Below are 72,089 nucleotides of genomic sequence, written 5' to 3'. Positions count from 1 at the left end.
CTCTGCTTGCTATTATAGCTTATTATGATGATGAAATCTGATAGATAGATGTGAAAATTACTTTTTAGAGTGGATATCTTGAGAAAAATATCTATATAGAGCAGCCTTTGGATTTCATATCTGATGATGCAATCATATCGTTTGATTTCATCAAAAATGAAAAAAAATTCTGTGTATATAAAAGAATCAGTGGGAGTGCAATAATATTTCTTGCATTGTAGGTGGATGATATCCTCCTTATTGAAAATGATATTTTCATACTGACCTCGATCAAAAGATGGTTATCCAAAGAATTCTTCATGAAAGATCAAGGGAAGGCATCCTATATTCTTGGACTAAAGATCTATAAAGATAGATCTAAAAACATGCTAGGCCTATCACAAAAGCTGTACATAGAGAAAGTGCTGAAGAGGTTTAGCATGAAAAACTCTAAAAGAGGACTTCCACCTCTTACGCATGGTATTCATATTTTCAAGATGGTGTGTCCGACCACATCTGAGGAAGTTCAGCGTATGAATAGGATTCTTTATACTTCGGCTATAGGAAGCCTCATGTATGTCATGCTATGTGTTTGACCTGATATTGCCCTTGCTGTGAGTGTCATGAGCAGGTATCAATTGAAATTCAAACGAGGAGCACTGGATAGCCGTGAAGAACATTCTTGTACTTGGGAAGAACTAAAGATTTGCTCTTGATCTTTGGAGAAGGGTCTGAGTTGCGAGTCAAGGATTTTACAAATTCAGACTTCATGTCTGATCCTGATGATAAAAAGTCTACATCAGGGTATGTGTTCATATGCAATGGTGGCGCATTCAGTTAGAAGAGTTCCAAGCAATCCGCCATAGCAGATTTGAACATAGAAGCTGAATATGTCGCTACTTTAGATGCAGCAAAGGAGGATTTCTAGTTCAAAAAGTCTATCACAGAGTTTGGTATAATGATATTGAATGCCATACCATTATATTGCGACAACAATGAAGCTATAGCTCTTGCTAAGGAGCTCGGGTCTCATCAAAAATTTAAGCACATCGAGCAACGGTTTCATATTATATGCAACTACCTCGAAAAAAAATATGTTGAGGTATGAAGAATAGATTTTATGGATAATGTGGCAGATCCACTGATAAAGTAACTAAGCCAGCCAGAGATGGAAGTCCATCTTGAGAAGATGGGACTTAGATTAGTGGCCAATTAGCGTTAGTCCAAGAGGGAGATTGTTGGATGTATGTCCTAGAAGCTAATATGGCTAATACATTATAATGCTCTGGACACAAATTTATACTTAAAATATTGATTTAATCAATAAAAGGATAAATTTTATTTTCATTCAAGTGTGACGTGTCCTTAAATCGTTCATGGAATTACTGCTTATGATACATATCTTAAGGTGGTAAAAATTAGAGGCATATATAAGTAATTCCTAAATTACTCTCAAATATAGAATCATCATAAGGATGGTGATCAATTCAGATAGATCAGCACATACATCACTTTCTTCGAGATAGATGAATCTCTAGTCTACACTGTAGAGACACTGAGCGGTAAGTGTGTGTAGTTGTTAGAGAACAACTAATATTGAGCGTGACCATATGAGAGATCACGTGAATTTTTATCCAATCGTCAGTGATTATCTCGATACTGTAGTTGTGTGAATGGTCCTTTGACCTATGATGACACAATTGGTCACAGTGAGGTTGTTGGAGTTTGACTGCACAAAAATATGATCTCTTTGAGTCCTTATAGTATATGTTGGCAATAGTTGGTCCACTATAAGAGCAAGATGTATATCTAGAAGGAATCTATCGACATTGATAAAAAAGAGTGGTCCTATGGGATTTAAGAGGCTAAGTCTATAAGTCTGTGGCCACAGTACTATGATTGATGGAAAAGAGTTCTATGAGAATCATAATTAGACTAGAGCTAATCGAATCATCATATGGCTGATGATGAGGTTTGACGATTTATCTATAACCTGCCATTTAGTCAAAACTCATAATAGAGGGACTGAATCATACAGAAACTACACCTTGAGATTTTTTTTGATCTTGCTGGATTGCCGCTACGTACTGCTAAGTGTCACTGGTGAATTATAAGAGCTCACTAGGATTGTTCAGGATCGATAATTCTTGTTGAGTTATATTGAAATATTCATTCTGACCTATTGAAAAGAGTTTCAATGATACTATAATAGAGATCATGGTATATCTCACTATCAGATAGAATAGAACCTATAGGGTCACACAAAAAATAGATTTGATCTGGATTAAGCATTTGGACTTATGAAGTTTCAATTAGGTTAGGAGAAATCTTATTGGATTTAGGATGACCTTACTAGCACAAGATTGAACTCAATTTCTCTTTAGACTTGAATTACTTATTTGATAAGAATTAATTTGAATTAAATTATCTGTTAAGAACCTAAATAAATTAGATTCATTGGGCTCTAAATATTGGGTGCCTAGAGTTTTGGATCATATAAATTAGGGGTCCAATCCCTTAGTTGACTCCTTAATTTAATTGGATGGGGCACCACTTGATTTGATCCAATGTAGGCATGAAAGACAAGGGAGGGGCACACCTCCTACTCTGGTTGCTATGTGAGAGAGAGCCCTAGAGGGCACCAAGTATTGGCACCTCCTTGGTTCACTTGGGCATGGTCAAAGCATGAGGGAAATAAGGAGTCCTAATGTGATTAAGAATCATATTAAGTAGCTGATTTGATTTTGGTTGGGACTCCAATTACTCCTTTATTTAAGAGGCCCTCTCCTAAGTGATTCACATCAAATTTTAGATTGCTCCAAGCCTCCCACGTCCCTTTGGCTCACACGTCCAAGCCCCTTGGACATCCAACCTTCTACACGCCCAAAAGGAGTTTGGGCGTCCCTCTTGCTTGCTGGTTTTTAGATCTTCATTACTACAAGATCAAGAGAAGGAGATCAAAAAAAAGAAGAAAAAAAAATTAAGAAATGGATCAAAGAGTTGATCATAGATCTAGACTTTGTTCAGATTCGTAGGGAGATCATACTTGGAGAAAAAAGATCTATCCAAAGAGAACCAATCCAAGCTGATCTTGAGTGGATACCTATAGAGGCCAGATATTTGTGTGGCTAAGTAAGAACCCATCTTCTTTCAGATCTAAATTCGAAGAAAAGATTAGTGAAGCAGGTATATGATCTGATCACATATTTAATTTCAGCATAAAATCAGCATGTGTTAATTTCTGTATATGAACTAGATCCTATACACTTTATTCTTATGCATACATGTTTTAGATTAAAAAAAAATTTAATCTTCTATTCTACTATATTATTTTGAAAAAAAAAAATTAAAATCCATATGCATGTGTATCTTACAAAATTCCAGCAGTGGTATCAAAGCCACGGGTTTCATATGCATGCGATTGACATATATGTTTTGAAAAGAGTTTCAAAATTTAATTTTTTCTAATATATGAGATGTATGGATATTTAATCAAGATCTAAAAATTATTTTAAATTTGATATCTTGTTCATATATGTGATACATGAAGGCATGCTTAGATTTGAAAATTGTTCTAGATCATTTTTCAATTTGTATATATGATATATGGATACATGTATAAATCTAAAAATCAATTTAGATCTAATTTATGATTCATATATGAGATGTATAATTACATATTAAGATCTTAAAATTAGTTTAAATTTTAATTTATAAATTATATATAAGATATATGATATCATGTCAAGATCTGAATTTTAGTTTAGATCTGAATTTTGAATACATATATGAGATATATGTTTGTATGTTGAATCTAAAAATTAGTTTCGATATTGAAAACTTATCTTTTATATAAAAAATTTAGATTTAAAATTTAGTTTTAAGATTTAAAATTTGTATTTGTGCATGAGGGTTTGGTCATGGGTAGATCCAAAATTAGGTCATATAATTAGATTACATCTAGAATTTTGATTTGAACATAATGGATCCAAATTGATTTAGCAACTGATCAAATTGAGTCAAGTACTGATTAAGATTAGGTTAATTGAGTTTTAGATCATACAATTATTATTGATCGAATCGATTAAATCTCATATGTAGAATCGATTAAGTACTTAATTCAGCTTGATGGCTTGAGCCTTATTCGTTTAAGCGAAACTATTTGGATCAATTGATCTATTGGTATCTAAGATAAGTAATTGAGAGATGGTTACTTAATTAAAATTCTTGATCTATCAAAGGAGAGTCTGCCACCGATCTTCACTTATCTGGCCAATTTGAAAGATTGAGTCTTGAATATGGTTGCTTGACGGTTTGGTTTAGCCCATGCCAATTAGATCAGTTATTTAATGACTAATTAGATCAAACTTAAACCAAATCTCTTCATGAATATTAAGTCTAAAGATCTTCCACCATTGTAGATGTACGAGTGTGCTACTGATGTTGATTGTTCTCGACTAGTCAGTGTTCAATTGCACTCAAAACATGCAACTACTCTATTAGCAAAGAGTTACTCCAGGGTAAAGATAGGATTGGACCCAATAACTGTTAGATGAGGGATCCAATGACGGCTTTGCACCTACTTATGAACGGTGGGTCAGGCTTAACTAAGGAGTATGGTCAATAACTATTAAGTGAGCCTACATAACTTAGAGATCAAATCGCTGCAACGTGCTTCGAGAAGCATCTGGGCAGGAAGTTATCCATACATTGATGTGAGTGTTATTAATAACTATTAGGTGAGATATACAGCATCAATGGGACTATAGCATCCATTAAAAACTCAATTGTCACATTAGGATTTTTGCTTCTTCACCCAAAGAGTGTAGGGATCTGAAAAAAATAGTGGAAGTTTATTTATTTCTTAAAGTTCCTAGAGCAAATATAAAATTTAAGTACAAAATTCTAACTTGAATCTCTAATTTTATAGTTAAATCATGTCAGCTTCAAACCCTTTAGCCCACATCCTTGAGTTCAATCATTTGATCGGAACCAATTTTAAAGACTACTCAAAAATCTTAAGATTATCTTGATATCCAAAAAATTAGGATATGTGCTTGACCAAGACCCCTCCAGTGTTACCAAACCATCCTAGTGCTGCATAGAGAGTAGCATTTGATAAATGGATAGATAAAGACAGTCGAGTTAAGTGCTATGTGCTGGCTTTCATGTCAAACAAGTTGTAGAGCCAGTATGAGCATATACTTATTGTCAGAGCTATGATCACTCACTTGCAAGAGTTGTATGGTGAGTAGAGCTGCACTGTGCATTTTAAAGTCTCTAAGAGACTCTTCAACATAAAGATGTGTGAAGGACAGTCAATCCATGAACATTGTATGATAGTGATCAAGGATCTTGACGAGCTTGAGAAGTTCTGACTGAATATGCAAAGAGAATTGCAAGTGTATTTGATCCTCCAATCTCTTACAAGTTCATATAGTCAATTTATTATAAATTTTTATATAAACAAATTGGAGTGCACTATACTCAAACTGGTCAACATATTGATCATTACTGAGGGAACCTTGAAAAGTTCAAGGGATACTGTATTTCTCGCTAAGGAGCGGACTTCGTCATCCAAGAGAAAGTTTAGTTAAAAAAAAAATAAACCCACAAAGAAGCTGAAAAAAGAAAGCAAGCTAAAGAAGGATGGCTCGAAGAAGACTGTAGAAAAGAAAAGTGTTTCCACTATGACACTGATGGCCATTAGAGAAAGAACTGTCCACTATACCTGGAAAGCCTGAAGACCAAGAAAAGCAACACACCTTTGGAAAGCATGCCAAGGATGCTCATAATTGAATTTAACCTAATAATTTTTTCTACTTCTAGTTGGGTATTGGACTCTGATTTTAATGCTCATATATGTACTTAAATGCAGGATCTAATAGAAAGTAGGAGATTGAGGAAAAGTGACATAATCCTTCAGATCAGCAATAGAGCAAAAGTTGCTACAGAAGTCGTTGGAACCTATCCTCTTTGATTACCGTCAGGGTTTAGATTAGATTTAAAAGATTGTTATTTTGTACTTGTAGCTAGTTAAAATTTAATTTTCGTATCTGTGCTAGCATAGGAAGGATTTGACTTTAATTTTAATAAAAAATTTTATTTTATTTATTTATGAAATAAATTGATTGCACGTGATCTTTTAATTGACAGTCTTCATTACTTGCATGTTGATTCGAATGTAAATATAAATGAGCAAGTAGGGAGTACCGTAGGTCAAAAGAGACCCAGAGATGAAATTAACTAGAAGTATCTGTGGCACCTTAGGTTTGGGCATATTAAAGAGGATAGGATAAACAAACTAAAAAAGATAGAATCCTTAACTATTTTAATTCTAAGTCATACCCCGCTTGTGAATCTTGCCTTCGAGAAGAAATGATCAAGTTGCCCTTTGTGGGATATGGAGAAAGGGCCATTGAGATACTTGCCCTTGTACACACCAATGTGCATGGACCATTTAATGTACAGGTCAGAGATGGTTATAGCTACTTTATTATCTTTATTGATGATCTGTCACAGTACGGATATATATTTCTGATGAGATACAAGTCTAAAGTCTTTAAAAAATTCAAAAAATTCAGAAATAAAGTAAAGAAAAAAATAGGCAAATCCATTAAGGTTCTTCAACCTGATTGAGGAGGTGAATATCTTTGTTAAAAATATTTAAGATATCTTAAGGATAATGGCATAGTCTCTCAATGGACTCTTCTTGGAACATCTCAGCTCAATGGGATATCCAAAAAGAGGAATAGGATCCCATTAGATATGATCAAGTCTATGATGAGCTTCACTAATTTATCCTTATATCTTTAGGGATATGCCTTATTGACTGTAATATATCCATTGAATAGGACTCTTTCTAAATTTGTTTCTACCACACTATATGAGATATGACATGATAAAAAGTCGAGTCTAGATTATCTGAAGACTTAGGGATGTCTAGCCTATGTGAAAAGACAGATGGCTGATAAATTAGAAGATGGATCTCCTATAGCTCATTTTATAAGGTATCCAAAAGCATCCATGGGATACTATTTCTACTTCCACATGATCACAATATGATTGTGAGTCATCATGCCATAATCTTAAAAAAATAGTTGATCCGAGATGGTGGCAGTGGGAGCTTAATTGAGCTCGAAAAGAAAATCTCTGAAGAGTAATAAGCTACTGATCCTCAGAAACTCATTATTCATGAGTCAGTAGTAGATGTTCCTCCACCACCTCATAGATCTAGTAGGGTCTCCCATCCTCCTAAAAGGTATATGGATATGTTTATAGAAGATATAGAGAAAATATTTCTTATGGAAGATAAGGATCATAGAGATGATCCAAATACCTTTGACGATGTGATGTCTGACATTGATTGCAAGAAATAGTTAGATGCAATAAAATCAGAAATTGACTCGATGCACTCGAACCAAGTATGGACCTTAGTAGATCCACCTAAGGATATAGTACCCATTAGATGTAAATAGATTTACAAACAAAAATAGGTGCAGATGATAAGGTAGAGACCTATAAAGCTAGGCTTATGATAAAAGATTATAATAAGTGTGAAGATATTGACTATCAAAAAATTTTTTCATTTGTAGCTATGCTGAAATCCATCCGTACTCTGCTTGTTATTGCATCTTATTATGATTATGAAATCTGACAGATGGATATGAAAACTATTTTTTTGAGTAGATATCTTAAGAAAAATATATGTATGAAGTAGCTTTTAGATTTTACATCTGGTGATAGCGATCATCGAGTCTGCAAGCTGCAAAGGTCCATATACGGATTAAAGCAAGCTTTTTGGAGTTGAAATCTTCATTTTGATGATGCAATCAAATTATTTGATTTTATTAAAGATGAGGAGGAATCCTATATATACAAAAGGAACAGTGAGAGCACAATAATATTTTTCGTATTGTATGTGGATGATATCCTCTTTATTAGGAATGATATTCCCATACTAACCTCAATTAGAAAATGGTTATCCAAAGAATTCTCCATGAAAGATCTTGGAGAGGCATCCTATATTCTTAGAATAAAGGTCTATAGAAATAGATCTAAAAGGATACTAGGCCTATCATAAAAACTGTACAAAGAGAAAGTGCTAAAGAGATTCAACATGAAAAACTCTAAAAGAGGACTTCTACCTCTTAGGCATGGTATTCATCTTTTCAAGATGAAATGTTTGACCATATCCGAGAAAGTTCAATATATGAGTAGGATTCCTTATACCTCGATCATAGGGAACCTCATGTATGTCATGCTATGTGCTTGACCTGTATTGTCCTTATTATGAGTGTCACAAGCATGTATCAGTCAAATCCAGACGAGAAGCACTAGATAGCTGTGAAGAACATCCTTAAGTACTTGAGAAGAACTAAGGATTTATTTTTTATTTTTGAAGGAAGATCTGAGTTGGGAGTCGAGGGTTTATAGATTCAGACTTTATATCTGATCCTGATGATAGAAAGTCTACGTCAGGATATATGTTTGTATGTAATGGTGATGCAGTTAGTTGAAAGAGTTTCAAGCAATCTATCATAGCAGATTCGACCATAGAAATTGAATATGTCGCTGCTTCAGATGCTACAAAGAAGAGCTTCTGATTCATGTTCTTCATCTTCTTCATGTTCTTCTAGGATCAGTAAAGTATGGTGTCTTCGTGAGCTAGCACTCTCGAGGAAATCGATCAGCACAAGGGCTTTGTATGGATACCTGTAGAGGCCGAACATGTGTGTGGCTATTGAGCATCATGAAGAACTAACTACTACAGATTTCGGATGCAGAGATATGCTATCCATGCTTAGAGATAGAGTTTTGAACTCAATTTATATTGAGATATGATCTACATATAATTTAGATATGATTTAATTAAATATAGATATGATATATACTTATTAAATTTTAGATTTCAGATTTACATACATGCATATTAGCTCATATCATAGATCCTGTATGTTAGTTTTAGATTTGATCTATGCATGCATTATAGATTAAATTATTTAATCTATATATATTTTGCTATAAAATTTTAAAAATACATGTACAAAATCACCATGCTTCCCTTCAATTGGTATCAGAGCAAAGTTTGTTATGACATAATCATATGTGCATGTAGAGTTAAAATCTAGATTTAGTAATGCATGAAATATATTATGATCTGATTTTAGATATGATCTAATATAAAAATTAGATCTGATATAATTTATATTAGATCTAAATTTTTACATATATAATATATGAGTAGATTAGATGATCTGATTAGCAAGTACTTGGATTGGGTTGATCACCAGGCTATTCGATCATAGGAGTAAAAGAGATTTAAAGACTCTCTTCCTATTCGATAGGATGCTCTTATGACATGTAGGGGTGTCATGTGACTTAATCTTAAGAAGAAGAATGTGAAAGGAAGAACTTATTTTTCTGTAAAATTTTAGATGTTGAAACTCTAGGATTTGTTGTATGTGATACAAAACTTAAGTTGTATGAAAAGTATAATATCTAATCTATATGATTAAAATTATTTTAATCATAAAAAATAAAATTTAAAATCATAAAATATTTAGATATGATCTAAAGTTCATTATGATTGATTTTATTTCAGTTTATGCAAGAATTTTTAGATCTTAAATTATATGATATCTGTTGGCATGTCAACTGAGCCGACTCAATTTTGAACTGAGTCGACACAGTCCCCTGATTTAATCAGCTCAATGTTGACTGACCTGACCTAGTTGTCTCAAGTCGAACAATAATAGTTACTGTTTATGATCAGTTAGTCGATCAAGTATCAGACTTAGTCGACCCACTAAAGTGAGCAAACTCAGTTTAGGAGTGAGCCGATCTAATATTTAGAACAAAAAATTTTACATAAAAATGATGTAAAATTATTTTATAAAATTAAAATAGTTTCAATTAATAATCTTAACCCATGTTAATGCTATACTTAATTAAGAATTAAAAATATATTTTAGATCTAGAATTGTGATTAAAGATCTAATGATATTGCATAAAATATGAGGTATGGGTTAGCTCAAATCAGGTCCTTTTAATTGGATTAGACCTAAGATTAGATTCGAAGATTTAATGGACTAAAAGAGTAGTTGATCAAATCTAACCAATAGTTGATTTAGATTAGATCAACAATACTCTAGATCAAATACAATAGTTGTAGTTGATCGAATCTATATCTTTGATTAAACAAAATAGACCTTGATTGTAGCTCAATGGTTGAGCCTGAGTCATTCGACTGATTAGATCACTAAGTGACTCGAGTTAATCCATGTTATTAAGATTAATCAGTATGACTGATTTAGATGCCCTTGACTGACTTATCTCTAGTCCTTCTCATGACTTAGTGAAGTCAGTGGGAGGATTTACGACTTATCGATTGGACCAACTAGTCTCTAGTCCTTTACATGACTTGGTGAAGTCAGTGGGAGGATTTATGACTTGCAAGTCAAATGATTATTTTTTAAATATATTAATCAAATTCTCTAAATTATTAGGTCTATAAAATAAGTTAGTTATGGGGATAACTATATCAAAACCTCTTATTAAGGTGCATGATAATACATCCAATATTCTAAATATGTATTAGAGGCACAACACGCCTGGTGTCTATTGGGTATTGGAATTATCATTCATCATATGATCTTCTTGTTGTATCCTTCAGATCAATGATCAGGTTGATCGAGCCACACTCGGATCAAGACATTCATTTGCTAGATGCACTTGATGTAGTTATGTTAATGGTTGGACCTAACTAGATTTTTCAGTGGAGGCACTGCATGCTTGCTGAAGAGATATCTGGGATAAAATCTGATTGCTAGAAATTATTTGGAGAAACAATTGGTTAAGAACCTACCCATAGATGCACTAGAGTTGGCCGAGCCTGTTGGGTCTCATGTGGTGCTCCCAAGGCTCAGAGGACCAAGGCTAAGGCCAAGGTTCAAAATCCATGAAGTGGTCATCGGGTTTCTAAGGCTAGTTTGGGCCCTAGGACGAAAGATTGTTAGCCTTTTGGGTCTTGAGGTCTAGAGATTTTAAGCCTTGAGAAAATAACTTATATTTAAGCTGGGATTGAGTCTAAGTTTATGAGATTGGGTCAAGTCATGGGTGTACATAGACTTGAGTGAGCGTAATCTTGTATTGAGTTAGTCAGGAGAGTTTTTGGGTTGGGTCATATTGATCCTGTATATAAACATACACTGTATTTGGACTCGATGAATCGAAAGAATATAAAATTATTTTTTTTTAACCTTTCTCTCTCTTCCTTCCTCTCTCTCTGATCTTCTCCACATCCTAGCAGCAAGAAATCCTAAGATTTTTTGGCCGCCAACCCAAAAAGGAAAGAAAGGAGGCGCTAGAAACCAGTGCCCCCCTTGTGCAGGCCTCCCTGTTTGTGCACCCCCTCTTGGCCGCCCAAGAGGAGTTTTAGGTCTCATCTTTTATTTTTTAGAGGCTTCATCAAGAGTACTTTTAGATCTCAAAATATAAATTTTAGATCTAGTGGAGAAGGGGTTCAAATCGTAGAAGAAAATTCTACCGACAGGATTTACAAGGTTGCTGAAATCCTGAACATTGTTTTTATTTTACTTAGTTGCTAGCCTTCAAGGACCTCCATGCCTTGATCCTTGTTGTTTTCTAACATTCACAACCTAAGAAAGTTGCTCCAATAATTGGTATCAGAGCACGAGTTGTATGGAGAAAGAAGGAGACTCCAGAAGTTGAAGATCTTCAAAGGCTAAAATTTTAGCAAGGATCTTGTCAAGGTATTTCTCAAATCCCTTAGAGTTTTGTTATGTTTTTTATTTGGATCTAGCCATGGAAGCAACATAAAGGTTTATTTTGAGAAGTTTGATAGGAAAGAAAACTTTTTTATGAGAAAAGTTCAGGTAAAAGATTTTTTAGTTCAAACAGATCTAGATCAAGCATTGGAGGAGAAGCCTGAAGGGATGACAGATCATCAGTGGATATCTCTAAAGAAGAAGGCTTGTTCTGTGATTAGAGGATGTTTGGCGGATGTGATGCTCTATTCAGTGTTAGAGGAGAGGACCCCAAAAGTTTTGTGGTTAAAGTTACACACTATGTATATGGAGAAAAATATATGCAACAAACTGATGTTGAAGAAGAGACTGTACAGCCTTCGAATGCAGGAAGATGAAGATGTCTTGGGTCACATCCAAAAATTCGACCAAGTGTGCAATGAGTTACTGAATATTGGGGTGAAGATGGAGGAGGAAGATAAGTCGTTGCTACTGCTATGCTCGCTGTCTCCTTCTTATGATCCATTGGTGACGACGCTGCCCTACGGTAAGAAGACCTTGGAGTATGAAGACATGGTCTCAGTGTTGCAGTCCAATGAACAGCGGGAGAAGTTGATCGAGGAAGGTGCTCTGCAGGAGGGCTTAGCTATGGGGGAGAGATCAGGAAGAGAAAAGAAAAGAAGCAAGTCAAGGGGATGGTCAAAATCTCGAAAGAGCAGGAGCAGGAAGGAAGCCAGGTGCTACAAGTGCAACGAGATCGGACACTTCAAACGAGATTGCCTGCAGTGGAAGAACAAAAAAAGAGATAAGAGAGGATCTGATGCACTAAGTATGGTGGCTGATAATGAAGTGGAGGATGACCTCTTGGTAGTATCAGATGGTCACAGACAAAATACAGATGTATGGATCCTGGATTCAGCCTGTTCGCATCACTACACCCCAAATTAGTTTTGGTTCGTTACATACACCAAGACGGATGAAGAGAGTATGACTCTTGAAGATGATCACCCATATCGAGTTGATGGTATTGGAAGCATTCGGGTGAGGATGTTTGATGAGATCGTGTGGATGCTCACTAATGTGAAGCACGTTCCTGATCTGAAAAAGAATCTTGTGTCACTTGGTTATTTGGAGCAGAGCGGCGACAGCTTCAGCAGTCATGCCAGGAGTGGCGTGTTGAACATCTCAAATGGAGTCATGATAGTGATGAGAGGTAGGAGGATGGAGAACAACCTCTACAGGATGGAAGAATCTGTGGTGACTGGAGAATCTGATGCAGCAGCAGCGCAGGACCAACAGGAAACTCATCGATTATGGCACTACCGTCTAGGCCACATGAGAGATCGTGGGATAAAAGAGCTGAGCAAGTATGGTCTGATTTTAGATCTGGATAGAGGTATCTCAGAGGTATGTAAGCTATACTAGATGGAAAAATAGAAGAGAGTGCAGTTGCCAGCAGTTCAACCCGCAGTGCAGCCCCACTGAAACTAGTTCATATTGATGTGTGGGGATTGGCCCCGATTTCAATCAGAAACAGGGTGAGATACTTCTTGACCTTTATAGATGATTTCTCGAGGAAGATATGGGTCTACTTCATGAAGGAGAAATCAAAAGTCTTCATCAAATTCAAGGTATGGAAAGCTGAGGTGGAGAAGGAGATAGATCGGAGCTTGAAGTGTCTGCGGTCCGACAATAGAGAGGAGTACACCAGTAAGGAGTTTCAAATTTTTTGTGAGGAGTGTGGCATCAAAAGGCACTTCTCAGTGAGAGGGATTCCTCAGCAAAATAGGATGGCCGAGAGGATGAATAAAACCCTTATGGAAAAGGCACAGTGCATGAGGTTGCAGGCAGGGCTTCCTAAGATGTTCTGGGTTGATACAGTAGATGCACCTCATACTAAGTTAGATGGTGATATTCTAGAGGAAAAATGATTTGGAAGGAAGATTGGGCGGAGCCATCTAAGGGTGTTTGGGTGCACGGCATTTGTGCACATCGATGCTGGTGAGCGAAGCAAATTGGATGTCAGGTCACAAAAGATGATGTTCTTGAGATATCCGTGAGGAGTTAAGGGATACCGATTATGGGATCCCTTGAAAAAGAAGGTTATCATTAGTATGGATGTCACCTTTGATGAAAATTCAGTTCTCCAAAGGTGAGATGGCATGGAGGAGCAGGAGGAGGTCCAACAGGGCAGCACTGGACAACTAACATCCTATTCTATTTTGCCACTTGCAGGTGCATCGGAAGGACTTGATATTCAGGTAGAGTACTCTCCAAAGATGTCTCCACAGGTGGAGAGAGCTTGAATGAATGAAAGAGGCCAGGAGGTCCAGCAAGAGCAAACTGGACCTAGGACGGATATCGGGGTTGCACTATACAAGTCCAAAAAGAACGTCAGGCAATTGAAACGATATGGCTTCGAAGAGATGGTGTCATATACCCTGGTGATAGTGAATGGAGAGCCCTACACCTACGAAGAGGCTATGGAGAGTCAGGATGGAAAGAGGTGGATCCAAGCAATGTTCGAGGAGATGCAATCTCTCCACAAGAATGAGACGTGGTGATTAGTGCAGTTGCCACAAGGAAAGAAATTCATTGGTTGTAATTGGGTTTACCAACGCGAGAGACCTTCATAGAAGAGAGGTATCAGGTACAAGGTGAGGCTAGTGGCCAAGAGATATTCCTAAAAGAAAGGCATCGACTTCAGTGAAGTTTTCTCTCCCGTTGTCAGGCACACTTCCATCAAGGTGCTGCTGAGCATCGTAGCAGCTCAGGATTTGGAGCTGGAGTAGATGGATGTCAAGATGATATTCCTCCATAGGCATTTGGAGGAGAGCATCTACATAGAGCAGCCACCTAGGTTTCAAGAGCCAGAAGTAGGTGGGAAAGTCTGTTTATTACAGAAATCGCTGTACGGGCTGAAGAGTCGCTGAGGCAATAGTACTAGCAGTTTGATTCTTATGTGAGGAGCATCGGACTTTGCAGATGCGAGTATGACTCTTGTGTTTATATTAAATCTTTAGATGATGGGTTTAGGATGTTTCTACTCTTGTATGTGGATGGCATGCTTATACCATGTAAAAATAGGAAGGTTGTGCAGGAACTGAAGGCAGCCTTGTCTCGAGAGTTTGAGATGAAGGATTTGGGACCTGCAAGGAAGATCTTAGGCATAAAAATTTTCAGAGATTGAGTCAAGAGGGTGCTGCATTTATCTCAGAGAGGTTACATCAAGAAAGTCTTGGAGAGATTTGAGATGAAGAAAGCAAAACTAGTGGAGCTGCCACTCGTCGGGCACTTTAGACTCTCGAAGATGATGTCACCGCAAACTGAGGTGGAGGCTCGAGAGATGGAAAGAGTATCATATGCCTCTGGTGTGGAAAGCCTTATGTATGTCATGGGGTGTTGTAGGCCGGATATCGTCCATGCAGTGAGCCAAGTCAGCAGGTTCATGGCGCAACCTAGCAGGCAGCACTAACGAGCACTGAAGGAGATCTTCAGGTACTTGATGGGTATTGTTGGAGTCAGCATTTGCTACAAATGGCGAGAAGGTGTTGAGGGACTCTCCAACACATCCAAGGAGGCTCGGAGGCAGATAGGAGGGTTCGTGGAAGCAAATTTTGGTGGAGACGTGGACACTCGACGATCGATGATAGATTTTATATTTAGTCTGTTTGGAGTTCTTGTTTTATGGAGATCATGCTTGTAGCCCATCACGGCCTTATCGATAATTGAGGTGGAGTACATTAGTGTTACGGAGGCAGCAAAGGAGGCCCTATGGTTGAAGGGCTTGGCGTTAGAGATGGGCCTCGCACAGAAGACCGTCAGGGTGCACTGTGACAGTTAAAGTGCATTATTACTTACACAGAACTCTGTCTATCATGCAAGGATAAAGCACATCAATATCAGGTATCATCGGATCAGAGAGCTTGTGGAAGAAGGTGAGGTGGAGTTAGTGAAAGTCCCCACGAAGGAGAATCCTGCGGATGCACTGATAAAGGCACTTTCACAGGACAGCTTTCGAAAATATATGACATTGATGTACTTAATGGACAGGACAGAGTTGGTTGACGCCTTGGGACATCAAGGTGGAGATTATTGGGTCTCGTGTAGTGCTCCCAAGGCTCAGAAGACCAAGGCTAAGGCCAAGGTCCAAAGTCCATGAGGTGCTCATGGGGTTTCTAGGGATAGTTTGGGCCCTAGGACGAAAGGCTGTCAGCCTTTCGGATCTTGAGGTCCAAAAATTTTGGATCTTGAGGGCCTAATTTATATTTAGACTAGGATTGAGTCTAAAATTATGAGATTGGATCAAGTCATATGTGTACATGGGCTTGGGTGAGCGCAATCTTGTATTGAGTTAGTTAGGAGAGTTTTTGGGTTGGATCACATTGATCCTATATATAAACATACACTGTATTTGGACTTGATGAATCGAAAAAATATAAAATTATTTTTTTCTAACCTTTCTCTCTCTTCCTTCCTCTCTCTCTGATCTTCTCCATGTCCTAGCAGCAAGAAACCCTAGGGTTTTTTGGCCACCAACCAAAAAAAAAAAAGAAAGGAGGCACTAGAAACCAGTGCCCCCCTTATGCAGGCCCTCCTGTTTGTGCGCCCCCTCTTGACCACCCAAGAAGAGTTTTAGGTCTCGTCTTTTATTTTTTTGGAGGCTTCATCAAGAGTACTTTCAGGTCTCAAAAGGTGGATTTCAGATCTGATGGAGAAGGGGTTCAAATCACAGAAAGAAATCCTACCGACAGAATTTACAAGGCTACTGAAATTCTTAAGGTTGTTTTTGTTTTGCTTAGTTGCTGGCCTTCAAAGACCTCCACGATCTGATCTTTACTATTTCTTGATATCCACAACCTGGAGAAGTTGCTCCAACAGAGCCACACTCAAGTTCGAATGCAGTCTATGTGGATTCTAGCACCCGCTAAGAAATTAAAGTAATTCCTCAGATTGGAGGTAGAGGTTACCAATTCGTATAAAATAGTGGAAGAATCTTTAGATTAAAGTTCAAATCTTTAGACCTAAAATAGTTCATATACTAATAGGTTAATTATTTTTTTTCAGAAATGGCTAGAATATTATCGCTCTATTCACTGTTAGACAGTGACAACATTATCAGACCTAACTTTGATAATCAGTATCAGAAGTTAAGTATAGTTTTTAAGCTCTTTGGAAGAGATTTTGTAAAAGTTTGCTGTTGATTTCAAGGCATCAAAAAAAGCTCCTCTTGCTGGTATTACAATAGAAACTTAGAGAAGAAAGGTTCTTCTCAACGAGAGAAAAAGAAGGAAGAAAAAGAGTCTTCTTTCTTGTGCGCAGCTTTGGAGAAGTTCTTCTTTCAAAATTTTTTTCTATTTTATTTTAAGATAAAAATCAAATTAGATCTAATTTTTAATATAAAAATTTAAAAAATAAATACTAAAAAAATCTAATTGGGTGTTTGGGGTTTTCTAGAGTTTTAGATCAAGGAGAAAAAGGGAGAAGAAGAAAGAAGAATGATTTTTCTCTTGGGTCTCTATTTTGAGTTCTTCTAGAGCTTAAAATTTCATGTTATTTTTAGTATGAGAAATTAGATTAGATCTAATTTTTATCATAAAAAATTAGAAAAAAAAATTTTTTTCTTAAAGGTGTGGAAGGAAGAGAGAAAGGTTCTCTCTTGTGCGTGGAAGAATTGAGAAGAAAAGATTCTTCTCTTGATCTCTATTATAGAGATTTGATATGTGGATCCAGAAAAAAAAAGAGAGAGTCTTCTTATTCTTCATTTTCTTCATATTCCTCTTGGATCAGCAAAGCATAGTGTCTTCACGAGCTAGCACTCCCAAGGAGATCAATCAGCACAAAGACTTCGTGTGGATACCTATAAAGGTCGGACACATGTGCGGCTGTTGAGAATCATGAAAAATCAACTACTATAGATTTTAGATATGGAGATCTGCTACCCACGCTCAGATATAGAATTTTAAACTCAATTCATATTTAGATATTATCTAAATATTATTTAGATATGATTTAATTAAATATAGATATGATCTATACTTGCTAAATTTTAGCTTTTAGATTTACATACATACATATTAGCTCATGTCATAGATCCTGTATGGTAGTTTTAGATTTGATCCATGCATGCATTATAGATTAAATTATTTAATCTATGTATATTTCGCTATAAAATTTTAAAAATATATATACAAAACCACTATGCTTCCCTGCAACTATATCCTGCTAGATATCATTGGTGGATTGTGAGAGCTCACTAGGGTTGTTTAGGATTGATGATCCTTGTTGAGTTAGAGTGGAATCATTTTGATCTATTGAAAAGAGTTTCAATGATACTATGATAGAGATCATGGTATATCTCACTACCAGACAGAATTGAACCTATAGGGTTTAATTACCTGTTAAGAACCTAAATAAATTAGATTCATTGGGCTCTAAATATTGGGTGCCTAGAGTTTTGGATCATGTAAATTAGGAGTCCAATCCTCTAGTCGACTCCTTGATTTAATTGGATGGGGCGCCATTTGATTTGATTAAGTGTGGACATGCCCACTTGATGGAGGCGTGAAAGACAAGGGAGGGGCACACCTCCTCATCTAGTTGGTGTGTGAGAGAGATCCCTAGAGGGCACCAACCCTTGGTTCACTTGGGCATGGTCAAAGCATGAGGGAAACAAGGAGTCCTAATGCGATTAGGACTCATATTAAGTGGCTGATTTGGTTTTGGTTAGGACTCCAATTGCTTCTCTATTTAAGAGACCCTCTCCTAAGTGATGTACATCAGATTTTAGATTGCTCCAAGCCTCCCAAACAGCCCCCACACCCTCCTCTCTTCCTCCCTTTGGTTCACACGTCCAAGCCCCTTAGATGTCCCACCTTGTACATGCCCAAAAGGAGTTTGGGCATCTCTCTTCCTTGCTGGTTTTCAGATCTTCATTATTTCAAGATCAAGAGAAGGAGATCAAGAAAAAGAAGATTAAAGAAAGGATTAAAGAGTTGATCACAGATCCAGACTTTGTTCAAATTTGTAGAGAGATCATTCTTGGAGAAGAAAGATCTACACCAAAGAAAATCAATTCAAGCTGATCCTGAGTAGATACCTGTAAAGGCCAGACATTTGTGTGGCTAAGGGAGAATTCATCTTCTTCCAAATCTAGGTTCAAAGAAAGGATTAACGAAACAGGTATGTGATCCGATTATATATTTAATTTCAGTATAAAATCAGCATGCGTTAATTTCTGCATATGAACTAGGTCCTATATGTTTTATTCTTATGCATGCATATTCTAGATTAAAAAGAGTTTAATCTTCTATTGTACTGCATTATTTCAAAAAAAAAAATTTGAAATCCATATGCATATGCACCTTACAAAATTCCAACAGTTTTCTCAATAACCAAATCTTCTTTATCTAACTTGATCAATTTTTACCAATATCCATAGTCAATTAATCTTTTAGTCTTTGGTCAGTATTAAAGCAGGCTACTAGCCCACTCAATCAAAGTCCCCTTTTGATTCCATCTCTCTCCAAGTTTCAATTGAGGTATAGATGACCAAGGAACCAATGGAAAGCATTGCCGATGTCCCGATTGATGAATGCGTCTCTCTTGTAAGGATAGTGAAACTCTTGAATGCAACCACATCTCTACACCACTCAACCTATCTTTTGACAAACAAAGCCTATGATGTTCAAAGATAGATAACGTATATCTCTCTTATCTATCACCTGTTAGCTAGTTCGACCAAGGAAATTGGTGCCCTTACATCCCAAAATGGATAGACTAGAGGTCAAAGTTGTTTTCCTAGACAAAGAAATCAAATTCACTTCATATACATATAAAGCTGTTTAAGATAAGATTCATATTCTCGTGGATTTGATTGCATCCCTCAAAGTATAGTAAGATCAAGCCCACCAGCAACTGTAACCTTTGGAGGATAATCAAGTTGAACTAGAGCATGGCTACAAGGATAAGTTTTGGGCTTTGGATGAAGCTTGTAGCTGGTTGGAAGAATACAAATCTAGACTCTCAGATCTCCTCTCCAAGATGGATGAGTTGGAGCAATTATCCAAGCAACTCTAGGATGAATCGGAAAAAATAAAGAATATTATCAAAATTTTCTGAAATAGAGTCTATATGTTTGTAAAAGCAATCGACACCAGATACTTGTTATTTATATTGACCTCTTGCTTAAGAACTTATCATATTAAAATCAAATCATTGCTTGGCCAACCAATTTAATATGATTACATATTTTATTCATACTTTCTGCTATTAGCTTGATTGAATTTGGCTCTCTATTCCAATCCTTTGGTGGATATTTCATGATATGAGAAGCCACTATATCCATTTTTGCTACGAAGATTCCTAATAATTTAAATGATTAAACTCTAGAATACAAAAAAAAAAAAATATATTAAAAAAAGGCCCCTATGATGTTGCCCTCCGACATACGAACTCGATTTGCATTATAATCAAGGAGAGAATGATAGTATCCATTGATACAATTGCCCCATAGCTCTCGTAAGGAGGCAATCGGTATTATAAAGCAATAGTGTTGCCCCCCGTCCTCTACTATTAAGGGATAATTGTATACAGCATCTTGCATCCACGCGATCTCGCCGACGTTGTTACGTGCAACCATTTGCAAATAAAAATGGGTAGAGGTTCCTAATTCGAACATCAATCCAATGTCGACTAAAATGTTGACTTCTTGTTCACTCTAGCATGGCCCTACACTTATTGACAGAATCTCCTCCTTGCATCAATTTGTAAATTTCTAGGACTCCATAAGGTAGGCTTCATCCTTGTCTTTCTGATAGATAGAAATCTAATAATAAGATTTCTCAAGATCATGACATTTCCATATAAAGATTGATAGATCGGTCTGCCCTCTCCAAGGTTGTGATCAGCCAAGCTCACCACTATATGTATTAGAGCATATTGCAACATATGATATTAGCTCTCGATGACAAAAACAAGCCTCCCAACCTGTTCTATAATCAAATGCAAAGCTACGTTATTTCATTTAGCAAGTGGCCATAACATAGTAGCCATTTGATTGGTAAATGCTTCCAATAGACCATGCTGGCTCTCATCCATGTGGGTTGTAAATTGCACGGCCATATCCTTGAAAGAACAGCTAGTATATTGTTCACCTTCACCTATGGACCATAGCCTTCAAGGCCAAGCTCCCTTGGATGAGTAGATTAGTCTGGTCACTGAAAATTTCTGCTCCTACAAGGTTGGATGAACTACTTCAGATGACCCAAGCCTGTAAACTTTATGGCTTCTTGGCATACTTTGATGTACTCCTTAGTAGTCCGAATGTCTAAATGTTAATCCTTTTATTCAAGGATATGATGATAGCTATCCAAATTATTCAACCAAACATATCAGAAAAAAATGTATTTGCCGCGAAATCCTCCACTAGGAGGGATCGAGCAATGTGAGCTTCCCCTAGCAGGTTCAAGTTCCCAAGCATGCCATCGATATTGAATAGCTAAAAAAGAAGGTAGAATGAAGGGTTGATACCAAATTTTGGTGCCTTGATCTTTAAAGACTTTCATTACATAATATTGCCTTTCTAAAAGAAGAGGTGGGATGTAGCTAAAGCTATGACCCTCCACTATATCTATGGATAAACTAGAGTAGAACTAGTTAACTAAAGAAAAAAATAAAGATAAATACAATAATAAATTAAGAGTAAATATAAGGATAAAAATAAGTGTTTGATTAGCCAAAAGGTCCCCTATTAAGGTTACATCCCATTATTTTATATAACATGATGAGTGGTATGATATCTGCTCCTTTCCAACACTAACAACTACCCACATTTGGCCTCCACTTCTCTAATAGTTCTAGTAACTAGCATTGACTATCATCTACTCTCCACATTCTAGTGATCGTAAGATTTTGCACCATCAGTTAGATCGATAAGGGGCTCATAAATTGTCATATTCAATCGACCTTAAACTCACCATAACCGGTCTGCATTCATCCTATCCTTAATATTTAAGTTATCCTAACCGATACTATCCTTACTTGGCTTATGAAATGATAAACCTTATGCTAAGCCATCTTCAAGTTTACTTGGTCTATTTTTTAAGATGGTGTTAAGGCTTCAGCCTCTGAGTTATCGTTATAGTTTAGGATGTTTAGCAAGAGGCACCTCATTGTTATCTTATCTTTACCTTGCATGTGGTTGAATTTTCACATATCCTGGATACCATTGTTAGCTAAAATGCAATGTAAATAACTAGCTTGGTAAATCTTGGGTACTTTGTCATACCTCTGTTATAGTTAGGAACTTGGGATATGGCAAGCACTTTTCCTATCACGTTATCATAAATAACACAATGAAATAAAATTCCAAATTCTAATAATTAATCTATCCAAGCTAATAAGAAATATCTAGAAGTTTTTCCATCAACTATTCTTCAAACATTGATCAAAATAAGGAATCTATAATATGTTTCTAGCACTAAACTAAGAAACCAATACTAATTCTAAGCTACATTAGTACAGTTGACTCTTGCTTCTAATCATACGTCCATAAGAATATCCATCCATGACTTATTCTCTGAAACTATAATAAAAGAAAAGTCCAAATAATAAGCTCAAAAGTCCAATAAGTAAAGAGTATATTAACTAGATAATTCAAATAAGTTTTCTTACTAATACTAAGTATATAGAAAATGTCAATATGTTTAAATAAGGTAAGATAAAATATGCATAAATTTTTAAATACTTAGTTCATATTCATAAGAACAATTTAAAATATCATGTAATATCAGTTCATGTTCATATTCATATTCATAGAACAATTTAAAAGAAAAATATAATAATTTAAGAATATCATAATTTTAATTCAATAGATTTTTTCTATCCAAAGGACTAGAATAATATATTTACACCTTTTGGTAGGGCCAAAATAATAAGTCATGAAACACCCAATGTGCTAAAGCATAACCCCTCCATTTGGTAAGGTCCATCGCATGAGAATCCAAATACGATATATATTAGAGATCTTTATTGAATAATATATATCATATTCTAATTAAAATATGCGTATTTCATATAAGATTGATAATGTATAATAGTCCATAATAAAACATGAATTGTAATTTGTTTTCATTACATCCACCCCATTACTTCCAAATTATAATTTTTTACATTGAAAATATGAATCCACAAAATTCAAAATCACATATAATCAACTCATAACTCATTTAATGCTAAAAATTTTTACTAATTTTGGAAAATACTGATCATTACTCACCTTGCAAGCACATAGATAAATCCAAATAAATTCTAAGAATTTTTTCTAAAAAATCTTAATTTAAGTATTATAGTTTATTACCCATTTGTTCGGCCTCTTTTGCCTTTATGATTGCACCAATTAGATAAGGTACAAACAATTATAGAAATATAGATGGAAGAGTTTAAAGAGGGAAAGTCCGATTAGTCCAATTAGTTAGATGGAGGCATGATGCAGCCTAGGTTGATTAAATGAGGTAGTCCAATTAGTTAAATCATAAAATAAGAGTCAGATAAGCGATGATGTTCAAATAGAGGTTAACATGAATAAAGCCTGGCAGTGCCCAGAGTGGGTTAGGATGGGGCCGGCGTGCTGTCCAGCCACCGGGCATTCTTCAGCCTCTTTACCGTGGCCTCTTAAGATTACGGGAGAGGGAAAGAGAGAACAATTCCCAGTATCGGATCTGCCAATCATGAGAGAGAAAGAGGAAGAGAGGGAGAGAGAATGAGAGGGGAGATGAGAGTAAGAGAGCATCAGAATAGAGGTCTCATTGGCGTCTCTTAGGAAAAGAAGAAAGGGGAGGAGGGTGGCTTCCAGTGGCAATGCTGGCCGAAGGACTGGCGATGATGATAATTGGTCAGTGGGGGGAAAAATAAGAGGGAAAATACCAGATAGGAAGGAATAAGGCTCGACATCGATTTGGTAGACATTAACGAATGGCATCCAGATGGGAAGCCTACATGAGTGGTGGTGTTACCCTAACAATAGGCTTGGCCTCCGCCAATGGTGAGGGATTTGGCTGAGGATTTTGTTGGCGAACTTGTCTTAGTGAGGGAGTGTGCAAGAGAGGGAGAGACTTGTCAAATTATTTTAAATAATTATTCAATGATTCAAGCGATGTAATCCTTTGGCGTTATGTGGATATTTTCTGAAAAATTAAGAGATTTCTAGGCATTGGATCATGTTGGGATAAATTCACACACAAACATAAATAATAATGCTAGTGGCACGAACGGACACCAGAATCACACCTCCAACACAAAAAAAAATTTAGAGAAGAAAAAGAACACACAGATTTATGTGGTTCGAAGATCAAAACGATACTCCTACATCCACGGGCGGAGGTGAGAAATTTTCACTATGTGAGAATCAATAGTACATCAAAGAGAAGCTCTCAATCTCTCTATTTTTTTGATTCTCTCTCACTAATTTCCAGTAAAATGAGAGGAAGAGGACCAAAAAAAAATCCCGCGTGTGGGGGGGGGGTATCCATAACCGCGCTCATCACATTCGTGGAAAAAATCCTGCGTGTGGGGGGGGGTTCCATTACCGCCCCCTCCACATTCGTGGGCGGAAACGGAAAGGGGAGAGTACCGCTGGGACTCTCCCTGCTCTGTTGACCGAGTCAACCTGACAAATCTCCACCTTTGGCTTGGTCAACACGAATGTTCTCCACAATCTTGATCTATCTCCTCAAACTTAAATTCTCACAAAAATAATAGTAGAAAATTTTCATCTCCTCCAAAATCCCGAAGGATATCCTCAAGTACTGTAGACTCCAACCAAGTCCAAGCAATGCTTGAACTTAGCCACTGGAAGAGATTTTGTCAACATGTCAGCTAGATTATCTTCAGTACCAATTTTCTTCACAACAATATTGCCCTGTGCAATGACTTCTCCAATGAAATGGTACCTCATATCAATGTGCTTCGTTCTCTTATGAAACATCTGACTATCACAGTATATAATAGTCTCTTTCTGTTCCAAACTAAGTTCTCCAAATAAGCCTCTTAACCACATAGCTTCCTTCACTGCCTCTGTTGCTGCCATAAACTCTGCTTCTGTAGTAGATAATGCAACTGTAGGCTGAAGTGTAGCTTTCCAACTAACAGCACAACCACCAACTAAGAAAACATAACCAGTAAAAGATCTCCTTCTATCAAGATCTCCTGCAAAGTCTGAATCAACATATCCAGACAAAACATCATCGTTCCTGCCAAACTCCAAACAAGTGTTAATAGTACCTTTCAAATACCTAAAAATTCATTTCACTGCCTGCCAATGTACTTTACCAGGATTGGACATATATCTACTCACAACACTAATTGCCTGTGACATATCTGGTCTGGTACAGACCATAACATACATCAAAGAGCCAACTGTACTGGAGTATGGAACACGTGACATATACACCTTTTCATCTGTGGACTGAGGTGATAAAGAAGCTGAAAGTTTGAAGTGAGCAGCAAGTGGTGTAGAAACTCGTTTGGCATCCCACATGTCAAACCTCTGAAGAACTTTCTGAACATAACTGGCCTGTGTCAGAAATAATTTACCTGCACCTCTATTCCTCTGGATCTCCATCCCATGAATTTTCTTTGCTGCTCCTAAGTCTTTCATTTCAAACTCACTGCTGAGTAAAGCTTTCAGCTGATTGATCTCAAAAATATCTGCTGTTGCAATCAACATATCATCAACATATAGCAACAGATAAATAACAGAATTACCTGACAGTTTTTTGAAGTAGACACAACTGTTAAAACTACTCCTAGAGTATTCATGTTGTGTCATAAAGGTATCAAATCTCCTATACCATTGTCTAGAAGATTGCTTCAAACCATATAATGATTTTTTTTAATAAACAAACATGGTCCTCTTTTTCTTCAACTTGAAAACCTTCAGGTTGCTGCATATAAATCTGCTCTTCAAGTTCACCATGTAGAAAGGCTATTTTTACATCCATCTGCTCTAACTCCAAGTTATAAGAAGCAACTAATGCTAGTAAAACACGAATAGAACTATGTTTCACAACAGGTGAGAAAACATCATTATAATCAATACCTTCTACCTGACTGTAGCCCTTTGCAACCAACCGTGCCTTGTATCTAGCATCTTCAACACCTGGAGTACGTTCTTTCTTCTTGAAGACCCATTTGCAGCCAACTACCTTCTTTCCTTTAGGAGCCTTCACTAACTCCCAAGTTTTATTTTTCAGGAGAGACTCAATCTCTTCCTGCATAGCAACTATCCACTGAGCTGAATCCTCACGAGATATAGCCTCTAAATACCTGGAAGGCTCATTAGCATCAAGTGTCTCCTCTGCAATTGACAATGCATAAGCAACCATATCTACATTTCTCTGAGGTAGTCTAATATCTCTTCTCTGCCTATCTCTAGCTAGAGAAAATTGCTACATTTGTAGAGTTTCCTCCACCTGAGCTGAATCTGTCACCTGCTGTTGTTGCTGGGAAGAATGCTTCATAATAGTAGAACCACCACTTTCAAACTCCACCTGTTTCATGTCATTACCTGAAAAACCTACATCAGATGAAACAACTTTCTCCTCTCTAGGAGATAACATTGCAGATTCATCAAAAGTAACATTTCTCTCAATCAAAAATTTAGGAGACTTGGGATGAGGACACTAAAATCTGTATCCTTTCACCCCTGATGCATAACCAAGAAAAATATACTTTTTAGCTCTTGGATCTAATTTACCATCAATAATATGAACATAAGCAGGACATCCAAAAATTTTCAAATCAGAATAATCAGGAGGGTTACCTGACCACATCTCTTCTGGAGTCTTGCATGCAATGGCTGTAGCTAGAGAACGGTTCACCAAATAACAAGCTGTAGACACTGCCTCTGGTCAAAAGTCTTTACTAAGACCTGCATTTGACAACATACAATGGGCTCTTTCTAAAAGAGTTCTGTTCATCCTCTCTGCCACTCCATTTTGCTGTGAAGTGTATTTCACTGTACGGTGCCTGACAATGCCTTCATTTTCACAAAATTCATTAAACTCACCAGAGCAAAATTCAAGCCCATTATCTGTCCTCAGCCTTTTAATTTTCTTCTCAGTTTGTTTTTCAATCAAAGCCTTCCACTGTTTGAATTGCTTGAACACTTCATCTTTATGTTTAAGCATAAACACCCAAACTTTTCTACAATAATCATCAATAAAAGTTAGAAAATACCTGGCAGCACCTTTAGAAGGAACACGGGCAGGACCCCAAAGATCAGAATGAATATAATCCAGAGTAGTCTTGGTTCTGTGAATTGCTGTTTGAAAGCTGACTTTCTTCTGCTTCCCAAAGATGCAATGCTCACAAAAATCTACCTTACCTGTGCTCTGACCACAAAGCAAGCCTCTCTTGCTCAACATAGTCATGTCATTTTCACTCAAATGTCCCAGTCTCATATGCCAAAGTTTAGTGACTTCTGATTCTAACATAGAAGGAGATGCAGCAACTGCTGCACCAGTAACCGTAGTGCCCATCAAAGTATACAACGTACTGGACCTTTTGACTTTCATCAAAATAAAAGTACCTCTACAAACTCTGAGAACTCCACTTTCAGCTGAATACTTACACCCATTGGCTTCAAGGGTGCCTAGGGAGATGAGATTCTTCTTCAAGTCAGAAACATGTCTAACCTGTGTCAATATCCTCACTATGCTATCATGCATTTTAATTTAAATTGAACCTATCCCAACAGTCTTGCATGGGGCATTGTTACCCATCAAGACAACTCCATCATCAATCTGCTCATAGGTGTAAAACCAGTCCCTATAAGGACACATGTGGTAGGAGCAACCCGAATCTAAAATCCATTCATCTTTGGATCTGACAATATTAACAGATAAAACATAATCATCGAACTCATCTTTTGCAACTCCAGCCTCTGCTGCATTCTCAGATTTTTCTACTTCTCTTTTCTGTTTGTTTTTCAACTTGTAACAATCAATTTTAATGTGCTTTTTTTCTTACAGTAATTGCAGACTTTAAACTTATTTCTTGACTTTTATCTGCGCTCTTCCTTCTTTTTCTCAAAAGTTCTCTCTTGAAATCGGCCTCTGGCCACAAGGCCTTCAGAAATCCCTTCACTGCTACCACCAGTTAAGTCCCTATCCATCAACTCTTTCGAAAATAGGGATGATTTCACATTTTCAACAGAAATAGAATCTCTACCATAAAGTAGAGTTTCTCTAAAGTGATTAAATGATGGTGGTAAAGAGCAGAGCAATAAAAGGGCTTGGTCCTCATCTTCAATCTTGACTTCTAAATTCTCTAGATCCATAAGAATAGAATTAAATTCATCAAGATAGATTTTTACAGATGTACCTTCAACCATCTTCAATATGAAGAGACGCTGCTTCAAATATAGCTTGCTGGTGAGGGACTTTGTCATGTACAATGACTCTAACTTGAGCCACAAAGCAGCCACTGACTTCTCATGGATGACTTCCCGCAGAACTTCGTTCGACAAGCACAACTGAATTGCAGCCAGAGCTTTCTCATCCATCTCTTGTTTCTCTTCTTCAGATAATGTGGCCGGCATCTTCTCCTCTCCAAGTAATGCCTTCTGCAACCCTTGCTGCGTCAAGATCACACGCATCTTGACTTGCCAAATATCGAAACTAATATTTCGGTCGAACTTCTCGATTTCGAACTTCGCAGCCATCTGGAATCCTTCGTAAAATAGCAAACGGAGCTTGTGTGCAAACAAAATGAGCGATCTGATAACCAAGCTCTGATACCAGTTTGTTGGGATAAATTCGCACACAAACACAAATAATAATGCTACTGGCACGAACGGACACCAGAATCATGTTGGGAATAGTGTCCCAAAGCCAATCGTCAGCCTGTTGACGGTTGTGCTCCTTTTATATTAGTACATGAATTATAAATAAATAAAAGTTATTTTGATATTTTTTCATCACAAATGTTTCATCTTCTAATGAACTCCTGTGTTGTGGTGAAGTCCTTAGGACTATTTAGACTCGACAAAGGAGGATTTGTCGCTTAGTCCTTAAACATGTTCGCGACCAAATGATACGTTGTTACCAAGGACGACAACGTTTATCGAGCATAGGTCGTTGTGTGCCATATGGGTTGGTTGTCCTCATAACCAAAGAGTGTGGAGACACTGGTATGGCATACAGGTGAGATGTAATGGTACATCTGCACTGAACGTGACCAACTCCGGAGCTATTTCTGCTGTCAAGATTTGCTCCGATGGGATATGGGTATAAATGTCCCTCCAACCTGAGACCGCCACGGTGACTTGCAAGCAACTCACTGCACTTAGGCACTGGACTACCTGAATTTCTAATTCAGTGACGGAAGGTTGCTGGGTGTAGTCAAGTACTTGACTTGTCGGTGCGTGTGTCAAGATGGGATTGACCACTCCAGTTTAGGAGCTGTGTACAGTCGTGTTTCAATTTAGCAAAACCTTGGCCAGGATAGTCCTAGTGAGGAGTCACAGGACTAATTGAGTTGAGCACGATTCGGATGATATCATCAGGGTTGACAGTTTAACCCTGAGTCGTCCTAAACACAGGGGTCAAAAGGGATGAATTATACGGTAACCATATTCACGTAGGTTCTGAATGTTGCGATTGCGATTATTCGACCTATCCGATCATCGGGTACCATTGCTAGATGGTCACTTCGATTAGTACAGGAATTGGTTCCTGTGCTACCGGTTTAGGTTCGAACCTGCGGGGTCACACACATTAGAGGTTCCTTTCTGATCTGATGGCTGATTATGAGTCTTATCTATCTGGAACTCTATGATTGAGAATTAGGATTCTCTAATCATGAGTTCCACACATTTTGGGTACCGGGGTCAAAATTTTGAATTTCAAATTTTGAATTTGAAATTTGAACTCTTTGATCAGGGTTTCATATCGATGGTCTCTGATGCCTGATTGCCCATCGGATTTGGACTCAATATTTATGAGAGGTTTAATTAGTGATTTAATCACTAATTAACTCAATTTGATTGAGTAATTATTTTTGGATCAAGTCCAATTGAATTGGATTCAGTTTGGATTGACCCGATTAGGTTAAATGTTGACCTAATCGCTAAGGTAGTTTAGTCCCTGATTTGATCAGGGGTTAGGTTTAGTTAATTTCTGATTTGATTAGGATTTTATTGAGCCTAATTAAGCCTAATTATGTTGGGTTTAATCTGGTCTAATTGTGCTTAACCTATTTTAAACTAGGTTGGCTCAATTTGAATCAAACCACCTTGTTTTAAATTCCCTGCGACACCCAACTTCCTTGCACCTATTTGAATTCACGAGAAGAAACTTCTCGTAAAATTTTTCTCATGCAAAACCCTTCCCCACGCCCTCATTTGTGCGCCATATGGATGGATAAAATAATTAGTTAGCCATTCAAATTCAAAGCATGTTTGAATTTGAATGGATAACTTATCACTTGCCCTTTCATCCTTATCCATTTTGTGCGCCACATTACTTACACGAGAAAAGGTTTCTCGTGAAACATTTTCCACACACAAAGAGCCACACCCCTTCTCTTCTCATGCCCAAAAGGATAGAGATAAGTTGATTTTCGTTTGAATTCAAATTTGATTTGAATTCAAATGTGTAACCTCTTGTCTTTATCCTCTCACGCGGATAAGACACGTTCGAAGTTGTTTTAAAAAGAGGAGAAAGGTGGGACGTGCGTAGAAATTTTAGGAGAGAAACTTTGGGGTGTGAGGAAGGCTTCTGTGCAAGGTGAAGGTCCAAAACCTTCCGAGAGAAAAAGAAAGAAAAGAGAGAAAATTGGGCGCAGGGTTTTTGGTGTGTACCCTAGGGTTTCTACCTAGGGTTCGGGAAGTGAGATTGGTGCGCCACGAGTGTCGTGAGTCCATCAAATTTCAGGAAGAGATCCATCAGCCTCTCAAGCAACTGTGCAGACGATCCAGAGCATCCGAGAAGTTGGCACACATCGATCGAAGGAGTTCGATCAACATCTGCCATCAAAAGGGTGAAATCACCAACTAGCATTCGTGAGGAGCTGATCAGATGGGAGCTTCGTGTGGACGATCCGCAGAGGCCAGACATTTGTGTGACTACGACGTGACGATCAGAGCCCCCCAACGGTGATCAGATTGCGGTGATCGACTATCCGCAAAAAGGTGATGTGTTCTGAACACAGTACTGTAAAACGTTTACTGATTCAAATTTGAATTTCAAATTTAAATGCATGCTGTTGTATCATATTTAGATCCTAGTGTAGGGTTAATTAGTATTAATTAATGAGATTAATTAATAATTTCACTATAAAATAGTAATTTTGAAAAAGTTTTAAAATTATCATTTTGCCCCTGCACTAAATTTTCGATTCAAATCACACCTCCAATACAAAAAAGAAGAACACACAGATTTACATGGTTTGGAGATCAAAACGATACTCCTACGTCCATGGGCGGAGGTGAGAAATTTCTACTATGTGAGAATCAATAGTATATCAAAAGAAAAGCTCTCAATCTCTCTATTTTTCTGATTCTCTCTCATTAATTTCCAACAGAACGAGAGGAAGAGGATCAAAAAAAAAATCCCGCATGTAAGGGGGGTTTCCATAACCACCCCCACCATATTCGTGGAAAAAATCCAACATGTGGGAGGGGGGGTTTCCATAACCGCCCCCATCACATTCGTGGGCAGCGGGACTCTCCCTGCTCTGTTGACCGAGTGAACCTGACAGATCATAAGCACAGCTGAAGAAAAACATCAGAGTGATCGATGGCTTTGCATACAACTGATTCACAGTGTCATGCCCCCGATCCGAGATTGTGAATCGAGAGTCGCGGCAACCGCCGCATACTCATGAAGAACTCTCTCCATAAGCATGCAAGGCATCTCATCACGATATCAATGCATCGCAGCGGAATAAATTCAAATAATTATTATTCAACTATAATTCAAGTAATTAAATCAAATGTCTTACATCCAATAAAATTTTACTAAAACAATAAATCTAAGTTCAATGAAGTTGACAATGCTAAATCTCGCCTCTAAAAGCTCTATCCCAATATTTCTTCCCACGCTCGAAATTAATTATCTGAATCTGAAAAATAGAAAGAAAGGTAATGAGCTAGACAGCCCTGTAAGTAACAAGTATCTCTACCAGATATTTCAGATATTATATAATTTTCAAGAATAATACTGCAAATAAACATAAGAGTATATTTCATGCTGATTAATACAAATCAAATATTTTCAAATATTCACATATAATATAATCATAAATCTGATTCGATTCAAAACACTCGTAACTCAACAGCCTCGACTATGACCAACGTTTAACCCCCATTGACGGGTCCACAGAATACCAGCGCACAACCTCCACTGGCAGGGTCCACAAATACCAGTGCACAACCCCCACTGGCAGGGTCCACAAACACCAGCGCACAACCCCCACTAGTAGGGTCCACTGAGTACCAACGTATAATCCCCATTGGCGGGGCCCACTGAAACATAGTTAGGCTGAGAGCATAAATCCGATCTATATCAAAATACTTTGTATCATAATATATCATAATTTTTCACTGAACATGTGCATAAATCGACGTACCATAATATTTCAAAAGCACTTTTCTTTCAAAACATAATTTCATAAATCATGCATAATTTCAGAGAATAATTATTTATTTTCAGAATAAATATGAAATATCTCGAGAAGATGATTCATTACTTACCTTTCTCAGAGCACTGAATGAACAAATCGACTAACTTCTAGGAGATTCTTCCGTGCCTATTATCCAAAATTATATTTTTACATTAATTTTAATTCAAAATTAAATCTAACAAATCCCAAAATCAAAACCTCACTTAAAATCAGACTCTTCCCTAAACTTGATCAAAATCATCAGATGAAGCCTTACACTTCGCTAATCCTAGAGGAATAACTTTAGAGAGAGAAAAATTCATCAAGAGAGAGAAACAACCTAGAGAGAGAAAATTCTAGAGAGAGAAAGTAGAGAGAGAAGGTCCAATTTCAGAGAGAGAAAGTCAGGGTTCAGACTGAAAGAAGAGAGAGAAGAGAGAGAAACTCTCTCTCTCATCATTTTTATTTATTTATTTATTTATATATATATATATAAGTATTTATATATATATATATATATTGTTATTATTATTATTATTATATTTATTTTTATTTTTTTCTTTTCTTTTCTTTTCTTTTCTTTTTCTCTTTTTTTTTCTTCTTTTTCTTTTCTTTTCTTTTCTTCTTTTTCTTCTTTTTCTTTTCTTTTCTTTTCTTCTTTTTTCTTTTCTTTTCTTTTTTTTCTTCTTCTTCTTCTTCTCGGCTCTTCCCGCGCCGGAACAGGGGACGGTGGTTCTCCGGCCTTAATCGGCCGTTCGGGCCACGGCCGCCGCGGCGGAGGCCGGCGGCAGAGAGGGGCCACTCCCCCGGTTACGGAGGAGCGTGGCCGGCGATCAATTTCGATCGCCGGTGCCGAAAAATTCACGGGAAAGAGATCAAAAACAGAATTTTTTTTTTCGACCGAAAATCGGCGACTCTCGTCGCCGGCAACCGAGCACAAGAGCATGGGAGGAAGGAGAAGAAAGAGAGGAAGAAGAAGGAGACTCACCTCGGCCTCCGGTGACCTCGTCGGCGGGCAATCACGACGAGAATCAAAACGGTGTCCGTGGCTCTACTTCGGGAAAATTGGAGAGAAAGAGAGAGGGAGGAGGCCGATGTTCGGTCTCAAAGGAGATGGGGTCTTCTTATAGAGAGTCCTAGGACTCCGAGGGGTCCTAGGATTCCCGATTTGCTTAGGTTTTCGCCGGAAAAGAAGGCTCCTCCTCTGTTTTTTTTTTTTTTTTTTTTTTTTTTTTTTTTTTTTTTTTTGGCTTTAGTGGGCTGACTTGGTTTTGGGCTATAACACACAGAAAAGCACCGTCCGTACCTGAGCAACAAAATGACATTGTGAGTTGGAAGATAAATTTTTCATGTTTGTGGCTGAAAGTTTCATATATTCCCTTTCTCTTGCTAAGCTGTATGTGGCTGTTTGGATTCTAGATGAAGAAAGAGGATATCTTGTCAAGGTTTCTGGTAAAGAAGAAGAAGGATCCGAAGAATTAATATTGAACTCCATAATTGCTGGGAGAGACACTATGGCAGTCACTCTTTCTTGGTTCTTCTACATGCTTTGCAAGCATCCTTCTCTACAAGAAAAGCTTGCTCGAGAAATAAAGGAAGCAACCAAAACAAAAGACAGCATATCGATTGCAGAATTTACCTCCAGGGTGACTGAAGAGGCACTTGACAAGATGCAGTATCTCCCTGCAGCTCTGACTGAGACACTGAGGCTATATCCTGCTGTTCCTGAGGTCATCTGTTATTCAAATGAAATTAACTTATCGACAAAAAGTTAACTATATTTGAATTGTTTTGGTGTGTAATGACATAATTGGTTTTACCTTCCATGTTGAAGGACCCAAACATTTGTTGCTCTGATGACATTCTGCCAGGTGGATTCGACGTAAAGAAAGGGGATGTTGTATGCTTTCTACCTTATTCAATGAGGAGAATAAAAATCCTGTGGGGAGTGGATGCAGAAGTTTTGCGTCCGGATAGATGGCTGGATGAAAATGGCGTTTTCCAACCTGAGAACCCTTCAAATTCATTGCCTTTCAGGTAATACTTCATTACTTGAATTGGGCTTTTGCTTTTTTTCTTGTAATTTTGCTAGGACAAATGGAAGCATGGTTAAGTATTTGGAGTGATGGTGGGATTAAAGCCATTTCTCTTGTATCGGTATAAGAGATTCCTTTTCCTTTTTTTTTCTTGGTAGCACAGATGGAACACTCCCCTTACTACCTCTTACAAGGAGCCTGAGATAACCTCCAAATCTTGGCAGGAAACTCTGTAGTGCCGAAGACCTTCCCTGGAAGAGTGCATACCTTACTAGCCATATTAGATCAGCAGCAGGTTGGCACCCTCAAGCATTCAAGTTTCTTTCAGCTTGATTTAAGCTTGACTTGAATTCAGCTCAATATAAAGGATTCGAGCCGGTCAAAATAGGCTCATTTTTGTTTCAGATCAACACTCGGCTGAATGAAGCTTAAGAAAATAGGAACTAAACTGGCTTGGTACCGAAAGTCTGAAACTCAGGTTCGAAAGTCTCAGGAGGCATTAAGTTTCATGACACAACACTTAAAAGCTCTTGTTCAACTCCTTGTTGCTATACTCTGTCTATTTCAGGAATGGTTCTTAAACACAATCAATTTGTATTTTGATAAAAAAAACATTGAGTTAATTTGCTGTTAGCTCCTAATACAGGTATCCAATATTTTCGGTCATTCTATGCAAAGTTAAAAATAGAATTGATTATATTTACAAGAAGAACTGATTACCAAATCTTCTTGCCCTTTGTTTACATTACATTGATAGATCATCTGAAATTGGTTTATTACCAGTCTTATTTTCATCTTAGAAATAACCTGTCAGACTTTCATTTGCAGGCTGGCCCACAGATTTGTTTGGGAAAGGAATTTGCATACAGACAGATCAAGATATTCGCAGCAGTCCTCATCCGCTCCTTCGTATTTAAGCTGAGTGAAGAGAGCAAGGATGTCAACTATAAAAGCACAATAACTCTTAGAATCCATCAAGGACTCCATGTTTTCGCCGACCACAGAGAACCAATGGCTCATTCAAATGATACTTCCATGTAATTAAGATGCACCAACTGCTATAATGTGAAGGGTTTGGAGTATTGTGAACTTTTCAGATGAACATCACCAACACTGGCAAAAAAAAGGTTTAGCTCTGTGATCAATGGATCTAGTAGCTTAATTTTGGTCTCATGAAAACTAGAAAATCTTTTCTATATATTCTTAGATTCCATCATAATATAGGTACCGATATACCAATGTAATGCATGTGCAGTGCATGTAAATAATAATAGCAAATTTAGTTAGGCTTAGATGTCTATTGTTTAATATTCTACTCGTTGTGTGCTTCAACATATACTTATAAAATTATTTCATGCTTTGCCAAGGTAGATAATTCATAAAATGATTGTAGGTTGGAAAAGACATAGCTAACTCTTTTTAGATTGCATTTGTTGGGCATCATGGTTGCACCATAATAGCACTGAGCATATAATTTTGGAAAATCTATGTTCACTAGCTCGAGAAATGATATTGCATCTAATCTTTTTTGAAAATTTGCACCCTTGAACAAGAAATTCTGGATTTCTAATGACTCAAATTAAATGACCCTTAAATGTGAACCACAGCCACATATATGTTTACCTACCTCCGCATGTTTAGAATCTTTCTCTAGGGACCCAAATTAGCATTTAATTTTTAATATCAGAAATATGTGGCCTAGGTTTGCACTGAAATGCATCCTAATGATTAATCTTAAACCAAGGTTTAAGTGCTGTGTGCAGGGATCTATAACACCTTAGACTCAGATGAGGCTATCCAATATGGCCCCTTACAAGGCACACATTTTCTTTAGGGATCAAAATTAGTGAAATTGAGTCCAAAGTGTAAGTTGCTCGGGTTCCCTTATTATGTGAAATGGAGATTCTAGTGCAAACCAAGCTTGACATGATATATTCAAGATTGACTTGTTTTGTTAGCTGAACCTAGCTTGAACAAGCTTGTTATTGAATTTCATGCTTATCTATCATAAGTTGTGCCTTTGCATGTTAATTGTTCTGTTCCAGTGTTAACTATGGGGTCTGATGGTGCATAGAACAATAATTGTGACCCCAGTAGCCAAATAAGTTGTCCTGCAGTTTATAGATTTACATATTGTACCTTTGTTGTTATGATCTAAGATATATTGGGATGTTACATTGCAATTATGGGCAAAAGACACAAGTCTGATAATGTCTATGCCTTTCAGAGATACATCTCAAAATTGTTGTTGGCATTTGTAATTCTATATTTCATACAGAACGAAGGGTTCTTTGGAATTAATGAACCAGATTAGGAAAATATCAATACCGTTGCATTAGTTTCTCATTGTCCTTGTTGAAAGTGGATGTATCATTTGTCAATGTTTATGGACCAGGTCAAGGGTTAGTTGAGACAAATAGAGCTAGGAATATGCAACAGCATGTGCAGACAACACAAGCACCATATTTGGATTGGCTCTTTCCCTTGCCTATTCACACTTCAATGTCCAACCGATGGCGAAGTTGATACCAACAGCTATGGAATTTACAGATGATCTGGGAAAATGGGCCTGGAAGTTGATGTCATGCACTTAGGAGGGTCAGGCATGAAGGCAACATAGATCTTTGTGTTGTTTCTAAGCAGTCTAATAGATTTTTAGATCAGCAAATGACTTTCTGCCTAATCCTTCGCCATGCCCCCTCCCATGGCTTCTCAACTCTTGGAGTTCACTGCAACACTTGGCTTTATCACCTTCTCTTTTCTCTCTATAGCCTTTGCAGCGATCATTCTCTATGTTGTGGCTTCAATCATTTCCTTTTCCATCTTCTATATCAAGGAGTCAATCCAGAAGGCTGACAGACCCCCCATCGCGGGCACCGTCTTCCATCAGCTCATCTACTTCAACACGCTTTTCGATTTCCAAACCAATATTGCCCGTAGGCACCAAACCTGTCGGCTGATCGGGCCTTCACACAGCGAGATCTTTACTGCTGATCCTGCTAACATCGAGCACATTCTCAAGTCCAACTTCTCCAAATACAGCAAGGTGCTTGCTTCTAATATTGCCTCTGATTGAGATCCTCTTTCTCGATAACTTAAAACTCTACTGCATAATTTATGACATGTTGACAGGGTCAGGACAATTATCTCATAATGAAGGATCTCTTTGGTGATGGAATCTTTGTGGTGGATGGCAAGAAGTGGCGCCACCAAAGAAAGGTTGCAAGCTATGAGTTCTCAACCAAAGTTATTAGAGACTTTAGTAGTGTTGTGTTCCAACAAAATGCAGCGAAGCTAGTGAGAAAGATCTCAGATGCTGTGAACACTGCAACCATGATAGATATGCAGGTTTGATTGCTGTCATTAAAATAATAGAAACGTGGCCGTGTATGTTTCTCAGGGTAATTGATCCTGTTGGTTTTCATTGCAGGATCTTCTAATGAGATTGACTCTGGATTCGATCTTTAAAGTCGGTTTTGGTGTTGAGCTAGACACTCTCTCAGGCTCCAATGAGTTCGGGGTTCGCTTCAGCAAGGCTTTCGATGACTCTAACTCCATTGTGTTCCGGCGGTATGCTGATATATTCTGGGAAATCAAGAGGCTTCTGAACATTGGATTGGAGGCTCAGCTCAAGAGGAACCTCAAAGTTATTGATGACTTTGTGTACCAGCTGATTTACCACAAGAGGGAGCAGCTGCAAAGCGGACGAGAAGCTGTAAGCATATTCCAGTTGTTCTCTTAGAAAACTAATACACCTCCTGGAACTTTATGGTGAATGCTGAATTATTTTTGCTATTTTTTTGTACCTTCTTGGATGCATGTATAGAAAAGCAAAGAAGATATATTATCAAGATTTATATTGGCAAGTGAGAAGGATCCGGAGAACATGACTGATAGATATCTGAGGGACATAATCCTCAATTTCCTAATAGCAGGGAAAGACACCTCCGCAAACACCCTCTCATGGTTCTTCTTTATGCTGTGCAAGCATCCTCTGGTACAGGAGAAGATTGCCATTGAAATCAGGGAGGTTACAAAATTTGAAGGAGGTAGAACTGACATCATGGAATTCTCAGCTTGCCTGAGTGAAGAAGTCATTGACAGGATGCATTATCTCCATGCTGCACTCACTGAGACGTTGCGGCTTTACCCTGCTGTCCCAGTGGTCTGACCCATTAATCGAAACCTAGTTGTTTTGATGAGCCTTTGTTGGTTCATAGTTTATAATTGAGCAATAGTATGGTCTGTTCTTTTACTGCTTTGTTAACAGGATGTGAAGATTGCAGATGAGGATGATGTCCTCCCAGATGGTTTCAAAATTAAGAAAGGAGATGCAGTAAACTATCTCACCTATGCTATGGGAAGGATGACTTATCTCTGGGGTGAAGATGCTGAGGAATTTCGGCCTGAGCGCTGGCTTGAGAATGGAGTTTTCAGGCCTGAGAGTCCATTTAAATTCATCGCCTTCAATGTAAGCTGCATGCCTCATATTCTTTTATTTTGAAAGAATCATTTATATATTTGACCGTACACTGCTCGTTAGAATACCTGTTTCTGCATCACAGAAGAGAGAGTGGGAGAAACTTTTTAGGATTCCCTGAAGGCATTAGAATGGGAGGAATTATTGTTTTAATTTTTTATGTGAAAAAAGGGGAACAAGTTTGTTTCAAACAATGGGTTCCACTGCTTTGCCAACTTTCACCTCTCTGGGGAGAGAAGGGGAAGATGGTCAACAATTGTCACTTTAGAAAAGTAAAAGACGACCACTTCTTTGAAAGAGTAAAGATAACCTCTAGCAAATTAAAATTCAGCAATTAGAAATTTTGGTATGTATATAGTTAACGAAGGATTTCTGATTCAGTATGTGGAAAATTTCTCCTTTTTTCATTTTCTTAAGAGACAAAGGAGAAAGTCAACAGCACTCTTATAAAAGTTGGGCTACTTAGCAATGTAAAAGTTTGCCCTTCATTGCAGTTATGCACAGGGTCTTGATGTATACAAGATTTTTTTTTTTTTTTTTTTTTTTTAACTTGGTAGAAGATGTATACAGGGTTTTGAAAGAGAGAACTGAGAAGCTTGAATAAATGGGTCTTCTAGTTCTTGTATAATGCCTTTCATGAGAATGGAGAAGAGAGATAGAGATAGAGAGGGAGAATTGCCAAAAAAAGTCTCAATCACCCTGTTGGAAGGTGTCATGTGGCCTAGTATAAAAGAAGGATAGTTGTGTAGATCATTTGATCTCAGAAAATGGATAACTTCTCACTTTTCGGGTAAGATAAAACGAATGGAATTTGTCAGCTTTTAGAGGAAGTATGATTTGCTTGGTAAATGTTTAGTTATGGAGACAAGTTTGCCCTCATGTGCAGTTATGCATAAAAGCACCAATCAATTATGTGAGGCTTAGGGAGGCTTGGACAAGCCAGTCTAACCTTTCCCTCAGACATAGTGGTTGAAAGGGCTATGCAGCTTATTCTGCATGCAGGTATTATTAGTCTACAAGTGCACATTGTGTTAGCATCTCTGTTACTCAAAAGAAATCTGCAGTAGAAGGCATCTGTGCATATAGGGGCATTCTATTTGCTGAAATTTCTGAGGATCTCAGAAGAAAATGACTGTTAATTTGTGGAATGCAGTAGTTGAAGTCTAGTGGTGCATTTTATAGATAGGAATTGTAATATTCATAATCTGTTTTCTAACCATGTAACTATATATGAGTCCTAGAGATGAATAATCAGAAATCCACAATTTTCACCTACTTTATAAAACTTACTTCTTAGGTAGGAAAGTAATTGAACAATGTTTTCATACAAGTCAATTACTTTCTCTTTCATATAAACATGTCTTTCATGACAGGTTTAATGAAAAGCAATTAAATGATGTTCTCAGAAAATTAAAATTCAAGGGATTTTACCTCAACATACAACAAGTCTAGTATCACTTGCCAATTCAACAGGACCACATTTGAAGGATCTTTGGCCAAGAAATTCCTGGATTCTTAATGCAAGAGTATGTCTATACATTAATAGCCAAGAAATCATTGAACCTGTCAAAGAAGTCATTGAAGGTACTCTAGTATAGAGATTTTTTTCTTTTTTGTTGGTGATTTGCTTATATAGGGTATTTTCCTTCATTGAAAAAGGAGTAAGCTGACTGCTGAGGGTGAATATATATCCTTCAAGAATTTTGCATCATGCTAATTTGCTTTGCTTTTCATCAAGGTGGATTTGAAGAGGAGATTATCTTGTTTTGGTATATCAATAGATGAGGAATAAAACCAAATTCCTTTCTTTACTCCTCAATAGCTAAAAAAAAAGTAATGCGGCTTTGCAAAAAGATGCAGAATAGAAGTTGTTTATGGAAGCCACACAATATAGGTTAAGATGTTTAGACTAGTTTTGGCAGTTTCGATAAGCATAAAAGATTCTCCAAAGATGAATCTTCGAGGAACCTCTTCATAAGACAATTAAAGGCACAAGCTTTACAAACATGTAAAATTATGAGCATAACTTGTTGATACACTTTTCGATGACTCTCCTCCAAAAAAGAAAAAAAAAAGTTAAGAAAGAAGAAGAAAAGAAGAGATACACTTTAGTTCACAAACGAAATATCTCTAGCTTAACTTACAAGACTAAAGAAACTATAGATGGCCCAATACTTTATCAAAGAAACAATGGAAAAAGAATTATAGAAACTATAAAGACCATGATCACAAATAAGTCTCAAATGAGCTAGTCATAACTACAGTGATAAATACGATTAGCTCTTGAGGTTTTGAAGTCAGATTCCCATTTGCAAATTCCTAACTTTATTTATTAGGCATTAATTAGAGGCCATACATGTAGTGTCATGATGGTTTTGTCAGATAGGACATGTTGAAACTAATACCTTTTACAGGAACAGAGAGCATTTTATGCATGCATAGCAAATTGATGAACAAACAGGTTTCTTATATGGTGGTCCAACATGCAAGTTGAAATTATATGCAGTGGAGGTAAAGGAGAGATGAATGATGCTTTAAACTTTATAATCCATTGATGTAGTATATTCTAGTTGGAGTTGCATACAAGGCATCTAGACCTCTATGCACTCATCACGGTAGTTCCCATGAATGTGACTTAATTCATGCAAGATTAGTAGAAGCACAAATTAATTTTTTAGTATATTATTCCTAATATGGTCCTTTTGTCTCTGAAAATGGTGAGCAACGTTAGCATGCAAGCTCAAGAGTTATTCCAAGAAGTAAAACAACCAATAGGCAAACCAATATTTTGTTAAACAGATATTAAGTATAGTCTAGAGCAATCAAATCACCTAGATCTCCAAATTAGATGTCACGAGGCAAATATAGTTATTAGTTGGATGCTAAATTTTGATACTACATAACAGAAATTGCTGGTGATGTAACAGCTTGTTGTTTGTTTCTAAATCATGGTAATTAGTATAATGTTGTTATATAAATTGCAAGACAATTAACATTGTTGTGGTTTCTGCAAAGGATGTGGCAAAATCTTTTGTGTCAATCACATAATCTTTAAGGCTATCTAGGCTACTTGTAGACCAGATGTACAACATTCTGTCCTTGTTCAACCTAGTTTCACTTTCTGATTTGGTTTGGCTTTGGAAAATTACCATTTTACAGAGAGAACTAATCATGATAATAATTTGTTTGCATTTATATTTATTTGAATTGCCTTTTCTATTCTTTGAAAAAGGGGGAGAGAGAGAGAGAGTCGAGATGGGAATTTTCGAGAGGAGAGTTCCACCAATTATTGACTTTATACATCATAACATTTGATATCTATAGTCACTTATAGTTGGAAACAGTGATACTATGAACATGATTTCAATCGACAAATTTCAGAAGGGGGAGAAAGTGTTAAAGTGTCACCTTTCTGAACTGAAGTCAAAACTCAAAGTATGAGCCACATGGAGAAAGGTGCCAAGTTAAACTATTGGCTTGACAAATTAATTGTTGTATACCAGGCAATTAAAACTCAAGAACAAAAGAAAGGGCCCTTCAACATGGAGATTATAACATTTTGCTGCCCTATTTGTTTACAACTATACCAAAAGAATTCCAGATATGAAGTTTAGTTTATAAATAATCAATTTAGATGGGCTTCAATTTACAAATTTCGATTTGATAATGCAATAAGTTTATAGATGTAGCATGTCATGTATTTTAATCTAACCAAAAGGAACCGTCTACATATATATCTGGAACTATATGCTTGCTGGTGCCTGCTTGCATCTATATAATATGTGTTTGATGTCTATGCATGATAGGGGGGTCCTCGAATCTGCTTAGGGAAGCAATTTGCATATAGGCAGATGAAGATCTTGGCCGCTGCTCTTCTTCATTTCTTCAAATTCAAACTTGATGATGAGTCAAAGACTGCTGCTTATAGAACCATGTTCACCCTTCATATGGATAAAGGCCTCCCCCTTCTTGCATACCATAGGTTGTATTGAGATTGAATCACCAAGTACTCTAAATTAAACTTATAGTAAATCTCTTGCACTTTGTTTTTACTCAAGACTCTTATTTTCTAAATGGCTTATAAATGGTCTTTGTATTCTATAGTATAAGTTTTAGTGCCTGATATAGAACTACAAATTGATGGGTTTACATTCCTTAGTTCAAGATTTTGATGCAACTCTCTCCCTCTCTCTACTATGTCATTGTGCCTCTTCGCATCTCTCTCTCACCATGCAATTGGAAGAAACTGGATAAATGTCAAATTACCATCAAACATCATGTAATGGACAGTGGAGATGTGCCCCAGTTATTCCATGAAAAGATAAAGCTTCACATAGAAATGCATGTACTCGAAGTATTATGTTCCAAAAACTTCTCTCGTTAGAAGCTACTAATAATTCCTAATTGGGTTGGCTGGTACTAAGAGCAGGTGATCAAGTATTAAGATGATCATGAGTTTAATGAGGATATGAGATAATTGAGTCTAAGTAGATATATGATGGTGGCTGAATTATATGGTGCTTAGAAGTGGATTCCACTTTCAGACATGAGATCTATTAAATGTTAATTATATTAAGAGCCCTTGTAAAAAATTTACTTTTTCTTTTTCTTTGTTTCTTTTTTATTTTTCTCTATTCTTTTTTTCCTTCTTATGTTATAAATATTCTCTGTCTATTTATCATGGCTATAAAGTTGCTGCAATATATCTTTTAATTGTTATATTTTGGGGGAACAAAACTCTTGGGGATTTTCTTTTTCATAAATAATCTCGAATTGGTCCTTTGAAGTATCTATCCATACCATAGTCTAAGTGTCTATTGTGGTGCCTTGCAGTGATTAGTATTGTCTTTTAAAAATATGGTATATGAATGGTTGCAATATGAGAGGTTGTGATCCCACCAAATTTTGATAGGATTCTATATGTATGACCATTCTCCAAGTGCTTCAAGATTTTTCTTGTTGAGAATTGATCTTTTAACATGACCACACATCATAGTAGTCCATCTATGATTTGTATCTTTCATCTTAGAAAGATTGCCATCTAAGAGATTGTAATAGCAGACACTCTACTTGCTTGGCTTGTGAAGTGATGAATCTTGTGGTGAGCAATCTTCAGACTTACTTGCTCTATTTTCCAACATGGTGTTAAGACTTCAGCCTCTGAGTTATCACCATAGTGTAGGATGTTTAGCTAGAGACACTTCATCGTTATCCTGCCTTGAACTTGCACGTGGTTTAATCTTTACATATCCTGGATACCATTATTAGCTAAAATGCAATGTAAACAAGTAGGTTGATCTTTGGTGCTTTGTCATACGCCTGCTCCAATTATCAGCTAGGGAAATGGAAACCCCCACAGACTTATAAAACACTTTCCCCATCATGATATCATCAATAGCATAGTGGAATAAAATTAAGTTAAATTCAAATTCCAAATTCCAATAATTAATCTATCCAAGCTAATAAGAAATGTCCAGAATTTTTTCTCATAAGGGTCTCAAATCAACTATTCTTCAAACATAGATCAAAATAAGGAATCTATAATATGTTTCTAGTATTAAACTAAGAAAGCACTACTAATTCTAAGCTACATTTGTACAACCAGCTCTAGCTTCTAATTATACGTCCGTAAAAGTACCCATCAATGACTTGTTCTATGAAATTATAATAAAAGAAAAGTCCAAATAATGAGCTCAAAATTCTAGTAAGTAATGAGTACCTTAAGTAAATAATTCAAATAAGTTTTCTTATTAATACTAAGTATATTAAAAATGTCAATATGTTTGAATAATGAAAGATAAAATATCCATAATTTTTCAAATGCCTAGTCCATATTCATAAGAATAATTTAAAATATCATGTTCATGTTCATATTCATACTCATAGAACAATTTTAAAGAAGAATATCATAATTTTAATTCAACAAACTTTTTCTACCAATAGGACTAGAATAATATATTTATACTTTTTGGGAGGGCCAGAATAATTAGTCTCGAAACAGCCAATGTACTTAAGCATAACTCCTACCCGGCAAGGTCTATCACATAGTCATGCTAAGAGTCCAAATTTATTACATATTAATGCTTTTTATAGAATAATATATATCATATTCTACTTAAAATATGCATATTTCATATAAGATTCATAATGTATAATAATCTATAACAAAACGCGGACTATAATATGCTTTCATTACTTCCGCCACATGACTTCCGAATCATAAATTTGTTCATTGAATATGAATCCATGAAATTCATAATTGCATATAAGCAGCTCACAACTCATTTAGTGCCCAAATTTTATATGAATTTTGGAAAAGGCAAATCATTAATTACCTTACAAGTATATAGAAAAATCCAAATAATTCCAAGAATTCTCTCTAAAAAATCTTGATTTGTAGACTATAGTGTCATACCCATTTGCTCGACCTCTTCTTTTTTTTTTTATTAAGCAATTGTAGAAATATAGAGGGAAGAGTTTAATGAACAAGGTAAGCTAGGTGGCGGTGTCCAATAGGCTAGATTGATTAAATCAGACAATCCAGCTAATCAAATCATAAAATAAGAATTTGATGAGTGATGATAATAAAATAAAGGTTCATGATGATAGAGTCTTGTAGTGCCCAAAGTGGGAACTGTTCTCTCTTCCCCCCACCCCCCCCCTATGATCTTGATAGACCTCTTTATCAAGAAAGCAAGTGAAGAAGAGCGAGAAAGAAGAAGAGAGAGAGAAAATGAGAGAGAAGATGAGAGGATGAGAGCCTCAGAATAGAGGTCTCATTGGGCTATCTTAGGAAAGGAAGAAAGGGGAGGAAGGTGGCATCCAGTGGAACGTTGGTTAAAAGACCAGCGATGGTGGTGGCAATGATGGTGATCGGTCAGTGGGGGAAAAATGAGAGGAAAAATAGAGCAGAGAAAGGAATAAAGCTCGACATCGACCTAATAGATATTAGCGAATGGTATCCAAATGGGAAGCCTACATGAGTGATGGTGTTCCCTCATTAACAGGCTCGGCCTCCGCCGGTTGTGAGGATCTTGGCCTACAATTTCTTTGGCAAACTTATCTTTGTGCTGCTCTGCTTCATTTTTTCCATTAGTGAGGGAGTGTGCAAGAGAGGGAGAGACTTGTCAAATTATTTTAAATAATTATTTGATGATTCAAGCGATCTAATCCTATGGCGCTATGTGGATATTTTTTGAAAATTAAGAGATTTCTAGGCATTGGATCAGAAGCATAGCTGAAGAAAAACATCAAAGTGATCGATGGCTTTGCATGCAAACTGATTCATAGAAAAACATTGTCCATGCTTGAGCAACAAATGACATTGTGAATTGGAAGACAAATTTTTCATGATTGTAGCTGAAAGTTTTATATAATCCCTTTCTCTTGCTATGCTGTATGTGGCTGTTTGGATTCTAGGTGAAGAAAGAGGATATCTCGTCGAGGTTCCTGGTAGAGAAGAAGAAGGATCCAAAGAATTTCAATGATCAGTACCTTGGAGACATAATATTGAACTCCATAATTGCTGGGAGAGACACGATGGCAATCACCCTTTCTTGGTTCTTCTTATCACACTCCAAACCCGTCACTTGATTTGGTCATGTGACATGGCCGTATGAACCCTAAAGCGATACCCTAGAGATCATGCAAGACCTTTAAAACCTCCAATAAAATCAAACTTTAATAATAAATGACCTAATATGCCAACTAAATAGATTCATCATAATCAATTAAACTTGTTCAATTATAATTATTTAAATGTCCATCGATATCAGAAACTGAACTAACTAATGAACTAATAACTATCATACTCAAACTTCACACCCAATCCGACCATGCTATGCGTCCTATGATTCTGAAAGGAAAAAAAGAATTGGAGGTGTGAATTTTACAGTTCAGTAAGAATCCCATCACACATATACCAATATATAATATGATTTAAAAATAATGGATGAGCAGTATCAAGAAAAATTATTAGCCACAAAATCTCATGTGAAGCATCCAATATAACTCAATAGTTATATAAATATATATCATGAATCCATGACAATAGTGACCACCCAACAGTAGACAGCAATGACAACTGCCCACAATGACAACAATTGGTCCGATGGAAAAACAGAGTGAAGAAAAGGTAAAAGCAGAGAAAAGTACATAATTTGGAGATTGTCAGTGATAATCAGACCATCGACGTTGATTGAGAGACCTAGAAATAGGTATGGAAAAGAGAGGGGAGTTGATTATGTTGCTCCAGCAAGGAAATCAACAGCAATTAATTGAGAGATCTCAATGGGAAATCTAACAATCTCCCTTAAATTTTTACTGGTGTTGATCGAGGATTGGAGGCAAGGTGCTTAGAGGAAGGGGATGGCCTTTTATAACTTGACATTAGAGCTTCGATGAGCTCTAGGTTCCTAGTCCAGATTGAAATTGAGGAGAGGAGGCAGACTCCATCAGGAGTCCTCTTCCACCTCATGTGCCTAGCATGTGAGGTTCAAGAGTCCTTTTTTTTGGGTTCTGCTTTAAATTCAGGCGAGAGGAAAAAAGGGATTGGGTTCTTACATTCTCCTCTCTTTGTAAAATAATTCATCCTCAAGCATATCGCAATACCAAAATCTTAAGGATACAAAATTCTTATCTTATCCTTGAGCTTATAAATAGCCTTCTTCACTCAAAAAAAAAATTCAATCTTCTATCATAATACCCTTTTAAATTAGAACCAATAGTTTTTATCAAATTTAAATGACTTAAACCACCATACTTTTGTTATGCACTTTGATCTAAACCCACCAAACTTTCTAGATTCACTAAATAACTTCCGATCAAAAGACCATAAATTTGTCAAACTCCTCAAATTATAACTTAAGACACAAATTGTCCATCAAAAGCCAAACCCCATAAATCACTTCTATCATAATCCTTAGTGATTATAACCCTAAGTTCAATATCACTTATGTCATACCCTAAGCACTTATCTCACAGTTTCAAGTGATCATAATCTAAGATCTGATACAATTTCTATCATGCCTCGAACCTAACATCTGGTTCGGTCACATGATACAGCCATATGAATTCTAGAGCAATGCCCTAAAGATCATGTAAAATCAAAATTTAACAATAAATGACCAAATATGCTAACTAAATAAATTCATCATATTCAAATAAACTTGTTCAATTATAATTATTCAAATGTCCATCGATATTAGAAACTGAACTAATTAATGAACTAATAACTATGGTACTTGAACTTTACACCCAATCCACCAATGCTATGCTGTAACTCTGAAAAAAAAAAAGAATTATGAACTTTACAACCTAAAAAGAATCATATCACATATATATCAATATAATAATATAATTTAACAATAATGAATGAGCAATATCAAAAAAAATTATAAGCCATAAAATCTCATGTGAGACATCCAATATAACTCAATAGTTACATAAATATATATCACGAATCATGCATTGTCACAAATCCATCATAAATATCACATATAAGTTGATACAACTTATTATTTATATTTCATTAATATATATGTTCCAAATCAATCGTTCTCTTTTAGTTTGGACTAGTTATGGTCACGCTTCGACTCGTAACAGGCAAACTATAAACCATGCTTCAGCCCATGATAGCAATCCATAATAACTGTGCTTTGATCCGTCTGGCAAATCAAAATATCTGCCCTTTGGCCTATGGTGGCTAACCAGAAAGTCCATACTTCGACCCATGGTGACAAACCTGGGTATCATGATTGATTTATGTATGACAATCTAAGATATCATGATTCGACTTGTAATCGATAATCCACATCATAGCTAGTCCAAATCCTCTAACACAATCAATACATCATTCAATAATCAATAATTTCATATTATATTTCTTGCTTAATTTCAAATATTTGCTATTTTATTCTCAACAACCAAATAGTTAACACATGGTACAAATATAATAAGAAATCATATATTCAATTCGATGTGAAATCAAAAATTATCATGAATAATTCAAAAAAACCATATATACATGAGATCATGTAAAGAGCTTCTTATTTCTTTTAGTCTCAGACTCAAACACAATAATCAATCAATCTTTCGATCTATGAACTCGAGATTAAGATATTTTGCTCGACATTCTATGTAAATAATTGCATCTCTATATTATCAGGTTTAAATATAAAAATCAAAAATGATTCGAGGTGGTGGAAAATTATGGTAAACGGCCATAACATAATAGATTCAGGACCCTCTTAGGATTAATTGGTCAATCCAAATTTCTTGAGACATCTGGACCCTCTATTATTCTATATGATTATTAGAGAGAGAAATTCATAAAGGGAGAGAAAATTATAGAGAGAAAGTGGTGAGAGAAATTAAGAAAAGCAAGTGAAGTGAGATAAGGGGGAGAGAGAAGGGGGGGGGGAGAGAGAGAACAGGGGAAGTTCGTTCCTGGGTCGACCACCTTCCATGGCCGCAGCCCTTGACGGCAGCGACTCATGGTGGCAACGACCCGGTGGATCCAACTCTCGGTAGCCTGAGTACAGCCATGTCCAGCAATGGCGGCCGGCTCGATAGAAGAACAAAAGAAAGAAGAACAGGGAGAGAAAGTTTTAGGTCGCCCACATCCCACGGCAGTGAACTTTGGCGGCAGTGGCCTCCGGCACCGTATCCACAACAATGGCACCACCCGGTGGCACACAGCAGCAGCAATGGCCCACAACGACGGCAACCGGTCCGGTGGAAAAAGAAAGGAGAGGAGAAAACGTAAAAGCAGGGGAAAGGACACAATCCGGCGATTGCCGGTTACAATCGGACTGTCGACGTTGATTCAGAGACCTAGAAATAGGAATGTAAGAGAGAGGGAGTTGATTACCTTGCTCCGACGAGGAAATCAACAGCAATTAACCGAGAGATCTCAACGGGAAATCGAACAATCTCCCTCGGATTTTCGCCGGTGTTGATCGAGGATTGGAGGCGAGTTGCTTAGAGAAAGGGGATGACTTGTTATAACCGGAAACTAGAGATCTGGTGAGCTCCAGATTCCCTGTCCGGATCGAACTCGGGGAGAGGAGGCGGACTCCATCGGGAGTCCTCCTCATGCGAGGTTCAAGTTTTTTTTGGCTTCTGCTTTAAAATTGTGGAGGAGGGAAAAAAAGGGGACTGGGTTCTTACAGTTCTTCCCTGCAAGAAAAACTTGCTCGAGAAATAAAGGAAGCAACCAAAACAGAAGACAGCATATCGATTGCAGAATTACCTCCAGGTTGACTGAAGTGGTACTCCACAAATTGCAGTATCACCATGCAGCTCTGAGGTCATCTGGGGCTATATCCTGCCGTGCCTGAGGTCATCCGTTATTCAAATGAAATTTATTTATCGACAAAAGGTTAACTATATTTCAACTGTTTTGGTGCATAATGACATTACTGGTTTTACCTTCCCTGTTGAAGGACCCAAACATTTGTTCATCTGGCGATGGATTCGATGTAAAGAAAAGGGATATGATATGCTTTTTACCTTTTTCGATGGGGAGAGAGAAAATCCTGTGGGGATTGGATGCAGAAGTTTTGCATCTTGAGAAATGGCTCGGTGAAAATGGCGTTTTCCAACCTGAGAACCCTTCAAATTCATTACTTGAATGGAAGCCTTTTCATTTTTTCTTGTAATTTTGCTAGGACAAATGGAAATATGGTCAAGTATTGGAGTGATGGTGAGATTAGACTTAGTTCTCTTGTATCGGTATAAGAGATTCTTTTTCCTTTTTTCCTCGATAGCACAGATGGACCACTCCCCTTGCAACCTCTTAAAACCAAAACCCAAGCCAATCAGCAGCAGGTTGGCACCCTCAAGCTTGATTCAAGTTTCTTTCAGCTTGATTTAAGCTTAACTTGAATTAAGCTTAACTTGAATTCAGCTCAATATAAAGGATTTGAGCCGTTCAAAATAGGCTCATTTTTGTTTCAGCTCTAGACTTGGCTGAATGAAGCTTAACAAAATTAGGAACTAAACTGGCTTGATACCGAAAGTCTGAAACTCATCATGTTTGAAGGTCTCAGGAGGCATTATGTTCCACCATACAATAATTAAAAGGTCTTGTTCAACTTGCCGCTGTACCCCGTCTATTTCAGGCATGGCTCTTAATCACAATCAATTTGAATTTCGATAAATCTCAAAAAACATTAAGTGAGCTAAATTACTGCTAGCTCCTAATACAGGTCTCCAATATTTTCTGTCATTCTATGCAAAGTTAAAATAGAATTGATTATATTTACAAGAACTGATTACCAAATCTTCTTGCTCTTTGTTTTCATTACATTGATAGATCATCTGAAATTGGTTTTTGTTGCTGCTAGTTTTGATTGAGGTCAGAAGGTAAGTGACTGGGCCTTGCGTAGAGATGCTAGAGTGACCTATAAAACAAAATCCGGATGGGAGGTTTTCGCTCTGACAAGAATCCTTCGACATTCAAGTCAGAAATCAGTGAACAGCAAAAACAGTAAGTGATTTGCTAAGATGGATTATTTATCCGAATCCTCGGGGCTTTAGTTATTTATAGAGAATATAGTTGAACAACTATGGGAATGTACAGTTCTGAGATTGTCGGATTATTGGACGTGCTATTATGGACGAGATATTCTAGCCTTTATCTACTCCCGTGATATTATGAGGAGTCAGTTACATCTGAGCTTATCCACTTTGGGTAGACAACTGCTGCATGTGCCAGAAAATTGACTAACCAAAATAGAGGAAGCTTACGTGTCAGATGAGCTGTGCATCAGACTGAATACAAATAGCTCGGCTCCATATACCTCAGCTCGGTATTTGGGTCGTCATAGCCCACTGATATGAAGTATCATACTGATCCGAGGTATCCACGGTACCACCATAATACTATCCCCTACTCTTGAGTCTAAGAATCAGACGAAAAGAATATCTCTAAAGTCATACCTCGAATCTGAGAATGTGCACATTCACACTTTCACATGTGTCCCCAATATTTAAGACTAATGATGTCAGCCTGACAAGCAGGACTGTTACGAATGATCGCGATCGATGGGACTACTTAGTTGGCGGTCTTCTCGAGAATTTAATTTTTCTAGCGGCGGCTCTTTGTCTTCTCTTTTTCTTTTTTTTTAAATCTGCTTTTCGAGTGCATTGAGAAAATGATTGCAACCTCCTTCGCTCCAAATTCTCACCACAACTCTTAGAGACAGAATGAATCCAGAAGCTTAAACTGGCATCGACCTGAAGGAGGCAAGCCAGAGTCTCATCTGTTAGTCCTCCGGCCCCAGTAGGTGGTGTTATCAATGTTCCGACCATCGAATCAGCTACTGTGGCCTAAGGAAATGAGAATCTCCCTTTACCTACTGAGTCCGTAAATTCATCACCGGAGGCCGCGATAAAAGCTCTATTAAAGGAGATTCCAACAAAGGAGACTCCAGTAGAGGAGACACAGGTGATGGATATGGTTGACCATCTAGAAGAAATTTTGGTGGTGGCCGCGGAGACTGCGGGTCCTTTGGAGCAGGCGATTCCTACCCAATGCCTTTCCCCAGCTATTTTCCAAGTGAGCCCCTCACAATCAACACCTTCTACTCCATCTGCAATGGAGGGTCTCAAGACCGCGGCGGAGTTTTTGAGAGGTTTTCTTTTGCCTAGTGAGAAATAGTACCTAGAGGGACAAAGGGCTCAACATCTGATGACTAGCGCCCTAAGGTCTCTCGCTCAGGTAGGAAATCTCTGGATCTCTTCTTTCGATCTCCTGCAACTTGTTGTATTTAATCTCATGAGGCTTTGTGCAAATTTTCTATAGATAGGGCATTATTTGTCCAGCTTCATCGGCTCCATCTCTGAGGCTTCGGTGTTGGAGCTTATAATAGCAAAGGAAAAGATAGATTGGCTAAAGTACCTTTTGGAGCAAGAAAAATCGGCTAATGCCGAACTGACCAAAGAAGTCGACCTTTCTGAGGAGGCCCTCCATAAAGCCCGAGAGACGATCGATCGTCGAGATGATGAGATAAGGAGGGCTGAAAAGAAGATCGAAAACCTCGAGAAGTAAAGATCTGACACTGAGAGAGACTGCTGCCAAGCTCGTGATGATATAGAGTGCCTAAGGAGGACACTCGAAAAAAAAAGAGTCAAGATTTTATCCCCTCCGATGTTCATTCTCAAAAGAGTTCCAGTAGGAGCTCAGCTAAAAGGACTAGAACCTCAGACAGATCAAGCCGCAGAGAAAAAACACCTCAGAGGGATGAAGGCTTAACTTTCGAGGGGATTCGAATGACTCAGGAGCTGCCTACACCTCAGACTGAATTCAGAAGGTACTGTCAAAAGTGGAGCACTTGAAGAAGAAGCTGAAGGAGGAAAGAGAAGGTAAGGCTTTCCTCTATCATCGACTCTCAGATCCGGAGCTTCTAACTACAAATACTCTCAAAAGGATAGATCGACTAGAGAGAAGAGGAGCCGACCTGCAAGACAACATTCTCCACAGGCTTCAAGAGGTGCAAGATAATGGCTCGGGCGCACCTTCCTACTGACAGTGCCAAGCTTTTACAAGCCAACTTTTTGGATGAAAGTCTGAAGGCCACGATGGAAGATGGCATAGAAAGATTCACAAAAATATCCCAGTGCCATACTGAGATGAACAAAGTCGATGCCGCTACCCAAGCAGAAGGGACTGTTGACACTGAGGAAGGTTGCTTCGAAGCAAGTCGCCCTGATGGTGCTCCAAGGTAGTGATGTATTTTTCTTTTCTTTTTGTAATCTGAGCTTTGTAATTAAACTTTTATGTGAATGAATAGATTTATTTTTATCATTGTTCACGGTGTTCGAATGTGTGAATGTGAACTATATTTCAAGCCATATTAACTAAATTTCGATCTATGCTAGTTAAGCATTTAATTGTGATCCAAATCTCAAGGCATGATCTAAGCCATAATCTGAACTATGATCCGAGCTGTATGAATTATTCCAGAGATATTTATTACTCGTTGTATAGGTTTTGAAAGGATCGAAATTCAAATCATCTCCGTGTGATAGGTACCATCATATGTTCCTGCACGTCTCTTGAAAAGTGGCACAAGGCATGATTTGCCTGCCACTAGCATTAACTTCCATATCAGCAGTAGGAGCTATAGCCAATCGGTGGTCGCCACGCATCAAGCATCCATTCAAACCCCATTGGTTTACGCCTCCAATAATCAATACTCTGAGAAGAAGTATCGTTAAGAGATTTATGAACTTGGATATACTTAAACCCTCGATGAGACTGGATGCAGGATTCTAGGATTTCCAATCATCCTTATCTTCTTTCACCGCAAGTTTTCCTTCTTCTTCATCCTTCTATTCCAAAGCTACTTCCTATTGGAGCAACTTTCTGAGGTTGTGGATATCAGTAAACAGCTAGGATCAAGTAGTGGAGGTCCTTGAAGGCTAGCAACATAGCAACACAAAAACAACCTTAAGAATTTCAGCAACTTTGTAAATCCTATCGGTAGGATTTTTTTCTTCGATTCGAACCTTTTTTCTTCTAGATCTGAAATCCTTCTTTTCAAATCTGCAAGCACCCTTGATGAGGCCTCCAAAAAATAAAATATAGAAGTGTGGAACTCCTCTTGGGCGGCCAAGAGGGGGTGCACAAAAGGGGGCTTGCACAAAGGAGGGTGCTAGAAACCCTAGCACCTCCTTTCTTTTTTTGGGGGGGATTGGCAGCCAAGAAACTCTAGGATCTCTTGCTGCTAGAACATGGAGAAGACCAGAGATAGAGGAAGAAAGAGAGAGAAATTTAGAGAAAAAATGATTTTGTATTCATTTGCTTCATCGAGTCAGAATACAGTGTATCTTTATATACAGGATCAATGTGACCTAACCCAAAAACTCCCCTGACTAACTCAATATAAGATTGCACTCACCCAAGCCCATGTACACCCATGACTTAATCCAATCTCACAATCTTGGACTCAATCCTAGTCCAAATATAAGTTAGCCCCTCAAGGCTCAAAATTTTTGAACCTCAAAATCTAAAAGGCTAATGGTCTTTCATCCTAGAGCCCAAACTACCCCTAGAAACTCTATAACCACCTCATGAACTTTAGACTTTGGCCTCAGCCTTAGTCCTCTGAGCCTTGGGAGCACTACATAAGGTCCAACAATCTCCATCTTGGTGCCCCAAGGCCTCAGCCAACTCCATCCTGTCCATCAAGTACATCAGTGTTACACATTTTTGAAAGTTATCCCATGGAAGTACCTTCATCAATGCATCCGCTGGATTCTCTTTGATGTGGACTTTCACCAGCTCCACCTCATCTTTTTCACAAGCTCTCTAATCCGATGATACCTAATATTGATGTGCTTCATCCTCGTATGATAGATAGGTTCTCTGCAAGTAATAATGCACTCTGACTGTCGCAGTGTACCCTGACGGCTTTCTGTGCGAGGCCCATCTCCAATGCCAAGCTCTTCAGCCATAGGGCCTCCTTTGCTGGTTTCGTAACACCAATGTACTCTACCTCAGTAGTGGATAAGGCCGTGATAGGCTACAAGCACGATCTTCATGAAACGGGACCTCCAAACAAGCTAAATACAAAATCTATCATCGACCACTGGATGTCCACATCTCCATCGAAATCTGCATTCATGAATCCTCCTATCAGCCCTCGAGCCTTCTTAGATGTGTTAGAGAGTCTCTCAGCACCTCCTCATTGTCTGTAGCAGATGCTGACTCCAATAATACCCACCAAGTATCTGAAGATCTTTTTCAGTGCTCACCAGTGCTCCTTGTCAGGCTGCACCATGAACCTACTAACCTGACTCACTGCGTGGGCGATATCCGACCTACAACATACCATGGCATATATAAGACTCCCCACACTAGAGGCATATGGCACTCTCTCAATCTCCTGAGCCTCCACCTCACTCTATGGCGATATCAACTTCGAGAGTTTAAAGTGCCCGACAAGTAGCAGCTCCATCGGTTTTACTTCCTTCATCTCGAACCTCTCTAAGATCTTCTTGATGTAACCTCTCTGAGATAAATGAAGCATCCTCTTGGCTCGATCTATGAAGATTTCTATACCTAAAATCTTCCTCACAAGTTCTAAATCCTTCATCTCAAACTCCCAAGACAAGATTGCCTTAAGTTTCTGCACAATCTTCCTACTTTTGCATGCATAAGCATGTGATCTACATACAAGAGTAGAAACATCCTAGACCTATTCTCCAAAGATTTAATACAAACACAAGAGTCATACTTACACCTGAAAAATTCGATGCTCCTCACATAAGAATCAAACTGCTTGTACCATTATCTCAGTGACTGCTTCAGCCCGTACAGTAATTTTTGCAATAAACAGACTTTTTCTTCTGCTCTTGACTCTTGAAACCTAAGTGGCTGCTCCATGTAGATGTTCTCCTCCAGATGCTCATGAAGGAACGCTATCTTGATATCCATTTGCTCCAACTCCAAGTTTCAAGCTACTACGATGCTCAGCAACACCCTGATGGAAATATGTCTGACGAAGGGAGAGAAAATATCACTGAAGTCGATGCCTTCCTTCTAAAAGTATCTCTTGACCACTAGCCTCACCTTGTACCTGATACCTATTGGGAAATATGTCCCAAAAGCCAATCGTCAAGCTGTTGACGGTTGAGCAATCAAGTATTGTAATTGATTTGTTAATAAATAAAATATATTTGGCATCTTCATCATAAGCTTTCATCTTCTAATGAACTCCATTGTTGTGATGAAGTCCTTAGGACTATTTAAGTTTGATAAAGAGAGGATTTATCGATTAGTCCTTAAAACTGTTCACGACCAAATGATAAGCTGTTAATAAGGACGACAGCTTCTATCGAGCATAGGTCGCTGTAGGCCATATGGGTTGGTTGTCCTCTTAACCAAAGAGTGTGGAGACACTGGTATGGCATACAGATGAGATATAAGGGTACATCATCATTGAACGTGACCAACTCCAGAGCATTCTGCTGTCGAGAATGTCTCTGATGGGATATAGGTATAAGTGTCCCTTAGACTTGAGATCGCCTCAGTGACTTTCAAGCAACTCACTGTGCTTTGGTACTGGACTAACTGAATTTCTAATTCAGGGATGGAAGGCTTCTGGGCACAGTCAAGTACTTGCAAAGTCAGAGTGTAATCGAGATGGGATTGACCACTCCAAGAGTTGGAGAAGAATGAGTCACTGTATTTCAATTTAGCAAAATCTTGGTCAGGATAATCCATCAGATGGATTTGATATTTTGAAATACAATGTGGACAACCTGATCAGAGTTGACAGTTAAACTCTGGGGTGTCCTATGATCATTTTGGTCAAGGGGATGAATTATATGAAAACTATATCCGCATGGGTTCTAAGGATGTTGTTCTACACATTCGATCTATCCGGTCGTCGGGTACCATTGCTAGATGGTCACTTCGATTGGTATAGAAATTTATTCCTATGCTACCGGCTTAGGTTCGGACCTATGAGGTCATACACATTAGAGTTCATGATCCGATCGGATGGTTGATCAACGATTAAGAATCGTTCTAGGGTTAAATGATCAATATGATTGATATTTAACCCAGTGCAAGTGTTGCAGGAGGATCTATTAGCAATTCGATTGCTGATTGGCTTAATTTGATTAAGCCAATGGGCTGAGATTAAGTCTAATTAAATATGATTTAATTAGATTTGATTTGGACTTGATTGGATCAAGTCCAATTGGTTTATTGGATAAGCCAAGTGCAAGGAAAAAAACTAGTCCTATAGTTCAACTAGGACTTGGGTCAATCTAATTTCTAATTTGATTAGAAAATTAAATCAGATTTAAATCTAATTTAATCTGATTAAATTAGGTTCTTAATTGGGTTAAGACCTATTTTAATTGGGTTGATCTAATTTTGATTTGATTTAGTTTGGAAAATCAAATTAAAACAAGTCATAAGACAGAATCCTAGTAAGACTAGGATTCCACCTTGCGCCACATAAGCCTTCTCCATGCCCTCTCTCTTATTCAACGCCAATCTCCACTTATTTTGTGTGACAAAAGCCCTCTCCCAGATCTCTCCCACGTTCACAAAAGGTCTCCTCTCTTCTTTCTTACATGGAAGGTGGTTTGGATCAAATCTAAAAGGAATAAGTTTGGATTTCGAATTCTATGAGATAGAGTTTTAGAAATCTAAAACTCTTTCAATTTTGCACCGAATTTATCCAAAATTTTTTTGGAATTTTCATGGCTTTTAGGGTATACATTGTGCACCCTTTTCTAGTGATCCATGCATGAAAATATGAAGGAGGTGCTCAAGAGTTGGGCGTCCCTTAACTTGCCATGTTTGGATAAGCCTTGACTAGGTATTTGACCTAGACAAGGACTCTATCATATCTCTCTATATAAGATGAGTTTCTTCATAAAATTTTAGGAAAAGTTAGAGATTTGAGAGACCTTTGTGCCATCCAAAAATTAGATAGAAATACCTTTGGGTCATGAAGATATAAAAGATGCAAGTTAGGGTGTCTAGAGAGAAAAACGTGAAGAAGAAGAGGGTCTTCTTCTAGGGTTTTTTATTTTCATATCTTTCCTCCCTCCATCTTGAGTTTTCTGAGAGCGTCTCAGATCTGAAACTCCTCCTTTTACTTTCCATCTTTGGAAGAGTCCAAATCAAGAAGAAGGAGGCACCTGATCAATCATCAAAGAAGGATCAGCGCAGTACTAGCATACTGTGCTGATTTTCTGAAGCAGAACTTCTGATCGAGATTCGTGGGCTCGTGTGGATGACTCCTAGAGGCCAGATGCGTGTGCGGCTTACAACATCATCCTTAAGTCCGGATCAGCAAGGTTAGAGCGTCTAACTTGCAAGGTAATAGATCTGATCTATTGTTTAATACATACATTAGATGTGGTATAGAAACATGTTGATATGATTAACATATGATTCATGCTATATTTATATATTTTAATTTTTGATTTAATGCTATGTAGTAATCATGTAATAGGATCTTAGATCTAGGGATTCTCTGATTTTAGAAAATAAATTTTGATTTATTTTAGTCTTCCGCTGTATGATCTTGAAAAAGTTTCAAGATCTAACCCTGAAACCCTAGATCTGGTTCCTACAATACATTCCTGCTTCAAAAGCCCCTCCTTGCTTTGGTAAACCCACTTGCAACTAATGGGTTTCTTTTTTTGTGGCAACTGCACCAATCGCCATGTCTCATTCTTGTGGAGAGACTGTATCTCTTCAAATATTACTTGGACCCACCTCTCTCTGTCCTGACTCTCCATAGCCTCCTCATAAGTGTAGGGATCCCCATTCACTATCGCCAATGCATATGACACTGTCTCTTTGAAGCTATATCATTTCGGTTGTCTGGCGTTCCTTTTGGGCTTGTGTAGTGCAACTCTGATATTCGTCCTAGGTCTAGCTTGCTCCTGCTAGACCTCTTAGCTTCTTTTATCTATCTAAGCTCTCTCCACCTGTAGAGACACCTTTGAGGAGTGATCCATCTGAATACCAAGTCCTTCCAATGCACCAACAAGTGGCAAAACATAATAGGATGTTAGTTGTCCAACAGTGCCCTGCTGGACCTCATGCTGCTCCTCTACGTCATCTTGCCTTTGAAAAACTAAATTTTCATCAAAGGTGACATCCCTACTGATGATGACCTTCTTCTCCAAGGAATCCCACAGCCAGTATCCCTTAACTCCTCATGGGCATCCCAAGAATACCATCTTTCGTGACCTGGCATCTAATTTGCTTCGCTCATCAGTACCGATGTGCACAAATGTGGTGCACCCAAACACCCTTAGATGGCTCAGTGCAATCTTTCTTCTAGACCATTTCTCCTCTGGAATACCACCATCTAACTTGATGTGAGGTGATCGATTCACTAAATAACAGGCTGCATCCACTGTATCAACCCAAAATGCCTTAGAAAGTCCTGCCTGCAGCCTCATACACCAGGCCTTTTTCATAAGAATTTTGTTCATCCTCTCGGCCATCCCATTTTGCTGAGGAGTCCCTCTCACCGAGAAGTACCTTTTCATGTAATATCCAGTCCTAAAATCACATGCCCCTTACATGAATCTTAGGGCATAAAAAGAAAAACAAAAAAAAAGAAAACAAAAGAGACAAAAGAAAAGAAAAAAGGAAACGTTAAAGACTCCCGCTGGGAGTCTTCTTCCGCGTGACCTTATCGAAGAGGAAGTTGAATCCGGAAAGGATTTGGCCTCTCCTCGATCCTATAAAAATTTTTTCTCTCCTCTCCTCTAAGGCTAGCTACAATGAGCATCGAATCTTCCCTCTTATTTTTCTTGATTTTTCTTGTTGAAGCCGTAGATGCCCTTATCGTGTTCGTCTCAAATCCTCACTGGAGATCTCACTGGTGATGGAGGTAAGCCCTGGCCCTCCTTCTTCTCTTCCTTTCCCTCCTTTTTACAGCATCGTGCACCCTCACCGACTGTCAGATTTATCCAAAAATTCATAAAAAGAAGAACCCTTATTTTTTTCTATTTTGAACGAGCCTTCTCCCTCTCTTTTTTGACCACCAGCACCGCCACCTATGGTGCTACACCCTGGGTCGTGATCCTCACCTTCCTACCTGTCTTCTCCGAAGGTCATGACCTTCGGTGATCAACCAATGACCGAAGAAAATTCAAAGAAGGGGGTGGTCCCTTATTTTTCCAAAGTTTTATGGTTTTCTTTTGTTGGCTAGTCGATTTTCGCCGACCCTCCTTTGCTTCACCACCATCAGCTGCTACTATCAGACCTCCACCTATGCTGCCGCCACCCATTGCCGATCTTGCAACCAAGAGCCACAAACCACCCGTCCCCCCTGTTCGGCCAAAGAAAAAGAAGAAGAAAAGAAAAAAGAAAAGAAAAAGAAAAAGAGAGAAAAAAAAAGATTTCTCTCTCCTCTCTTATTTTCTCTCTCTTTCTCTCTAGGATTTTTCTCTCTATTCTTTCTCCATCTGATTCATGGACCCTCGTATGAAATTGAGATGATGTATCCAAAGAAGTCCGAAACTACTTTAATATCCGTGCAAGATGTCGGACCCCACTCTGATCATGTCGAAAGCCCTTGAAATTTCTATTGATTAACCATATGATTAATCTTAATCTTAATTCCAATCTATAGCTCATGATTTCTTGGTCGAGTCATCTAGATTTGATCTTCATTTGAAAAATCCTGAATTATCCCAGCATTTGGACTACCTGTCGAACTGACCACCCGACCTATAGTATTTTTTTTATGATTGAATTAATAAATAAAAATTAATATTATTTTTAATATAATAAATAAATTTGATAAATTTATCTACAAAGTTTGAAGGATTAGAATGAAAAAGATAAGTAATCTCGATACTTCTTACCTATATTTGAAATTATTAACTATTTTATTATGAAAATAATTTTTTTATGATTTTATAAAATAAAGATTGAGCATATGCATCATAAAATTTATGATTTATCATAAAATAGTAATTTATGAATATTTTAATATGAATAATTTTTTTTATGAAATATGAACTCCGTATTTATGAAATATATGCCTTGTTATAAAAGGAATGATTTCATGATTATTTTACTGTTAAAGATTATTTATAGATTATAAACTTTATGAAATTATCTAGTATCTTATTTATGCATAATTTAAAAAAATATGATTTGATAAAATATGATTTAAAAATACCTATCCTAAGAAACATGGAAAAAGACTCTTAGATAGCTATATATGACCCTACCAGTGGATAATAGTAATTCGCATACGATCTTACTAATGGATAATAGTAGTTGGTATAGATCCTACCAATAGATAATAGTAGTTGGTACATAATTATGGCCCTATCACAGGTGTAATAGTGACCTTAGCATTTAGTCTAAGAGAATTATTAAGAATCATGATACGAAAAGAATGACAAATAATTTATTACTTTATATACGAAGTTGATATAATTTATGAATTTATTTATGCTATACATTAAAAATTATGTTTATGTAAATTGCATGATTTATGCATATGCAAGAGCATCATTGATTTATGATATATTGTTATTATGAAAATTTTATATTTCAAGGATAATCATCTTCTCTAAATGATTTATTGATGTATGTATAAATTTATACTTGATCTGGATAAGATAGTGAAAGGTTTACTTACTCAGCTAGTGTAACTCATAATTTTTTTTTTCTATCCAGATAAATAAGGTTAGAAAGCAAGGATGATCTAGGCTGGAGGGTCTACGCCAGTGAGTATGGAGATTTACAGTTGAAATTAAATTTATAAGATTATTATGGACTTGTAATCAACTACTAATGAATTTTGAACATAGATTTGGTATTATCTTTTGGATTTAGTTGCTTTGAACCAATATTAGTTTATTTACTTGATGAATAATAGAATTGAATCTTTTATTATAATTTATTTTTGATGAATTTTAGCTGATTATGATTGATTGGCTTCGTGTTATCGTAGGCTCCATCCCTCGGTAGCATGGCCATGTTATATTTCAGATTTGGGACATGATATTTTATGGTATCAGAGCAATAAGTTTGATCATGGGTAAACTTAAAATCTAGCAATGGGTAGATAAGTCTCATTTAGCTAGATCATGTTTAACTAAATAAAAATAGACAAGTTATTCTCAGAGTTTCCTTTACTCATTTAAAGAAGTTAATTAATGCTAGTATTTTTTTTATCTAGGTGACAATGAGCAATAGAAAGAATGAAGTCTTGACGAATCCTGTCAATAGAAAGAGAGGAGCAAGGACTACAAGAAAAAATACCAACCAATCGGTTGAGCAGGCTCCTAATGCATTGGTCATTCAGACAGACGTTGCTAGAGTATGCCAAGTAGTGACCCACCTTATTCAACAATAGCAGACACAAGTTGCTCCTCAATCTGCACCATCTTTAGAGTCACATTTGAGAGATTTAGAAGGCTTCATCCACCACTGTCGGAGGATGGACCTGACCCTCTGATTGCAGAGATATAGATTCAAGAAATGAAAAAGATGTTTGATGCTCTACAGTATCCTGAGGATGTGAAGGTTAGATTAACCATTCCTATGCTAAAGAAAAATGCTGAGTTTTGGTGGGCTGCAATAAAGACTGCATATGAAAATAAAGGAGTTAAAAAGAGATTTTATGATCAATATTTTTTTGGTCAGTGAAATTAGTGAAAAAAAATGAATTCTTGGATTTGAGGCAAAAAAATGATATGACAGTACTGAAGTGTGCAAACAAATTCAATGAGTTAGATCGATTTTGCCTCTAACTTATAATGTCTAAAAAAAATAAAGCAAATAGATTTGAGCATGGTCTAGGATATAAAATTCGTTCTCATTTATCCTCTCATCTTTTTAATGGCTATAAAGATATACTAGAACGAGCTTTGAAAGTCAAATCAAATATTAAAAGATTGAAACAAGAAAAGAAAAATAGGAAGAGGTTTAGGCCAACTGGGACTCGCAATGACCAACATGGCAACTTAGAGAACCACTCTAATAAAAAAAAAGGAACCGAGACTTGTGAGCTGTGGTAGAAATCATAGTGGGCCTTGCTATAAGAAACTCGAAATATGCTTTGAATGCAGCAAGAAGGGATATTTGGCATGAGATTGTCTTAATAAAAAAAATGACTCTAAGTCCACCAAACTCACTGATCAAAATCAAAAAGAGAATGCATGAGTATTTGCTTTAACTAAGTAGGATGCCAATATAGATGATCAAATCATTACAGGTATGATTCTAGTCAATCTGCAGATGCCCATATGTTGTTTGATTATATTTTTTTTTCATTTTTTTGTATTTTTCAAGTTTAATTATATATTTAGAGAAGTGAATAAGCCATTATATGTTAACCCTTCACTTAAGAAAAGTTATTTTCACTGATGTCTTATTTAAGAATTGTGTCATAAGAAAACTAAGATGGACGGAAACTGATCTAAAGTATGATAAAGATAATATGAAGATAAAGTATCCTCACTTATTTGAAAATAAAGATATGTCAAGTTTCAAAGATGAAACTATTTTTAAAAGGGTTAAAATATGATATCCAGCCCTAAAATCTCATCCCCCTTACACGAATCTTAGGACAAGAAAAGAAAAATAAAAAAAAAAGAGATTAAAAAAAAGAAAATATTGAAGACTCCCACTGGGAGTCTTCTTCCGTGCGACCTCATCGGAGAGGAAGTTGAATCCGAAAAAGATTTGACCTCTCCTCCACCCTATAAAAATCTTCTCTCCTCTCTTTAAGGCTGGCCATGACGAGCACTGGATCTCCCCTCTCATTTTTTTTGATTTTTCTCGTTGAAGTCGTGGATGCCCTTATCATGTTCATCTCAAATCCTTGCCGAAGATCTCAACGGTGATGGAGGTAAGCCCTAATCCTCCTTCCTCTCTTCCTTTCCCTCCTTTTCATGATGTCGTGCACCCCCACTGGCAGTCAGATTTGCCAAAAAATCCACAAAAAAAAGAACCCTTATTTTTCTCTATTTTGAACAAGTCTTCTCCCTCCCTTTTCTGGCCGGCAGCACCGTCGCCCATGGTGCTGCACCCCTGGGTCGTGATGCTCACCTTCCTATTTATCTTGTCTGAAGGTCATGGCCATCTGTGATCGGCCAATAACTAAAGAAAATTTAAAAAAGGGGTAGTCCCCTATTTTTTCAAAGTTTTGTGATTTTCTTTTGCTCCGCCACCATCAGTCGCCGGCCCTTTTTTGCTCCTCCGCCGTCAGTCGCCACTGCCAGACCTCCACCTGTGCCGCCGCCACCCATCGTCAGTCTTTCAGCCAAGAGCCAAAAACCACCCGTCCCCCCTGTTCGGCCAAAAAAAAAGAAGAAGAAAAGAAAAAAGAAAAGAAAAAGAAAAAAAAAAGAAAAAAAAGATTTTCTCTCTCCTTCTCTCTCTAGGGTTTTTCTCTCTTTATTCTCTCTCCATCCGATTCATGGACCCTCGTATGAACTTGAGATGATGTATCTAAAGAAGTTTGAAATTACTTTAATATCCGTGCAAGATATCATACCCCATCCTGATCACGTTGAAATCACTATTGATTAACCATATGATTGATCTTGATCTTGATTCTAATCTATGCCTCATGATTTCTTGATCGAGTCACCTAGATTTGATCTTCATCTGAAAAATTTTGAATTATCCCAATATTCAAACTGCCTGTCAAACTGACCACCCGATCTATAGTATTCTTTCTTTATGATTGAATTAATAAATAAAAATTAATGATATTTTTAATATGTTAAATAGGTTTGATAAATTCATCTATCAAAGTTTGAAAGACTAGGACAAAAAAGGTAAGTAATTCTGACACTTCTTACTTACTTTTGAAATTATTGACTATTTTATCATGAAAAAAATTATTCTATGATTTCATAAAATAAAAATCAAGCATACACATTGTAAAATTTATAATTTATTATAAAATAGTGATTTATGAATATTTTAGTATGAATGTCTTTTTTTTATGAAATATGAACTTCATATTTATGAAATGTATGCCTTGTTATAAAAAGAATGGTTTCACGATTGTTTTACTGTTAAAGATTATTTATGGATTATAAATTTTATAAAATTATCTAGTATCTTATTTATGCATGATTTAAGAAAATATGATTTGATGAAATATGATTTAAGAATGTCTATCTTAAGAAATATGAAAAAAGACTCTTAGATAACTATATATGACCCTGCCAGTGGGTAATAGTAATTGGCATACGACCCTGCCAACGGATAATAGTAGTTGGTATACGATCTTGTCAATGGATAATAGTAGTTGGTACATGATTATGATCCTATCATAGGTATAATAGTGATCTTAGCATTTAGTCTGAGAGAATTATTAAGAATCATGATATGAAAAGAATGATAAATGATTTATGACTTTATATACGAAGTTGACATAATTTAGCTAAGCATCGGTAAAATCAAATATTTACCGATGTTAAAAAATAAGTGTCGGCAAATGAAATCAATGACCCCCCTATTGTTGATGCTTATTTACCGATGCTTTTTACGTCGGTAGTTATTTTGTATGATACTTTTTTTAGATTTAGCTACACTTTATTTGCGTAGCTAATTGTCTTATCTCTTGTAGTGTAGGTTGGAAGTTGGTAAACTCTCTTGAATATAATGAATGCTGAAAGTTCTCTCTTTTTCTCTTTTAACAGTATTTTTCTTTTGTCCCCTTGTGTCTTATATATTTTCATCTGATTTCCTGCAAGTTTAATGCAATTTGAAGGCAAAAATAGCCATTTTTTATCATTATGGATGAAATATAGCTGTTGAAAAAAGTTCTGAATGAAATCCGAATTATTGCAAAACTAGCCATTATGGCTGTCAGAGCTCCATAAGTCGTTTCAGACTGACTTTGAGTCGACTTGGCTAGTCTTCGAGTCGACTCGGTTGATTTTTGAATTGACTCATTCTCAGTCGATAGAAATATGGCTCTCCATGATTTTTTGTCCTCTGAGACAGAATTAACTCGATTTTTTTTGGAGTCAATATAGTCTCAGATCGTAGAAACTAATCTTCTGTTCTCTGAGATGGAGTCCACTCAGTTTGGTTCCAAGTCGACTCGATGCCATGCCATTCCTGCATGCCAGCTTCTGAATATGCCAAAGTTGACTCTATTCCATCTTGAGTCAACTCAAACTTCCTCAATTGATCTTTTTGCATGGGATTTGACTCCAATTCATGTTTCATTAGCTCAAGATGTTTTCAATTGCTTTCAATCTTATTTCAATGGTACTTTGCATTTATAAAAATATTCTTAAGAAAAACTTAAAAGATATTATATATTTTTATGCTTCAATATTTAGTCATCATCAAAATCATTCTTAGGATCAATACCATCAGATCAGTAACATTTGGCAAGAATCCAATGACTGAGAAAGAACTATTCAGCACACCTCTTCAGATTAAGTCATGCAAGATCGATCCGCATGATGACTGTGGCAGCCAATAGCATATTGACAAGTGGCAAACAAGTAATTATTTATTTTCGAAATAACCTCCCAGGTAATAATGACCTCTCGATTTTCTAATCCCTCGTAATTATCAGAGGCTCTGATGAATCATTTCCAAAAAGCGGTATGTCGCTTTGTATCATTAAAAAATTTGCCAACATTACTGAACGATGCATTTATTTTTAGCGATAGAGGTCAAAGATTATTTTTTAATCAACTTCCCACACTCGATGTGAAAAACATCACTTCGGATCTAGAAAGTGGGGGGCATGTGTTGGTGTAGCTAACTGATCTTTGGCCACATGATAGCATTAGAAGAGGTCAATGTTATACTGATCTGTAAGTAAAACACCACATTACATCAGTTAACTCAAAGACTCATCACTACAATTTTAAACCAAATAGGGTTGTTGCCAACCTAGTGTTATGTCAGCCAATCTGCTATTCAACTCACATCGGACATCAGTTTTGTACTAACCTCTCTTTTCCAGGGCCATATATACTTTAAGCCAGCTACTCTCTAGCTATGTTACAGCTATTTTGCATGTGGGACAACCCATGATCTTTCTACAGATGACTATTCTAGTATAATAAATTAAATGGTTATCCATAATCATATAACAAACAAGATACTTTGAATCAGATGGTTACTAACGGCCTAACAAACTCCTCTATATAAAGAGATAAAGGAGACTCTCCATAGATAAGTCATAACTGGACTTCAAGAGCTGAAACTCTGCTGAAATCTCTCTAGTTCCTACAGTGAAGAAAATTTGAGTTCTCATTCTTTTTGCTCAAGTCCATTCTCCTTACTTTTCATTCATCTTTTTTTCACTATCTGTTTTCGAGCTCCAGCTGACTTAAGCATCAGATGATCTTAAGTCGAAAGATCCCCCACTGATTTTAGGACTTGTTTTTGTAGGAAACTTCACTATTTTTATCCCTTGCAGTACTCCAGCTCAATTCCTAACTGACCTCGCCATCTTCGCCTGAAGCCTTGCAACAACCGATACAAACTCGATTTTTTGACTCCAGATACAGTGGGTAAATATTTTATTAGGGTTTGAAATACCAATTTTATCCTAGATTATTTAGGAAAAAAAAATCAAGAGTTGAACACGATTTATATACATATACATGTACATATATATACATACACATATGTATATATATATGTGTGTATAGATATACACATACATACATACGTATATATATACATTTATGTATACATATGTGTATGCATATATATATATATATATATATATATATATATATATATATATATATATATATATATATATATATATATATATATATGGTGTATGTATGTACACACACATACATACATACATATCCCTTTTTTTTTTTTTTTTTATTGAGAATTGGATGGGAGAAAGATAGGCAACAACCAGGGAGCACAAAAATCAATGGAACCCTCACACCTCGCTACCCACTTCATGTCTCTTTTAATAGTTTAGGATAGCAATGGCAATGAGAGCTACGTGTGGCATCAAGTTCGTCGTATTTTCAAAAAAATCTAGGATCCTATTTGGCCCAAATTAATATATTTTGTCCGTATATGTGGTTACTTTTCAAAAATAAGAAAAGAACAACACAAAATACAAGATATAGGATTCGGACAATCTCAATAACCCGACCCCCACACTTTATTTTGGATGGTGCAGCCCCTTGCCACCACAGGCAGGGGGTCTAAATTTTAAATAATTTTTTGCAGTCACCTCAATCCCGGATAGCTGCAAATCGCTGATTAGGGATTTTATTATAGACTAGGAGGGTTCAGTGATGTCATGGTCACATCTCAACGTGTACTCTTCTCCTACCTGACTGCGAGATCCCGATGGTAGACGCAGGGACCCTCCCTCTCAATCTCCCGAAGAGTCCCATGGATTTCCCCTGCTTCAGGTATTCGATCACTCTTATAGCCACTGTCATAGCCTGTCTTTGCCTCCACACCTTCATCAAGGCTGCAACAAAGAGGCGACATCCCCCAGTCACAGGCTCCATCTTCCATCAACTCTATTACTTCAGCACTGTCCACGACTACCATACAGACCTTGCAGCTCGGTTCAAAACCTTCAGGCTCTTCGCCCCAACTCATAGCTTGATTTACACTGTTGAACCTGCCGTCGTTGAATACATACTCAGAACCAACTACACAAACTATGGAAAGGTAGTCTGCCCAATCTGGACTTCGTTTCATAAAGTTTTTGCTTGCGAGAAACATAGTACTATGGCTGCACTTAAACAAAGTTTCTGAGACTGATGGTATAATTTTTAATTTTGTAGTCATCTTCTCCAAGAAAAGATATGATCTTGGTAGGAAGGGTGAGTTTTTGAGCATTTGTTTGACTTTGAGATGGATGTAAACTGGCAGGGATCTTATAATTATGAGAACCTGAAAGATTTGTTCGGTGATGGGATTTTTGCTGTGGATGGTGAGAAGTGGCGCCACCAAAGAAAGCTGGCAAGCTATGAATTCACCACCAAGAATTTGAGGGACTTCAGTAGTGATGTTTTCAGAAGCAATGCCGCCAGACTTTCTCTGATGATCTCCAAGGCCGCAAATTCCAACCAAGCCATGGACATCCAGGTGAGTGAAAAGAGGATATTGTGATGGATTTATAGAAATAAATATGTTTTTTTTTTCCTAGTAGTCTATTATTTTTTGAGTTGCAGGATTTGTTCATGAGATCTACACTGGATTCCATATTCAAAATTGGGTTTGGTGACGAACTGGATACTCTGTCTGGTTTGAGCGAAGAGGGGAATAGCTTCGCAAAGGCGTTCGATGATTCAAGCGATCTAATCCTGTGGCGCTATATCGATATTTTCTGGAAAATTAAGAGATTTCTAGGCATTGGATCAGAAGCAGAGCTGAAGAAAAACATCAGAGTGATCGACGGTTTTGCTTACAAACTGATTCGCAGAAAAACACAGTCCATGTCTGAGCAACAAAATGACACCGTGAGTTGGAAGATAAAGTTTTCATGTTTGTAGCTGAAGGTTTCATATACTCCCTTTCTCTTGCTAAAGCTATATGTGCCTGTTTGGATTCTAGATAAAGAAAAACGATATCTTGTCAAGGTTTCTGGTAGAGAAGAAGAAGGACCCGAAGAATTTGAATGATAAGTACCTTAGAGACATAATATTGAACTTCATAATTGCTGGAAGAGACACGACGGCGGTCACTCTTTCATGGTTCTTCTACATGCTTTGCAAGCATCCTTCTCTGCAAGAAAAGCTTGCTCGAGAAATAAAGGAAGCAACTAAAACAAATGACAGCATATCGATCGTAGAATTTACCTCCAGGTTGACTGAAGAGGCACTTAACAAGATGCAGTATCTCCATGCAGCTCTGACTGAGACACTGAGGATATATCCTGCTGTTCCTGAGGTCATCTGTTATTCAAATGAATTAATTTATTGACAAAGAGTTAAACTATATTTGTATTGTTTTGGTGTATAATGACATAACTGGTTTTACCTTCCATGTTGAAGGATCCAAAGGTTTGTTTCTCTGATGACACTCTGCCGGGTGGATTCGACATAAAGAAAGGGGATATGGTATGCTTTCTACCTTATTCAATGGGGAGAATGAAATTCCTGTGGGGGGTGGATGCTGAAGTTTTCCGTCCGGAGAGATGGCTCGATGAAAATGGGGTTTTCCAACCTGAGAACCCCTTCAAGTTCACTGCCTTTCAGGTAATACTTCATTAATTGAATTGAGTTTTACTCTACTGTAGCATAAAGTTTGGGCTCAAAAATTGTTCAATCTGTTCATCAATTTCTTGTGTTTGACTCGATTGTAGGCTTGCTCGAGCTTGAATTAGAAGTAAACAAACTGGATTTAATCCTAGGTATTTAGGCTCAAAATGGATTTCAATTCTGGATGCACATTGGATATCTGTGATCAACCACTGTATTCAATTCAGTGGCTGAAATCAGACTCTAAACCTAAAAGCTTAAGCTTGAAGTACATAGGACTAAGGTATTATATGGCAATTTGTCTAATTGGTTTAATGGATCATTCATTACATCTGCTCAAACTATGATTTTTGATTTTTTCTATGTTTTTAAGAAAATGGGACTAAGACTCCACCAGCTTCATTCAGAAAATGAATGAGTACAACAGTAGCTAGGCTGCTTGAAACAAAGGGAGAAGAAGGAGGAAAAAGAAACCAAAAGGAAGAATAGTACGGAACTTCAGATAAACTTTGGAATCATCTTGGAAGGAGAGGTGTAAGTGCTGGAGATCTTCTGGGGGCAATGCTGTGAATTTCAAGCTTGATGAAACCTAGGTCAAGCCTGATTTGAGGCTTTTTCTTTTTTTTCTTATAATTCTCCTAGGACAAGTGGATGCATGGTTAAATATGGGAGTGATAGTGGTATGGAACCTGGTGCTCTTGCATTGCATAAGAGATGCCTTTTCCTTATTTCCTCGGCAGGGCAGAGGAACCACTCCCCTTACAACCTCTTAAAACCTAAACCCAAGCCAATTGGCCTAAGATAACCTCCAAAATTTGGGAGGAAAATCTGTAGCGCAGAAGACCTTTCCCGGAGAGTGCATGCCTTAATAATCATATTAGATCAGCAGCAAGTTGGCACCCTCAAACTTGATTCAAGTTTCATTCAGCTTGATTTAAGTTTGACTCAAATTCAGCTCAATATAAAGGATTCAAGTTTATCAAACTCAACTCTTGATTTAAAAATAGGCTCATTTTTGTTTCAGCTCAACACTTGAATGAATGAAGCTTAAAAAAGCTAGAAACTAAACTTGCTTGATGCTGAAGGTCTGAAACTCAGGTTTGAAAGTCTAAGGGACCATTAAGTTCCACCATACAATACTTGAAAGGTCTTGTTCAACTCCTTTCTGCTATCCTCTCTCTATTTCATGCATGGCTCTTAATCACAATCAATTAGCATTTTGATAAATCTTAAAAACAACATTAATTGAGCTAATTTACTTTTAGCTCCTAATCCAGGTATCCAATCTTTTCCCTCATATTATGCAAAGTTAAAATAGAACTGATTATCTTTATGAGAAGAACTGGTTAGCAGATCTTCTTGCGCTTTCTTTTCATTACATTGATAGATCATCTGAAATTGGTTGTATTATTGGTCCTATTTTCATCTTAGAAGTAACCTGTCAGACCTTCATTTGCAGGCTGG

The 72,089-nt window shown here is 37.2% G+C and overlaps 3 protein-coding genes and 1 long non-coding RNA gene across 6 annotated transcripts in view; 3 read left to right on the top strand and 1 right to left on the bottom strand.

Annotated features, from left to right (window-relative positions):
- The first annotated feature begins 33,695 nt into the window (after positions 1–33,695).
- LOC140852957 (cytochrome P450 704C1-like) lies at positions 33,696–35,342 on the top strand. Of its 3 annotated transcripts, none has more exons than XM_073247068.1 (5): positions 33,696–33,737; positions 33,831–34,141; positions 34,246–34,448; positions 34,611–34,742; positions 35,276–35,342. In XM_073247068.1, exons 2-4 carry the CDS (start codon positions 33,926–33,928, stop codon positions 34,681–34,683), a joined length of 492 nt encoding a protein of 163 aa, XP_073103169.1. In that variant the 5' UTR covers positions 33,696–33,737; positions 33,831–33,925; the 3' UTR covers positions 34,684–34,742; positions 35,276–35,342. The 3 variants fall into 3 exon arrangements, with proteins under 3 accessions (XP_073103169.1, XP_073103171.1, XP_073103170.1); XM_073247070.1 differs by lacking the exon at positions 35,276–35,342 and adding an exon at positions 34,853–34,918; XM_073247069.1 differs by lacking the exon at positions 35,276–35,342 and adding an exon at positions 34,836–34,913.
- Positions 35,343–36,757: 1,415 nt separating this feature from the next.
- LOC140852958 (uncharacterized) lies at positions 36,758–50,317 on the bottom strand. Its single transcript, XR_012136017.1, has 3 exons — positions 50,179–50,317; positions 49,798–50,105; positions 36,758–39,001 (listed from the first exon to the last, which is right to left on the bottom strand). It is a non-coding gene; the product is annotated as an uncharacterized lncRNA (long non-coding RNA).
- LOC105054697 (cytochrome P450 704C1) lies at positions 37,140–43,036 on the top strand. The gene is made up of 6 exons (XM_010936268.4): positions 37,140–37,493; positions 37,580–37,795; positions 37,878–38,162; positions 38,274–38,612; positions 38,718–38,918; positions 42,734–43,036. Exons 1-6 carry the CDS (start codon positions 37,140–37,142, stop codon positions 42,917–42,919), a joined length of 1,581 nt encoding a protein of 526 aa, XP_010934570.1. The 3' UTR covers positions 42,920–43,036.
- An 18,369-nt stretch (positions 50,318–68,686) lies between the features above and the next one.
- The window catches only part of LOC105054695 (cytochrome P450 704C1), a 3,683-nt gene continuing 280 nt past the window's right edge, over positions 68,687–72,089 (top strand). The window contains exons 1-6 of the mRNA XM_010936266.4: positions 68,687–69,090; positions 69,295–69,510; positions 69,597–69,884; positions 69,979–70,314; positions 70,419–70,622; positions 72,085–72,089. The exon at positions 72,085–72,089 is cut by the window's right edge and continues 280 nt beyond it. Of these exons, the coding sequence (XP_010934568.1) occupies positions 68,758–69,090; positions 69,295–69,510; positions 69,597–69,884; positions 69,979–70,314; positions 70,419–70,622; positions 72,085–72,089 (1,382 nt within the window). The 5' untranslated portion in view covers positions 68,687–68,757. The remainder of the gene's footprint in view (positions 69,091–69,294; positions 69,511–69,596; positions 69,885–69,978; positions 70,315–70,418; positions 70,623–72,084) is intronic.

The sequence above is a fragment of the Elaeis guineensis genome, chromosome 12 (genome assembly GCF_000442705.2).
Source record: "Elaeis guineensis isolate ETL-2024a chromosome 12, EG11, whole genome shotgun sequence".
Lineage (NCBI taxonomy): Eukaryota > Viridiplantae > Streptophyta > Magnoliopsida > Arecales > Arecaceae > Elaeis > Elaeis guineensis.
The sequence above is the reverse complement of the archived record's forward strand: the minus strand, read 5'-3'. Positions and strand labels throughout refer to the sequence as shown.

Excerpts from the sequence above, each read along its gene's own strand:
- LOC140852957 (XM_073247068.1), top strand. The coding sequence starts at position 33,926 with ATGGCAGTCACTCTTTCTTGGTTCTTCTACATGCTTTGCAAGCATCCT. Across the intron at positions 34,142-34,245 it reads TATATCCTGCTGTTCCTGAG|GACCCAAACATTTGTTGCTC; the intron begins GTCATCTGTTAT and ends TCCATGTTGAAG. Across the intron at positions 34,449-34,610 it reads TCAAATTCATTGCCTTTCAG|ATGGAACACTCCCCTTACTA; the intron begins GTAATACTTCAT and ends TTGGTAGCACAG.
- LOC105054697 (XM_010936268.4), top strand. The coding sequence starts at position 37,140 with ATGCCCCCTCCCATGGCTTCTCAACTCTTGGAGTTCACTGCAACACTT. Across the intron at positions 37,796-37,877 it reads CAACCATGATAGATATGCAG|GATCTTCTAATGAGATTGAC; the intron begins GTTTGATTGCTG and ends TTTTCATTGCAG. Across the intron at positions 38,919-42,733 it reads TTAAATTCATCGCCTTCAAT|GGGGGTCCTCGAATCTGCTT; the intron begins GTAAGCTGCATG and ends TATGCATGATAG.